Source organism: Cyprinodon tularosa, unplaced genomic scaffold, assembly GCF_016077235.1.
Source record: "Cyprinodon tularosa strain WSP-4 unplaced genomic scaffold, ASM1607723v1 ctg1349, whole genome shotgun sequence".
Classification (NCBI taxonomy): domain Eukaryota; kingdom Metazoa; phylum Chordata; class Actinopteri; order Cyprinodontiformes; family Cyprinodontidae; genus Cyprinodon; species Cyprinodon tularosa.
The window spans coordinates 151-72,239 of record NW_024038167.1 but is presented as its reverse complement, the minus strand read 5'-3'; the positions used below and the strand labels follow the sequence as shown (position 1 = coordinate 72,239).

Sequence of the window (72,089 nt, the reverse complement as noted above, 5' to 3'; positions counted from 1 at the left end):
CATCTCACTGGTCTGTGAACGCTGTGCTATGTAGATGCGCGTTTGATCAAAATCTTTGGATTTAATGTTGTTCAAAAAATCTGTACTTTTGTAAATTAATCTGCCAAATAACCACAACTTTTTTCCCACGAGAGGTATTTTTAAACGTTTTTATATCATTAATATAAGAACCTAAGCTCCATTGAACATATTTTAATCCGTTTTCCTCGTCGATATGCAGTTCAACAGAGCGAGGCGCGCTCCCGCGACTGGGGATGCATTTTTCGGCAGGCATGCACTTTTGGGCATAACACCGGCTTCCGTAGCGTCGTGAGCGCGCGTGTGCGCGCTTTCAGGAAATCCTATACACTACTGTTTATGCTCTAAAAACATTCTAAATGACTTCGTTTCGAGTAAATTCTGGACGCTACCCACTCAGGACACTTGGAATACATTGGACGAGCAGTATGGAGGAATATTGACACGTTTTTTGTGGACTTTTATGGACCTTTCTGCCTCGGGCGCCATAGACCTCCATTATTTGAATGTCAGCAGTCAGCAAGAAGCCTCCCAGATCTCCAGATGCATTTGAGATATCAAAAAAGTACTCCAGAGTGTTGTTCAGCATGGGGGGGAGTAGAAAATGAAGGCTAATCATGTTTTGGGTGTACTATTCCTTTAAGCTCACAGGGAGAGGAAGGAAACAGAAGGTTCACTGAGCTCTAATGAAGAAATAAACATTAATAAATAAAAAACAATTATTAAAATGTTTTATCTGATGCCCAATGAGATATGTTAAATTGAAAATTATGTTAAATTGAAAATGATCAGAATGTGAAAAAGTTGTGATGTTTTGTCATTACACGTCCAGAATAATGAAAAATTATTTCTCAGGGCCAGCATAGAAAGAATCTGTCCTAGTGAAACCTAATAGGAATATATTTTCACAAACCTAAACCTATCTTCTAATAATGTGTACATAAATACAGCTGTTTTTTTTGTGTTTTTTTAAATAAGCTTTTATTATTTTGATAGGATGTAAATGTAAAGTTAAAGGTATTGTGGAGGATTTTCTCAAATTTTTTAGTGCGAGAGCGTGCACGAGCCCATTTCTCCTTGTGCATGCTCTATTTAAAAGTTGCTGTTCTCATAGCTCATACAAGCTTACTGTGTCTGAATGTCCGCCCTAACTCACTAAATACATCAATCACTATATAGAGTTGGGACTATATAGTTGGGCTTCTCAGTGCTGCAGTGAGTAGGGCCGCTGCCTTGCACCAAGAAGGTTCCGCGTTCCATTCCAGGCCACGGGTCTTTCTGCATGGAGTTTGCATGTTCTCCCTGAGCATGCATGGGTTCTCTCCAGGTACTAGGGTTTGTCTCTGTGTTGTCCTGCGATGGACTGGCGACCTGTCCAGGGTGGACTCCGCCTCTCTCCCACTGACAGCTGGAGATAGACACCAGCACCCCTTGTGACCCCAGCAGGGATAAGCGTGATGGAAAAGGGATGGGTGGACTAAATAGTGAAAAGAGTTAACTTAGCGGGGTGGGTAGCGGCAGCCTATGGCAACAGCAAATCCCATAATGCTTTGCGAGGAGAGCTCTCTACGCAAAGCATTGTGGGATATATATCTGCCTTCGTGGGGCCCCAAATTCCTGCCGGTGCCCCTACTCATGCCACCCTTTATTGATGAAGTGCTCATTTGGATGAGGTTTCTTTATATTTATACTTGAGCTTCTGTTTATGGTTTCTACAAAAAACAGAAGTAAATTACAATAAGTAACCAAATAAAACAATCAGAGCAAATAAAATCTGTCCATCCATGCATCTTCTTCCACTTATTCCATGAGGATCGCGGTGTGGCCAATGCCTATCTCCGGCAGTCTATTGGGGAGAGGCAGGGTACATCCTGGACAGTTCACCAGTCTGTTGCAGAGCAACACTGAGACACACAAAGACGCCCAACCATGCACACACACTCACAGCTAAGCACAATTTAGACATACCAATAAAACTAACAATCCTGTCTTTGGACTGTGGGAGGAAGCCGGAGTACCATGACGGTATCCAATCATGTATGGGGAGAACATACATCCGTGCAGAAATAGCCCAGGCTGGGAATCGAACCCAGAACTGCAAGACAGTAGCGCAAAAAACTGTGAAACCATATACAATCTATCTAAAATGGAAACGAACAACCAATATAAGCACAATGCAAAATAAAAGCAAGATGCTAAAAGAATTATTGAGAAAATGAAAAACTCCATCAAATTTTAACAATTAAACGAATGGAAAACAGGGCCATTTGTGTCGATTCTAACAGATCCAATGGATACGAGGTGAATTAATGGGAAATTTTAGCTTTCGAATGGACCTTAAATGCATCGGCAATGAAGTTTAGATTACATAAAGAAGAAGACCAAATTAGAAGCAATTAAGTTACATTTACACATCTTCAATGATAGATTTGATGGAAATAATAAGGATTATGTCAAAAACACGCAAATTATACCTACCCAACTACTTAGAACAGGGAACTCAGTAACTTGTAATATTTCTGCAAAGTAACTAGACAATAAAGGAGGAAAAATTATAGACTACTGGATGTATAAACACTACTGAAAAGAAAATGTGAAAGTCCAAACTTAGACCAAGAAAAGGTTTCTGTCCTCTGCGGACCTTAAGCTGTGACCTAAAAAGGAGTAATAACTGAACTTGGGAACAAAGTTAGCTCTAAGTGTTTTTTGTCTGGTAGCTATTTTTCATTAACTATTATGTAATGCTGATACATTCAAAGTGTTCAGAAACAAACAAAACCTTATGAACACATTGATTGTCCCAGGGCTGTCAACTCTCACCCATTGGGAGTGAGACTCACCCATCTCAGTGTCTTCACACACTATCACTCCATATTCCAAATTTCTCACACAAAAAAATGACAGACATTAAAACTCAACCCCGTTCCACTTATTTATGTATAAAAATACTATGGTGATCAAAAGCCAGTGTTAGGGTTCCAGTTTGTGGGGGTTGTTTTTGTTCTTTTTCAGTGTCTCCAGGCATCCACCAGATGGTGCCATTGTTCCTCTGTTGGCCTGGAGGGCCTCTTCCTGCTCTCACACTTGCAGCTTGTTGGTCATCACCGTCTGAGGAGTATATGAGCAGCAGACTGTCACCATCTCCTTGCCAGAGTGTTTGCCAGTATTGAGTACTCTAGCCCCTCTGAGTTTTGCTGAGTCAATACTTTGAGTTTTTGTTTTTTTCTGAGACTTCAAGTTCTTACCCAGTTATTCTCTGTGAATCTCTGGCAGGATTTCTACAGATCCACTGGGAAAGGCTGGTCCTTCAACCCTGGAAGGAATCCTCTCGTCTCGCTGAGAAATAAATATTTCACCTTATCAGAACGCCACCCACTTCAGGAAAACTAGTGACAGTCTGCTCCGCTGCTCCTCAGGACCACCCTAAGTCTGCCTGTCCACCCTCCAGGGAAGTAATCTCCAAAACAGTTCAAGTCTCCACAAACAGGAACCCTGGAGCAACCTCAAAACCACAACAGTGAGTCCAAGCCAGTCTATATTAAAGTCATCGGCCTGTTTTCCCACTGACCTTGAACTCATCATTTGTGATCTCTTCCTAGAGCTTCCCCTTCCGGTTTACCAGAGTGCTGGATTCCCCCAAGCTGAGGAACCAGTTGTTTAGTCACTTTTTTCACCTTTGTTCAAATAAACTGTTAAACTTCTTTCTGACTCTGTGAGTGCGTCTGCATGTGGGCAAAACATATTAGACCCATCATGAGAGCCAGTCCGCGTTTTCAATACAACCTTAGTGCTAACACACGATGCCAGGTTCAGATCCAGTCCGTATTCCCAGGTATTCAATGTGCCAGATATTGAAAAAAAAACAGTTGTTATGAGATATGTCATTTACATTTTTATCTTATCTCAACTGGACTAATTCTCTTTGTAAATTATTGAAGATTTTAAGCAATCCTGTACTTGAGTAAATATGAATAAAAAATACAGCAGCTAGCTTAAATTATTGATGTTGAGATTGAGTGTAGGATCACATCCAATGGTTTGTTTTATCTCTACCTACTGCTTTTTTTTAGTCCATGTTTTGCTTACAAGTTAAATTATTATTGCTCAGTCTAGTTTAATAAACTCCTGTTGGGCATTTAAAACCCACACAAATATTTTAGTTCTTAAAGGTTTCAGGTTTGCCTCTGAAACGCTCCACAAAAAGAAAAAGAACCATTGCATTTTATTTTTCAAAAGATCAGCCACCCAAGAAAAGACCAAAAACACACAGAGAGGACGTGCAGAACAGCTCATTGATTCATAGAGGAGAAACCAAAGGGATGTTCTTTATTACTTCTATTATTCATTTCTCTTTATTTTGGTCCATTGAATATGTTTAAAAACTTAATTTCCAACACACTGAAACATCCATGCTGTCTCCTGTCATGGTGAGTTTTTACAGACTCTACAGCCTCCTAGAAAAACCTGAATTGTTTAGCTGTTTTGTCAATTGTAAGATGTAGTAATAACATAATGAAGCTTTTTAAATCTTAGCCTATTACCAAATATTCATACAGTGTAGTTTGCATAGGTTTCGCTTGTGCTGGTTCCTGTATCAGTGCGAGTAATAGTTTATTAGTTCCCCATTGTTTAATTTACTTGAACTGCAGATAATAGTTAATGAACAAAGTTGTGAAATTCTTAGTTTAAAGATCCAAGTATTTTAGTAGGGCCCATTCTGCTTTACTTCAATTCCTTAAAAACCAAATCACAATGTATAAAATAATGTATATTGTGAGAAAATGTTCCACATAACTACAGACCACTTATTGTTACTCAGTAATATTTACTGCGCTATAAGAATTTCAAATTTTGCCGCTTTGTTAAAGTTAAATCCTCTGAAAACCTCCAACCTATAGCTGCACCTGTCCTCATCTAAACCTGACAGGGTTTCCTGTCCAAACTATTTCAAAATCTCACCCCATGGTTTGGTGAAAAGTCAGCAGTCCTGTTGTCCTCATAAATGGGTATTAGTGTAATTTCACATTCACTGTCCATTCTGTTTAGTAGCTGGACAATATACAGGAATTCATGCGCAGTAGCTGCAAAAGTCATATACTCAGCCTCAAATGAGGAAAAATCAACTGTGGCTTGTTTTTTTAGACTTCCCAGAAATAACAGAACTAGTTTAAGACAAAATAAAACACTAACCAATTGTAGTTGTCATGTCAGCTTTTATCTGCTCTCCAATCAGAATAACTGACTAAGTAAAAAGGATTATAATTTCCCTCAGTTCTCCTCTAACAATTCCTTATTTATGGTTCCCTTTAACTGTTGTGCTGCATGCTTAACAGCCACCCAGTTGTAGTACTTTGGTTCAGACGAGTATTTTGACACTTCATTACTGACAATGGAGGCTTAATCTCAGTGTTGTATAGTAACGAAGTAAAGATACTTCACTACTGTACTTAAGTATATTTTGGAGTACTTTATACTTTCCAAGAGTATATATTTTTTCCGAACTTTCACTTTTACTTTACTACATTTACAAACTTAAAGCTACAGTGTGTAAAAATTACAGGGATATACAGTCAGAAATGTAATATATTATACATAACTATGTTATTTATCATCATCTACGAGCTCAGCCTCTTAACCTTAATATTTGCGTTGCCTTAGAATTCGTTATTTATAATTACATAGGAGCGGGTCTCGCAGCCATGGAGGCTGACATCTTTGCGCTACGGCAGTGCAGAGCCAACAAACTAGCGATTGCGAGATCTCCCATTACGCTCGAAAGTAACTACGGCAAGTTGAGAGAGATGAACTGAGACGGTACTGAACAATAGATGGCAGTATTAAAATTATCTATGTAAACAAACCTCATCACTTGAGAAGGTAGGTGATGCGGACGTCGTGGAAGACATTTTGTCCCGTAACGCTCGCCGTACTGTTGGGGGGGAGAAGCGGTGGGGAGGAGATGTTCATGTTGCTGCGGTCTGCAGTCTGGACATTAGATGTCGCTGAAAATTATACACTGTAACTTTAATTGCATACTTTTACTACATTTTCAGTGTTTGGTTAAGTTAATAAGTAAAAAAAAAAAAACGAGCGAAAGAAACGCTGTGTTTTGGCCCCACCTACTGACTACAAGGTGGGGTCTTGCCTGGGCTCGTTCATCAACACCAATAGGATACGCCTTTTTCGCAAAGCCAGTCTCAATTATCCTACACTTGGTTGTTTATATTATTTTAAGTGAATTTAACCTTCAAAGTTTACCAAAATTTAAAAAAATTTAATTCAAACTGCACTTACTTTTTACTTATACTTTTCACTACATTACTTGAGTACATCTATTTTTACAGTAATTCTTATACTTAAGTACAAGCATTTCAGATACTTTAAGACTTTTACTCAAGAAACATTTCAGTCAGTGACTTGGACTTTTACCAAAGTCATATTTTGGAGAGGTATTTATACTTTTACTGGACTCCGAGATATCAGTACTTTATACAACACTGCTTAATCTGGGCGTACGCTATTCCTGAGATGTTGAATTGAAAAAGATTCCTGGATGGGAAGAGAAACGTCTTTAAAATTGGAAGCAAAGTGTGGTGGATTGTATTTTTAACTTTTTTGGACTGAGTATGACCTGGATGACCAAGAATCCTGACCAACATAGATCCAACTTCCAACCGCTTCTCTATACCTCTTTGGACCAAAAAATTCAACGTCATTGTCACATTTCAGTCTTTTTTTTATTTTTTATATACAGTATATATATGGAGATGACCTTGGTTTGCAGTGAATCATATCAAACCTCTCAAAAATCTTAGTAATGTAAATTCTCTGGTTCATTTTTATGTCACCATCTCCTGGTGCAAAGTAAGTTCCCAAAAACTTTCACTTTAAATCATTCTTCTAACATTCTTTTCACACATCTGAGTGTCTGGTTATCACTGGCTGCAATAATAAGATCAGGACCCAGGTTATCAGTAATATTTTCTCTCCACCAGTTTGTTTAATATAAATACAATGCTCAGCAGGATTTTGAAAAAATGAATCATTTTGAATTAGAGAATCAGGTTGCAATTCAACCCTGACTGTTTTAGACTATAAGGGGATGTGTTTAGTCTACAAACAAGCTTTTCACCTGTTTCTGATTTGACCTTGAATCCATCTGGCTCTTCCAAGTGTAATTCTCAGTCAAAAGGAACATGCAAATATGAAGTTTTTACATCCATTTGCTGCAGTTCCAAATCATATTTAGCTGCAATTTGGATTAGGCTGTGTACCAATATCATGTCAGCAGTTGGGGAAAAGTCTCAATATAATTAAAGGAGAAGTCCGGTCAGCAAGGAATGATCATTGGATCATTATTTATACCTAAAACTAATAAGTTCGTGATGAAATGACCGCTCCTAGACTCAGTGATCGCGACAAATTTTTTTTACTGATTAATTCTAAATTCATTAAAACACAGGAAATGAATTAGTTTTAGGTATAGATAATGATCCATTTGTTATTCGTTGCTGACCGGACTTTACCTTTAAAGGCTTCCCTGCTTTAGCACAGCTGATTCTGGTGATTGCAATTCAGAAAAAGCTTGTTAATGAGCTATCAATGAAAATTAGCTGTGCTGGAGCAGGAAACCTCTACAACCTGCAGGACAGCGGTCCTCCATGACCGACTTTTGGCATGCCTGCTCAGCAAAGTTGAGAAAATATCAGCTAGCTTACCAGGTGAATGAAAAAGAATTGCTTATGCTTTACTTATAGATCGCAAAGCAAATTTTTTCATTGAATCTTCCATTTTGTGTGTGTCGTGTAAAAGATGCCTGTCAAAGCAATGACTCATGCCAATACCTATTTTAAACTGTAACAACAGTTCTGATTGGATAAGGACACAGGCACTAAAGCTGGGCATTCACTGTGCGATATTTTCAGTTGTTGCACGCAGCTACAGCTGAAACTTTACGACGAAACTGCAGGGTTTAAAAGTTCACAGCTTACAATGTTTGTTCTCACACTGTGCGAACCGACACTATGATGCGATCTACCTGCTCACACTGTACGACTAAAAACCAGCTCCACAGTGAGATGGTGTAACTCGGACTCGTCTATCCGAAAGCCAAATAGAAGTAGAAGAGGAAAAAGACGTGTTGTTGCCTCCTGTTAAATAAGAAGCTCACTAGAGTGAAACGCGCTGCCTTGGATATTTGGGCAATTTTGTGCTAAAAGCCCTAAAAAGAAAAGGAGACAACGTATTTGGACAAAGACATGGCTGAGCTAACGTGGCTACTACGGTCTGTCAGTTTGACAGAAAGAACTCCATTTCACTCATTGCCCCCCCACCAGGCTTCTGTGGTTTCATCTGAGAAGAAGAAGAAGAAGAAGAATCCTTGTTTGTGCACTGAACTATTTGCCCACAACCACTTTACAACGGCTGACTGAATGTCAAACATGTTTGATTTTCTCCCGACCTTACAATTTCTGATCAGAAGGTGGTGGTGAGAAGCTGATCGCCCCTCGTTACCCCCCCTGTACACTACAACACGCACCATCAGGATGAAAGTCGGCCTCATGGTGCGCACAACTGGAGAATGGGCCGAAAAAGGAAGAAAAAATCGTAGTGTATGCCTGGCTTTAACCAGGGTAATGCAGAAGCGTCAAGAGAGTAATATAATGCAAGAACCCTAATTTTGCTAAAATATGAATTAGGGATTTATTCCAATAATTGTTGTGTTCATTGCCATACCAATGCTTTGTGGTTTCCGTTAAAGAAAAGAGAAAACATTAGGTCAACATCAGTGTGATGGCCAAATCCATGGCCACACTCTGAAGTTGACAAAAGATGGGGGGCCAGGGCTCAGCAAATTTGGATGCTGATTGGACTGCACCACTGGTCCTTGCTGGCGGGGGAATGTGTAGTTTCTTTCTTTAGATGAGTTTTTCCATTTAGGTGAATATTGGTATTTGGACTTTAATGGTTTTGATTTTCATTTTGTGAGTCTTTAGTTTAGTCAAACTTAGCTGTACTGTTATTTGTTTTGTTTGTAATTGTATTCTGTTTAGTTACCCCTATTGTGTCTAAATTGGTCTGATCAGCCAGTATATATACCCCTGTCTGTCATTTCTTTGTAGGTCAGTTATGTTTGTTTGTACAGCCAGTTTGTTTACATTTTTGCCTGAGTTCAGTTTTGTTCCTTTGACCTCTTTTATGAGATCAGTTTATCTTTTGTCATCTATTTTTTGGGTTAAAATAAAAAACCCTATTTTTCTAATTAATATCCTGTGACTCCTCCTGTTTTTTTTAACTCGGTCCATCACATGTGGTGTCAGAAGTGAGGATTTTGAGTTGAGGAGCCAGGATTTTTTTTCTTTTCTGTTTTTTTTTTGTGTGAGCAATTTTTCCCCCACCAACAAACTTTTTGAGCCATGCAGAACGGTCTGCGCCCAAGAAAAGGAAATAAGGTTGAGACCAAAGAGGCTTCCCAGCAATCAGAGAGTCAGGAAATGGAAGGAGGAGCTTCAGCAGCAGCAGCTGAAGCCACTGATGAGGAGGAGCCCAGAGAGCCAACTCTGCATGATATTGCTGGGATTCTTCGGGCTTTCATGGGACAACAGGAAGTTCGGGAGAAAAAGCAGAGAGAAGTTTCTGCACAACAAGAACAGCGCTTTAGGAGCTTGCAACATCAGTTTCGGCTTTTGCAGATGGAAATACAGGCCAGGACAACCCCGCCCCCTGAGCCCACATCAACTGATTCACCACCTGTTACAACTCAAATTGATCAGATTCAAGCAACATCTCAACCTGAGGATTCAGCTTTCAGCTCAACAGGTCAGTCTGTGCACCTTCCTCATCCTAAATTGGAAAAATTGACTGCTGAAGATGATGTTGAGCACTTTCTGACCACGTTTGAGAGAATTGCAGCTGCTTATCGTTGGCCACAATCAGACTGGGTTTTCCATCTCATTCCTCTTCTGACGGGTAAGGCTCGCTGTGCCTATGTTAACATGGATGTGGATGATTCCCTGGAATATGGAAAGGTAAAAGCTGCCATTTTACAAAAATATGATATAAATCCAGAAACTTACAGACAAAGATTTCGCTGCCTTGATGTTCTTGATGAGAGTCCAAAAGAATTATATTCAAGGCTGAAAGAACTTTATGAGAAGTGGGTTCAGCCTAAAGATAAAACTGTGAAACAAATTGGTGAACTGATTATTCTGGAACAATTTTTGAGAATGTTGTGTCCTGAGCTTCAGGTTTGGATCAAGGAGCACAATCCGAAGTCTGCTGCAGAAGCTGCTACTCTCGCTGACGTGTTTGTGGCCGCCAGAAGTAGGAGTCAGCCATGGAGCAACAGTGCATGGAGAGCTGCCAAAGATTCACGTCGGTTACAACCTTATCAGCCTCATCAGAAGCTAGCAACGGGTGGGGGTAAGCCTTTTTTAAGAGAAAACCAGCCTTCTAAGGCAGGAAAAAGGCCTCCAGTGTGTTACCTCTGTGGACAAGAAGGTCACACCAAACCCATGTGTCCTAAGAATCAAAGTAAGCTAACTCAAGTGTGTTTTGTGCCTCATCAGAATGTGGATGTTAAACTTGAAATAAAGCAGTCAAGTAAAATCATTACAGTGAAGATTGCTGGGCATGAAATAAATGCTTTAATAGATACTGGCAGCACACAGACTCTAGTGCACAAGAACCATGTACCAACTAATTGTATATGCCCTTCTGAAACGATATCAGTTCGCTGTGTACATGGTGATGAGAAATCATACCCCACTGCTGATATGTTTGTTGAGGTGCAGGGAGCTCCCTATCTGTTGAAGGTTGGGGTAGCTGATAACCTACCCTATCCTGTAGTTTTGGGGGAGGATCTGCCTGTCATCTATGACTTGTTGAGGGATGTGCAGAGCTGTAACGTGGCTGTAACCAGAGCCCAAGCTAAAAATCAAGATGAGCATTTTGCAACACTTAGTGCTTTACCTTTTTTCGAGGCTGAGTTGCAGACAGAACCTGGGAAGTCTCGGAAGCCACGCAGTCAAAGAAGGCGTGAGAAATTTCAACATGCACTGGGTGAGACTTCAGTTGAAGTGGCTCCAGATATGCCACTGGGTTTTTCAATACCCACAAACATCAGACAAATGCAGCAGAATGATCCAACTTTATTTGCCCTGTTGCTGAAGGCTAGGAGGGAGGCCTCTGTAGGATCTGACACAAATAAAGAGCAGTATATACTGCAAGATGGCATTTTATATCAACATGGCCAGTTAAAGCAGTTAGTTGTCCCTAAGGAGGCTCGTGAAACAGTGCTGACTTTGGCACACTCTATTCCCTGGGCTGGCCACCTTGGGAAGTATAAGACCACTGCTCGCATCAAGCGATATTTTTTCTGGCCTGGTTTAAGATCAGATGTTGCTTTATTTTGCAGAAGCTGCCCTGAGTGTCAGAAAACCTCAATGAGAGTCCCTAGCAAAGCACCACTTCAACCCCTTCCCATTATTGGCACACCTTTTCTACGCCTTGGGATGGATGTAGTGGGCCCGGTGGAAAAAAAGTAAATCTGGAAATCGCTTCATGCTTGTCATCACAGACTATGCAACAAGATATCCTGAAGTTTTTCCACTAAAGACTGTTAAAGCAAAACATGTGGCTTCCTCACTGGTTCAATTTTTCTCGAGGGTTGGATTTCCACAGGAGATTTTAACCGATCAGGGCACTAACTTTATGTCCACACTCTTGAAACAGGTCTATAAGCTGTTGGGCATCAGGAGCATGAGGACAACACCATACCACCCACAGACGGATGGCCTGACGGAGCGTTTTAACCAAACTCTCAAACAAATGCTACGTAAGTTTGTGAATGATACAGGCTCTGATTGGGACCAGTGGTTGCCATACCTCCTTTTTGCCTACAGGGAGGTTCCTCAGGCTTCCACTGGTTTCTCCCCATTTGAGCTCCTCTATGGCCATGATGTGAGGGGCCCTCTGACCCTGCTGAGAGATGCATGGGAGGGAGATCAGAGTAAAGAGGATCCAGTCAACATTATTTCATTTGTTCTCCATATGAGGGATAAACTGCAGCAAATGAGTGAGTTGGCTCAGAGTCACATGGCAGCTGCTCAGAAACACCAAAAGGTTTGGTTTGACAAGAAAGCTCGCCACAGAAGTTTTGCTCCTGGCCAGAAGGTTTTGGTAATGTTGCCAACTTCTGACAGCAAGTTGTTAGCAAAATGGCAGGGACCCTTTGAAGTACTGAGGAAAACTGGACCTACTACCTATCAAGTCTCTACACCAGGTCTCCAGCGAGGGAGTCGAGTGCTCCATGTTAACCTTCTCAAGGAGTGGGTTCCAAGGAAGGAGAATGAGAGTGAGGTGTTGCTTATTCACAGAGTGGAGGAGGAGGAAGAAGTTAATGACTATTTGCCCTCAGTAACATCCTCTGTGCTGGACCTAAGCCATCTCACCAGCGAGCAACAGTCTCAGGTAACACCTCTTATTACTTCTGACATATTTCAAGAGTGTCGAGGTCGCACCACTCTGGTGGAGCACAGCATTGTTTTAAAACCAGATGCTGCCATAAAGCGTATGAGTTACAGGATACCCGAACGCTTCCGGGTGGAGCTGAAGGAGGAGATGGACCTCATGCTGTCTCTAGGAATCATCCAACCTTCAACAAGTGAGTGGTGCAACCCTGTTGTGTTGGTTTCGAAAAAGGATGGCAAAATAAGATTTTGCATTGACTTCAGGTACCTCAACTCTATATCAAAATTTGACTCTTACCCAATGCCACGTATTGATGACCTCATTGAGCACCTGGGGGCAGCAAGATACTTAACAACTATTGATCTGTCTAAGGGGTACTGGCAGGTGCCTCTCACTAAACAGTCCCAGGAGCTGACAGCGTTTCGCACCCCCTGGGGATTGTTCGAGTTCACAGTCCTGCCATTCGGTCTCCATGGGGCCCCAGCAACATTTCAAAGACTAATGGATCAGGTACTCTCTGGGCTCTCAGCATTCACCTGTGCATACCTTGATGATTTTGTGGTTTTCAGTGCAACTTGGGAAGAGCATGTTCACCATCTAAAGGAGGTCCTGGATCGGCTGCGTTTAGCAGGCCTTACCATCAATCCAGCAAAGTGTGCTCTTGCCAGGACAGAAATACAGTACCTGGGGTACACCATTGGAGGTGGTACTCTGAAACCTCAAGTTGATAAAATCAATGCGATAGCATCCTGTCCGCTCCCACAAACCAGGAAACAGCTGCGGTCTTTTCTTGGCATGGCTGCATTCTACCACAGATTCATTCCTAATTTTTCAGCTAGAGCAGCATTCCTAACAGACATGACGGGCTCCAGAAGTCCCACTAAAATTCAGTGGACAGCAGAGGCTATTGCAGCATTTAAGGACATTAGCCAATCTCTGAGTAAGAATCCAGTTTTGCACTAACCTGATTTTGCAAAAGACTTTGTGTTGCAGACTGATGCTTCTGAAAGAGGCCTTGGGGCAGTGCTTCTGCAGGGACCACTGGAGGACCAACATCCAGTTGCCTACATCAGCCGCAAGCTGCTGCCAAGAGAGGGGCGCTATGCAACCGTGGAGAAGGAAGCCTTGGCTATTAAATGGGCCCTTGACTCATTCAAATATTATTTGCTAGGAAGAGAATTCACACTTCAGACTGATCACAGAGCCCTCCAGTGGCTAGAAAGAATGAAGGACACTAATGGGAGAATCACCAGATGGTACCTTGCTATGCAGCCATTTCGGTTTAAGGTTCACTACATCCCCGGCAAGGACAACACCACTGCTGATTACCTTTCTCGGTGCCAGAGGGAAGATCAGGAAGTGGGGGAGTGTGTGATGGCCAAATCCATGGCCACACTCTGAAGTTGACAAAAGATGGGGGGCCAGGGCTCAGCAAATTTGGATGCTGATTGGACTGCACCACTGGTCCTTGCTGGCGGGGGAATGTGTAGTTTCTTTCTTTAGATGAGTTTTTGCATTTAGGTGAATATTGGTATTTGGACTTTAATGGTTTTGATTTTCATTTTGTGAGTCTTTAGTTTAGTCAAACTTAGCCGTACTGTTATTTGTTTTGTTTGTAATTGTATTCTGTTTAGTTACCCCTATTGTGTCTAAATTGGTCTGATCAGCCAGTATATATACCCCTGTCTGTCATTTCTTTGTAGGTCAGTTATGTTTGTTTGTACAGCCAGTTTGTTTACATTTTTGCCTGAGTTCAGTTTTGTTCCTTTGACCTCTTTTATGAGCTCAGTTTATCTTTTGTCATCTATTTTTTGGGTTAAAATAAAAAACCCTATTTTTCTAATATCCTGTGACTCCTCCTGTTTTTTTTAACTCGGTCCATCACAATCAGGTACTTTTGGGTGTTACTTCAGGGGGAAACGGATTCAGTTCTTAACCAGAGAAGAAGCAGTGCACCGAGGGAAGGTGACCTTGACTATTTGCTGGAAGAGAGAAAGGGATATGGCTGATGTATCTGGGGCACAGAAGAAGGACTTAACACTCCTGGGTGCATTTCACAACATGTCAGACGCAGGAAATTAGCTCAGGAACATTTTAATAAGGTCTGTCTTCCGATGGGTCGTAAGGTGTGAAGGAACAAGCAGCCAGTTTTTACTAAGAAGACGAAACAATAAAATGTGTGTCTATGGAGAATATATGTATCATCTAAAACCTGCATCTAATTATATGTCAGCAGAGTCCCGACAACTATTTTTAGCTATTCGGTCAGCACAGCGTGTTGGGTCATGTGAAGAAGTCAGTGTGTTTATGCTTGATTGCTTAAAAGTGTATAATAAAGCAGTAGAGCTCAGATATCCATGGTTGGCCCAGTGCCCTGTGTGTGGGTGGGTGGGTGTGGATGTGTGTCATATGTGGCCATGTCTTTGATACCTGGTGGGGACAATTTCCTAGGAATATGCTACATTTTGGGGACTCATAGGTACTTGTGGGGACCAACAACTGGTCCCCATAAGGAAAGTTTCTCTTCTTGGGGTGGGGGTTAGGTTTAGGACTAAGGTGTGAATTGAGTTTAGGTTAGGCTGAGGGATAGGTATGTGTCGGTAATGGTTAGGGTTAGGGCAAGGGTCACGGTTAGGCCATATAAATTAGTGGGAAATGAATGGAAGTCAATGGAAGGTCCCCACAAGGATATTGTGACACAACGTGTGTGTGTGTGTGTGTGTGTGGGTAGGGTAACAGGCATGGGGAGCAGATGCGTTCATTCACATATCACTTCATCCTGAACTCTCCTGAGGGAGGAAGAACAGTGATTAATCTTTCAGAAGACATGCTGACTCTTTTCTTTTGAGATTGGTTTTATTTAGTTTTTTAATAGTGCTGGATTACGTTTAGCTAACACTTATTATTGCAGGGCAGTTTTTTGTTAAGCTCTTTTCCAGAAAAGCTCTGCTAGGATTCTTGGATATTTGAGTTTAGAATTTTATCTTTGTTTTCTTCATTTTCCTGTTGTTGATGTTCTCTATTTTTAATGTAGTTCATCATTTGTTTCCATTTATCCAGTTTCCGTCATGCTTGTACCAATCGGGGTCACGAGGGGTGCTGGTGCCTATCTCCAGCTGTCTATGAGCGAGAGGCGGGGTCCACCCTGGACAGGTCTCCAGTCCATCGCAGGACAACACAGAGACAAACAGGACAAACAACCATTCACACACTCTCACACCTAAGGAGAGTTTGGCCTCTCAAAAGCGTTTAAAGCATTTAAAACTTATTAATTAGAATGCATGAGAATTCCAGTGGTAAAATGCTTACCAATTTAGACATGTTAGACATTGTTGGAAAGCTTAGATTCTCCACAATTCAACCATCAAGTTAAATTTATGGACAGAGCGAGCACCAAAGCACAATTAACACAGATATAGCAGCATGTCAAAATGTAAACATGACAATGAAGCCACAACAAGCAAGCGTGTCTTTATTGCTGCTGTTCAAAACATTTTTTCGAGAATAAAAACCCCCAACTTTGAGTCATGTTTGAGCTGATGCAGCTTGGGCTGTGTTTTACTCAACCAATTTTCATGTATATATTCAGAAACTAGAAGGTGTTACCATTCAAATAATGTAACACACATGTAATATTGGCTTACAGTTCCTAAGTTATTTGCTTTTTCATTTGGGTATGCAAAATAGGCGAGAATTTCCCAATATGAGGTGGATGTTAAGATTAGAGAAGCCAATTAACCTAACAGTCATGTTTTTGGACTGTGGGAGGAAGCCGGAGTACCCAGAGAGAACCCATGCAAACTCCATCCAGAAAGACACCAGGCCGGGAATGGAACCCGGAACCTTCTTGCTGCAAGGCAGCAATTCTACCCACTGAGCAGCCCCACTATATAGTCCCCACTCTATATAGTGATTGATGAACTTTTAAACAGAGCGAGGAGAAATGGGCTCGTGCACGCTCTCGCACTTCTTTTAAAAAATTTGAGAAAATCCTCCACAATACCTTTTTAACTTTAAACTTTACATCCCATCAAAATAATAACAGCTTATTTAAAACAAAAACAGCTGTATTTGTCATGAAGCAGTGTTTGTTTGGAGGACCCAAATGCAGAGACCAGTAGGCAGAGGTGAATTAAAGTCAGTTTATTAAAGTTCACAGATCCAGGGGCAGGAATCAGAGTCCAACAGAAAACAGCAAACGCACCCGAACCAAGGAGACATCAGGGGTAAACCCAAACTAGGAGCCAGGGAGAGACGAGGTACACAGACAAAAGTTCGACGAGATGTTAGACGAGGATCCAGCAAACAGGAACTGAAGAGGGAGGGCTTTTAAAGGGGACAGAGACAAAGAGAGACCTGACGAGGGAATTGAAAACAGGTGCAGGCAGGACAGAAAAACAGAGCAAGGGAGGACACAAGAGGGCAGCAGAGGACAACAAATGGATAACCAAGAAAAACAGGAACAAACAGACCAAGACTCTGACAGTATTTCTGTAAACATTAATAGAACATAGGTTTAGGATTGTGAAAATATATTCCTATTAGGTTTCATTATGACGTTATTAAAGGACAGATTCTTTCTATGCTGGCCCTGAGAACAAATTTTTCATTAATCTAATGACTGCTTCAGGCTGCTCATGAGAATGATCCAGATTCATAGATGTCTTTTAAAGGTTGTAATTTCATCTGAATATATAAAAATCTAACAAAACTGTTCTAATATAAACACAGATTTTAATCCAGGCTGCTGGAGGCGACCCAATGTACTGCAGCTGTCCAGGGTACATAGAAAAAACTAGAGGCCGTTTCATTTTATAGATATAATTTGTTTCACCTATATAAACCTATTTGATTTATGTTGAATGAGGGTCATAGAATATGGTATTCAAAAATCCACCAGAGTAATACTGGCATTAGTTCTCCCTCCCTTTATCTGTCTTACCTGTTCCATAGCTTCTCCTCATCGCTCACCTATGTTTGGCCAAGCCTTTTTTCCACACATCTGTGTTTCTGCTCCCTAATTTTAATTCTCTTTGCTGTTTTTGTTTACATTTTGTTCTTTTGATCTTACTTCCTATTCTGATTGTCAAGTTCTCTATGTTTTATATCTCTCCTCTAATTTGTACATTTTATTTTCTCCTAATCATCTGTTGTCACTTGTATCTTCATGTTGGTCGTTCCTTCAACTGGAAATAATAATTTCATGGCTCCAATTACCCTCAAAGAATTATAATCAGACCCATAACTTGATGAACCTCTGAGTACTCCTTCAGTTGCAAAGGAAACCGTGTCTCCTAGACAACTCTGATGTCAGCCTCTTTAACATGCTGCTACAGTGTCATCAATGTCTCACAAGTCTGCCCACACAGGCAGATTGATGCTAAAATGTCCAACTGAAACATTTACTCTTTTTCAAAATTAGCCTTCCACTTCTGTGTAAAAACAGACCAATTCACCAAAATCATAGTTTTTTCCACTGAGCTGAAGGTAGCATCTGGTTGTAGCTTCTAATTCACAAAAGAGCTAAAGAGGTTTTCCACCTGTTTTCTCACACTAATTTGGTTCTGTTAAAGAACCACACTGTTAAGATTTCTGAGTCTAAACTATATTGTTTTAAAATAATAGAAGAATCTTTTAAACCTGATTTGGGATTTGTAAAACCTGGATGGATTGATTCATAATGACATCACTCTACTGGACTGATTGTTATTTGAAGTTTTTCAAAAGTGCAAAGCAGTTTCTTTTCTGAAACATATATGATAAGGAGCCAATAAACATGGCTGATCTTATCTTCAATGTGATAGAAACAAAGAAATATAGAGTAGATATCAGGTGAAGCTGGAATAAGTCAAACACTAACATCTGACATGTCCACTAGACACTAGGAGAGGAGACACACCAGTGGAGTCACCTACTAAACTGCTAGACTGTGTTTCTAAAGAGCTATATTAAGAACTTTTACATCCTTCTGCGTTTGCAGACATTTCTAGTTGTCTTCTATAACTATGTAGGTAAGACATTGATGGGGTCTGCCATAATCGACTGGGATAACAGAGTCAGTGAAATAGAAAGCAACACTTCAGGAGGCTTTGGACAACCCTAATTAACCTTTTTATTAAACTGCCATATTCCACATTTTCTTGGTAATGTTTTCTTTTATAGTACATCAACAACTATGTAATAACACAGTAATAGTGCAGCAAATGACACTATATTACTAGGTAACAAGAAAAACTTTATGGAACATTTTGGTAAGTGCTCCGCTTCAAATTTTAGGCAGACGAGGTAAAGTTAGACTTCGTTGATTTCAAACCGCTATTACAGGGTAACTCATATTAATTTCGCATCACAGACAGCTATAAATTGATGTGTTACTATCTGGTAAAATGCAGTTTATTGCTTGGTATGTAACAGAAAATCTAACCCAGAAGACAGCAAGCCAGTCTTCTTAACTAAAATCTTATTTACATGTAACTGGAGTTTGGTTTTATAAAGCTTTATTTACCAGATTATAAGTTCCAATTTACTTTGTAAGCCGTATGTAGGTGGGGGCCAGTAATAGAAGCTGTTATGTGGAAATTACAATGATACTTAGACACACGCAATTATAGGTTATTTTGAAATTATATACCTTAATCTTGGGGTAATTACAAAAAAAAGTTTTGTTGTTACCAAGTACTATGACTTGCTATGTTATTACCATGTTATTACAGGGTTATTGGTGTACTGTAAAAGAGCGGTATCATTTTCCTAAATAATACTGACCCCCTACATGGGGTCCTTTATGCACACAGCAACAAAGTTCTGAAAAAACAGGTAACGGGTAGAATCTCCAAGGTTCTTTTGTTTCCAGATGGATTTTTAATTCGACACAGCAGATACATTTGATGGCAAAATACAACCCTAGTCAGAGATGTCACTAGATGGTTAGTGATTTATTTAAATCAGCTGTTTTTCACTCAGACAGTGTAAATGATATTAATAAGCATACGCTGCCACCTGCTTACGGCTTGTTGATGCTGGACGTTCCTCCAGGTGAAAGGTAAGAAGTTTTTCTTGTCCTGGAACATGGCTACAATGTTCCATTTTTCAATTTCTACCTCCTCTATAAGTCAAAGCTATTCATTTCAGTGCAAATGACTTTGGTATTTTTTCCAACATAAAATGAAGCAGAACTTGTACCAACAGATCCAAACTACACAAGGAAGCTGCAGGCAATGGTCACACCAGGGGCGGCCACGGCCACCCTGTGCATTGGCCATGCCACCCCACTGGTCCCCCCACTGGCCAGTGTAAATTGAAGTAGCATCAGGTTAGCATTTCATCCCATTACTCACAGCCAGCAACGTCAAATAAAAAAATCACATAATAAACCAAGATATCAGCAAGTGCTTACTTAAGTCTTTATGATTTCTACAGACAGATTTACCAGAATAGTAGATTCAAACCCTGAAATTATGACTTTTAGTTTCAGTGTGCCACCCCAAGATGTTTTAGGGATTCCCGGCGCAGGGCCTTTCTGGATGGAGTTTGCATGTTCTCCCTGGGTATGCATGGGTTCTCTCTGGGTACTCCGGCTTCCTCCCACAGTCCAAAAACATGACTGTTAGGTTAATTGGCTTCTCTAATCTTAACATCCACCTCATATTGGGAAATTCTCGCCTATTTTGTATACCCAAATGAAAAAGCAAATAACTTAGGAACTGTAAGCGAAAATTACATGTGTGATACATTATTTGAAAGCTAACACCTTCTAGTTTTTTAATATATACATGAAAATTGTGAGTGTGTGTGAGTGAATGGTTGTTTGTCCTGTTTGTCTCTGTGTTGCCCTGAGATGGACTGGAGACCTGTCCAGGGTGGACCCCACCTCTCGCCTCTAGACAGCTGGATATAGGCACCATCAGCCCTCACACCCCGGATGAAGGAAAATAGATGGATGGATGGATGATTGGATGGACTATAGTTCATAAACCAGTGGATCATAATGAAACTTTTATTTTGATAAAACTAAAAGCTCCCATGCATTAAAGACCTTGCCCAACACTAAAGATGAATGAGCTACAGAATGATTTTATATTATACCTCAGTAGGATGCCTTAGTAGGGGATATTCAAGAACTCATTTTTCTGATGTAAAGCATAAATAACTAGTTTTAGCATTGATACCCAAGTCTGAACTGGAATGTGGGAAGGCCTTTTTCAAGTAATAATTCTTTTGCCTGTCCCATTTCACCATGAGGGGAGTAGTGGTTCCCAGAGGCTCTGAGTTCAAGCCCCACTCCCACAGACTGCCACTCTGGGTCCCTGAGTAAGACCCTTAACCCGGCACTGCTCCCTGGGTGCCACACAACGGCAGCCCACTGCTCCCCAAGGGGATGGGTTAAATGCAGAGGGAATTTTGTTGCTTTGAGAGGAGGGTGCTGTCCAAGCTTACATCCAACACCTTCCACCCTCTGCACCAGACTGTAGAGGACTGAGCAACTCCTTTAGTGAAAGACTTTTACAAAAGGAGGGCTACCGCAGGTCATTCATTCCTGCTGCAACCAGACTTTACAAAAGCACACACTACAACAGTAATAACCTAAGCAATGTATAATGTGCAGTTGCTTAATAAATACCCTGTGCAATATGCTGTTTCTCTATATTTGACACCCAGTGCTAATAGAATATAAATATCCATCTATATATTCCATTCCAAGTTTAAAGCACAAATCACTGGATATGGTTTCCAAGGTTTAAAGACGTTTTGCTTCCCCTCCCCTCAGATATTTGAATTGAGAAAGCTTCGTGGAGGACAAGCGAAACATCTTCAAACCTTTGAAACAAGTCCAGTGATTTGTTTTTTAAACTTTTACGGAATGACTATGACTGAGAATCTTTATCAGCATATCCATCTATATAAATACCCATGTAAACACCCTGTGCAATAACCCAGTATAATAATCCTATTATTAAAAAAAAGCTGTCATATGTGGATGGACTGTATATACCCCATGTACCTTTTTCTTCCTTTGGCACATTCTTCTTCTTTGACTAATTGAGCTGATGGAACGAGTACATTTCTATACTGTGAGATCAATCAATCAATCAATCAATCAATCAATCAATCAATCAATCAATCAATCAATCAATCAATCAATCAATCAATCAATCAATCAATCAATCAATCAATCAATCAATCAATCAATCAATCAATCAATCAATCAGTAATCTATTCTATTTCATTTCATCTGCCTCTAATAAGATAATGGCTTACTGTATGCACCCGCCAATGTAAGCGAGGTAAAAATGAGACAACTGTGAGGTTTAAACATTTCAAAGGTTGATCTCTAAGAATGTTAAAAACACTATCTTAATTTAAAAAGGAAGCAAATTACCTGTAAACTAACACCAATTTTCATTTGGCTTTTGTTCTATTTGACATATCTTTATATTTGCACTTATATTTGAGTGCATCACACTCAATTCAGTGTTTTTAAGCTTTTCTACATCTTAGGCGCATCGTAAAAGTAGCAAAAATTAAGCAAAAGTGTATAGATTAATTTGTCTTTCCACAAGAGAGTCTTTTCAGATTTAATCATATAAATGTTATTTAATCTATTTTCTTTTATCTTAAATATGTAACGTACTTATGTCTTTTCCTTTTACACTGTTGCTTTTTATCATCCTTATAATTTTCTAGCTGTTTACCGATGTGCTTAATTCTTATCAAAAGAAAAAAGAGCGACGCTGTCTGGTCGATGCGGCAGTCTTCCACCAGATGGCAGTGGCGTGTCTGTTCGGTTACAGAAGGTAGACAAAAGGAAGAGAAGAAGCTTTAGCTACAGAGCTGTTAGCTTAGTCAAGCTTTCTCACAGGAACAGTTTACACTGAAATTCGCTAAAAATGTTTGAGAACTTTAGAGAAAGACTCCACATGGTACAGCATGACTTCTCAACAAGGTAGGTCACTTTCTTAATCTTAGCAATAACTGTGTTTTGTATATTTGGCCTTATTAGTGTAGAAAAAGCTACAGATATCTACAGTGTTGTTTTTAGTTAGCACATAAGCTAAAGTGACAGCTCTACTGCATGCGTCTATCTCACTGGATTATTATTATTTAGTGAATAATTTTAGTGATGATCAATGTCGTTTTGGAGTCTAAATCAGTGTAATATCCGTGTTTTGGTCGCATTCTGTAGTTATTGGTCTCAGCTGAGGATCATGTGACGCGTCAGATGATGAGATGATGTCACCCTTTGCAAAATATAAATAAAAATAAATAAATAAAATAATGTTTGTCCTGTTTGGTGCATTTCTTAATCGATCTAATCTTTCCAGTTAAGTCGCTTCCAAACACGAGTTATCATATTATCTGTTAGTAACCAAGTAGAAATACTTCATTACCTTACTGTAGAAATGTTGGCTATCTCTAATTATTTGTTTACACAACTTTTTACTTCTCCTTGCATTTTAAAAATAGACCCATTAGTTTTGTTTCACTTAAGCTCATTCTTATTTGGCCTGTTGATATTTAAAAAGATTAAAACCATCAGAATAGTTAGTTTTATCCAGAAAATGAATTTCTTTGTGGTTGGACTCGGTGCTGCCCCAACTTGTTGTTCTCCCAATGACAAAATAAATAGTTTTTAAAGAAGATGTACAGTTAAATATGACACTGTTACCATTAGTTATAAAGCAAAGAAAATTAAGTCTAAGGAAGTTACCATCCAGAATTGTAGAAAATGTTCCTTTAATAGTATAGAGCAGTGACCGGTATTTAAACATTTAAAAGGTTTAAGCATCTTTCCAGCATCGTTTAGAGTCTCTGCTGCTACTCACTGAATTAAAGGCTGAATATCCTCCTCACTGTTCAGTCAGGTTCTTTAGAGCAGTGGTTCCCAACCTCTTTTGACTTCTGTCTCAACTTATTATTTTTTTTGAACGCTCCACCCCTCAGTAAGAGGTATTAATGACTTTTAAAAAAGTGGAACGTACAACAACTAATTATAAAAATAAAGACAGTTTTATTTAATCTTTTAATTTGAGAATTTCATTTCTATCATTTTATGCTCTCCATCTCAAAATCAAAAAAAAAAAACCATACATATGTTGACTGGAAGTTAGTAAGGAATCAAAATAAATACAAAATGATATCATTTTATAAATTTGTTTTTATTAAACTAATATCTGATCCAACTAACGAATCAATCTGATCCAGGTGTTGGAACATATCTACTAGTAATCCCTTTAGCTTTCACATAGTCTGGTGGAAATTTAGCCTTTTTGGAAAGACTAGAGATTATTCCTGCTAGCGACTTTCCTCTTTCTGCTCTTTGAATAAATATTCCTCATTCTCCATAATGTGGTTCTACTTCAAATGTTTAACTGTAAGAAGCAACACAGCTTCTATGTAGAACAGATCTGTAAACATAGCGTGTTGCTGTGTTGCTTTTCAATTAGTTTTTTTTTTTAAGTGTAAAATATTTCCACACAGCGGAGATGTAGAAATGGAAATGTGACATTTGTTCAGGAAATCCATGTAACAGTTTGTGTCCAGCATGCAGGGCAGCAGTGAATGCATGTGTCGTTATGCTGGACGATATTAAAGCACAGGAATGGTTCGTTCAGCTCGGTTCAGTAGCTTTTATTTGCCCCCGTATGGGCAATTTTTGTGCAGTAGTAGTACACCTTTCACACACACGTTCACATTTCACAAATAAAAAATAAAAGAAACACAAAATATTTTAAAAGATAAAAGTAAGGTGAATAAAAGAGAGAAAAAAATGTGCAGTGCAGGGGACGAATGAGAGCATAGGCCTATATGCAGGAAACATATGACTATCTGCTTTTCCTGGTAGAGTTTAGCAGCTGAACAGCAGAGGGAATAAAGGAGTGTTTGTATCTATTGGTCCGAGCTGGTGGATATTTAAAACGGGAACCAGAGGGTAGAAACTAGAATTGGTTATTTAGGGGATGGGTATAATTATCCAAGATGGACTCAGCCTTCCTGATTACCTGCTCTTCATGCATTTCAGTCATGTTTTTCTGTTGAACACCCGTGATCTTACTGCACACCTTAATAATCTTAGATATGGCATTTTTGTAGAGTTTTTGTAGCTTGTAGATTTGTAGACATTTCGTGGATCAGACTGAATCAGACATTTCTTATGTGTAAATGATACTGATAGAAGCTGATCTTTATACTCTATCTGATCGGCCCCGTCCCTAACTTCGCTCTCTTTGTTTCAGCTTCAAGACCTTAGGAGACAAATCAAAAGACACCAAAATCAAGAGGAAATCAAGGTGAGACTTAAACTGTGTATTTCTGAGCATGTAGTTGATTTTGATCACTACCATATTGCTTTGATTTGCTCACCTTCAAAATGAGTTTGATTTTAATTAGCTGCTTACTTCAAAGAGTATTTTAATAATGGAATTATAATTTTTTTTATTAGAATAATCTAGTTAGAACAAAGAAAATAATGGTCTTTCTTTATCAAATATTTATTGGAGGATCTAGCTGGGAAAATAAATCCCCAGTAAGAAATAAGTTTCACAAAATCGCAACATTTATTCAAAAATGCTAAAATGAATGAATTTAACTGAAGAGTTTTTGTGTTTATTCATTACTGTCGGTCTGTTTTGCAACCTTCCATTAGTAAAAGCCTTAACTTGCTTCCCTGATGCCCCTGGCTCATCATGGTGAACTTTCTATGTATTTTTTCAATTTTGGACATATGCATAGAGTATTCATAATGAGTCCAGAGATTATGTCCAACGACAGCTTAACTTCTGCATAACGCACATGAACGTAATACCCATGAAAGGATGCTTGTGCATTCTTTCATGGGTATTACGAAGCATCAGTTAAAGCTGCTGCAGGAGCGATGTGCCCAGCATACATAAAAAAAATATGTATTTGATCGCGGTATTAACCTTGCTGCTGTTTACCGTCTGCCCAACAATATAATAATAAAGAAAAGAAAGAAAGAAGTTTTGCAGTGGCAGCAGATTGAGCGTCACGTCTTCTAGGAAGTGTGTTGGTGGTGGGCGTGAACGCAGGGAGGATCCATCACTCACCTTCTGGCTCACCCTATGATGGGGATGAAGTCTGGAGGAGAACTGACGGTTTCCTCCTGTGAACCCCCTTTATACCAAAACGCTGCCAATACGTCATTATACAGTAGCTGGAAGTTAGAAACACGTTCAGCGCTCGTCTGGAACACGGCAGATACGCTGATATGTTGGAGAGAAGTTCTGGATAAGTTACGCAGAAGTTATGCACACGTTACTCAGAGGTTTAGGATCAGCTAGACGCCACGACTGATGAGGAACTGAGACTGAGCGGATGTCAACCATCAGATAACTGACCTGGCATAGGACGTACTCGTACTGCTAAAGACTCTTTTCTTTGTCTGTAATGCCATTTCTATGAATGAACATGGTCTTAAAAGTTCTGTAGGCTCATATGGAATCATCAGTTATGCAGATTTGCAATTCTCATAAAGGCACACTCACGCACAGACGGAATTCATCATTTACGCTGCAATAATTTGCGATCATTTATTGATGTCTGTTGAATCTGATGTGACAGTCATAGGAGCCCAGGAGAAAAAGGAAGAGAAATGTAGGACAAGAAAGCATGTTGCATAAGGCCAATTCTTTTGGTCAAACACCCAATAAATCCACTGATACATTGTTTGGCTTTAACTGCTGTGATCTCCTTTAACACTTGCATGTTGTTTACATCTGTGGAAGAGTTCTCTGTTTTTATTAAAGTAAAAATAATAGAAGGGATTATTTTTCAAACACTTTTTAGGCTTAGTTCATTTTCTGTGAACAACATAAATCTGGATTCAGTTGCTTATCAGGTTAAAGGGGAACGCCAATTTTTTTTTTTTACACTGGTTCCTTGATTTTACGTTATTACATCATGTTCTACTCACCCATATGAGTTTTGTGTCATTCGGAGTGTGTATGACGTAGGGGTGTAAATCACATCCATCATGGTGATTCGATTCAGTATCGATTTCCTGACCCAACGATTTGATTATTTTCGATACTCAAGAATACACCACGATTCGATTAATTTTTTTTTTTTTTTTTTTTTTTACACCTTACAGGCCAAACAAAGTTTCAAGTTTGATATATATATATATATATATATATATATATATATATATATATCTATCGTTATGCATTTTTTTTGAAACAACAGCAAATAACAGAAGTAGAAAAGTTGCATCAAAAAATACTGAAGAAAATCAGTGCAATGAGTGCAATTCAATACCTCGGCTCCAGACGTCCCGCCTAGGGTTGGGAATTGAAAAGATTTTCACGATTCCGATTCCCTTTTCGATTCTATGAAATGATTCGATTCTTTATCGATTCTTTTTTCGATTCCAATTTGGGGGAAAAAGGAGAACAAACAGTTTGATTATCAGCATCAACTTTGTTTACTTAACTATTGCACAATCTTACAAACTCAACAAGATCAAGATGTCCACAGGAAATGTGAAACTGGAGTAACATCTGTGTTTAAATGAAAAATAAATATACAAGAACAAACTTAATAACCAACAATGTCTAATAACAAATGATGGGATAATAACCTATTTTAAATAACAAAAAATACTAATTATAAAAGAGTAGTAGGGAAAATTAACAGTTATTTTGCAGAAAGATGAGCATATCTGCTTTTTCTGGAAGGATACAGGATCTTTCAGCGCGTATGGTGTCTCCAGCCGTGGAGAACACCCTCTCAGATGGGGTGGAGGAAGCCTGCACACAGAGGTAGTTTTCAGCCAGTCAGATAGCAAGGGCAGCACATCTTGCTTGTTCCACCACCACAGTGTGGCGCTATCCCTGCAGGGGATGGAGGGCAAGCTTTTATAGAGCTGGATTTCCTGATCTACCCTCTGGGCTAAGGAAAGACGGGGCTTTGATTCACAAAGTGACCGCAGCTCGTTGTCTTCCTCCTCGAATAGTTCTTCCAACTTGCGTAACTTGCGTAACTTACGTAACTTACGTAAAAAACGTGACGTAAGTCGTGCTCCCCAGAGCCGGCGCTCTAGGCTCTGGTGCTGCGGGAATCGAAAAAAGAATCGTTCAGTGAGCTGCCAAACGATGCCATGGAATCGGAAAATACGGAACCGGTTCTGAACAGGAACCGGTTTTCGATTCCCATCCCTAGTCCCGCCGCCTCCGCAGACACTCCGCTGCTCCTCTCCCAAATTGTAGCTGACCGCAGAAAGGAGGCCGGCTTGTTCTGTTAATATGACCGAAATTTTTTTATTTTATTTGATCATTTATTTCGAACACTTAATAAAAAGCAAATATAAGTAAATTATTAAAGTCATACAAAACAAAACAAACAAAAAAGAAGAAAAAGAAAGAAAAAAACATATGTACATCCCATCATGTTCGAAAAGGAGTAGGAAGAAGTAATAAAACTTATTAAATCCTACCCCTGTTCTATATTAACATCTACCTATGTTTAAGCATACATACATATCTATATATACACACACACACACACACACACACACACACATACATATATATATATATACATACACATACTCAGATACCTATACATACATATACACACATGCATACTTACACATACACCCGTATCTCAAACACATACACACATACATGCATATACATACACACCCCAATTACTATAGACAGTATACACATATCTCTATCTACATATACGTACACATATATCCATACATATCCATAAACCAAAAACCCTTTTCTCTCACCCTTTTTTTTAATTTTTTATTATTTCATCTCTCTTGACTTCTTATCGATTTTAATTCATAGTGGCAGAGCAAGTTCTATTCCCCCTCAAGTCCCCTCCTCCCTGTATCTTATAAAAATCATTTGTTTATATTTGTTTTTAAACTGGTTGATGTTTGGACATTGCTTCAAATCCATGCTCAGTCTGTTCCATAGCCTCACTCCACTATTTGTTATACAAAATCTTTTCCTTGCAGTTCTGTATCTTTGAATCTTAAAATTAGTTATCTCCCTTAAATCATACCCCCCCTCTCTCTCATAAAACAAATTTGTCAAGTGACTTGGTAATAGCTTATTTCTAGCTTTAAATAGAAATTGTGCTGTTTGGAATTCTATCATATCATAAAGCTTCATGATTTTAGACATTATAAATAGTGTGTTGGTGTGTTCTCGATATCCAACTTTATGAATTATTCTAATGGCTCTTTTTTGCAATATGAACAGTGGCTCTAGTGAACTTTTATATGTGCTTCCCCATGCCTCTATACAGTAAATTAAATGAGGTAAGACCAAAGAACAGAACAGAGCATGGAGTGATTTGTAATCTAAAAAATATCTTACTTTGGCTATTACAGAGATGCTTTTAGATATTTTAGTGCTGATGTATTTAATATGAGACTTCCAGCAAATCTTGTCATTTATTATCACCCCGAGAAATTTAGTTTCATATACTTTCTCTATATCAACCCCTCCTATCTGTACCCGTGCATGATGATTTATTTTTTTGTTACCAAATATCATATATTTTGTTTTACTCAAATTTAGTGACAGTTTATTTTTATTTAGCCAGTATTTAATATTAATGAATTCTGAGGCGATAGTGTCCAAAAGTTGCTGTAAATTCTCACCTGATCCTATTATATTTGTGTCATCCGCAAATAAAATAAATTTGAGTTTTTGTGATATCTTACATATGTCATTAATGTACATGATGAATAATTTAGGACTCAAGACCGACCCCTGTGGTACACCACACACAATGTCCAAACATCTTGACTGATGAGCTCCCATCTTCACAAATTGCTTCCTGTTTTTTAAATAACTTCTTACCCACTCTAGTGCCAGTCCCCTGATCCCATATTGCTCTAATTTGTTAATTAATATATCATGATTTATAGTATCAAATGCTTTTTTTAGATCAATAAAAACCCCAACAGAATATTTCTTGCTATCTATGGAATTTGTTGTTTCTTCTATTAGTTCAATTAATGCTTGTGATGTTGATCGATTTCTTCTGAATCCATATTGATTATCTGAGAGTAAATTATGTCTTTCTATGAAATTGTCTAACCTGTAATTGACAACTTTTTCCAGAATTTTTGAAAACTGTGGGAGAAGAGAAACCGGTCTGTAATTTGTGAAATGATGCTTGTCGTCAGTTTTGTACACAGGAATAACTTTAGCTATTTTCATATTATTGGGAAATTTACCGGTTTGTAATGATAAATTAAAAATATACATTAATGGTTTGGAGATCCCATGAATAACCTTTTTTATTATTTTCATATCTATTTCATCATAATCAGTAGATGTCTTGCTTTTACACTCGCTAACAATATCTATGATTTCCTTCTCATCCACAGGTTTAAGGAACATTGTGCTTTGATTTCTATCTATTAGATTATCTTCATTGAATGTCACTGGATCTTCAATTTCATTTGCAAGTTTTGGTCCGACATTTACAAAAAACTCATTAAACTCGTTAACCGCATCATCTATGTTATTTATATTTTTTTCATTTTCTATAAAATACTGTGGATAATTAATATTTCTAGTTTTATTTCTAATTATACTATTTAAAATATCCCATATACCTTTTATATTGTGCTTATTCTCATCCAGTAACTTCTTGTAATAATCTTTCTTACAGTTCCTCATAATATTAGTTAACTTATTTCTATACTTCTTGTATTTATCTTCTGCTTCCTTAGTTCTATGTTTTATAAATTCTCTATATAGTGTATTTTTCTTTTTGCAAGCATTCCTCAGTCCCTTTGACATCCATTGATCATTCATATACTTTTGTTTTCTGTAGTATTGTTTAATTGGACAATTTTTATGATATAATATTTTAAATGTTCTTAAAAATTCATTGTATGCTTTATCAGTATCATTTTCTTGATACAAGAACTCCCAATCTTGTCTTAGTAACTAATTTTTGAATGCATCCATGGTTTCTTCAGACCTCACCCTTCTGTACAGTGTTATCTTGCCCTGTTTATTTTTAATTTGATCATCATTATAGATTGTAAAGACTGGAAGGTGATCACTGATATCATTTACTAATAATCCGCTTACTGTATTATTATCCATTTCATTAGAAAATATATTATCAATTAACGTTGCGCAGTGAGTTGTGATTCGGCTGGGTCTGGTAATCTTGGGATGTAACCCAATACTATACATTGTATTTATAAATTCATCCGTCATCTTATGTTTATTTGGATTTATCAAATCTATATTAAAGTCGCCACCAATAAACATGACTTTATTGTTTGCACTTGTGTAGTGATCTTCCATCCAGTTTTTTTAAAGTATCTATATTTGAACCTGGTGTTCTATATACAGGTGCTGGTCATAAAATTAGAATATCATGAAAAAGTAGATTGATTTCAGTAATTCCATTTAAAAAGTGAAACTTGTATATTATATTCATACATTACATACAAACTCATATATTTCAGATGTTTATTTTGTTTAATTTTGATGATTACAAATGACAACAAATGAAAATCTCAAATTCATCATATCAGAAAATTAGAATATTGTGAAAAGGTTCAAAATTGATGGCCCCTGGTGCCACACTCTAATCAGCTAATTAACTCAAACCACCTGCAAAAGCCTTTAAATGGTCTTTCAGTCTAGTTCTATAGGCTACACAATCATGGGGAAGACTGCTGACTTGACAGTTGTCCAAAAGACGACCATCGACACCTTGCACAAGGAGGGCAAGACACAAAAGGTCATCGCTAAAGAGGCTGGCTGTTCACAGAGCTCAGTGTCCAAGCACATTAATAGAGAGGCGAAGGGAAGGAAAAGATGTGGTCGAAAAAAGTGTACAAGCAAGAGAGATAACCGCACCCTGGAGAGGATTGTGAAACAAAACCCCTTCAAAAATGTGGGGGAGATTCACAAAGAGTGGACTGCAGCTGGAGTGAGTGCTTCAAGAACCACCACACACAGACGTATGAAAGACATGGGTTTCTGCTGTCGCATTCCTTGTGTCAAGCCACTCTTGAACCACAGACAGCGTCAGAAGCGTCTTGCCTGGGCTAAAGAGAAACAGGACTGGACTGCTGGTGAGTGGTCCAAAGTCATGTTCTCTGATGAAAGTAAATTTTGCATTTCCTTTGGAAATCAAGGTCCCAGAGTCTGGAGGAAAAGAAGAGAGGCACTTCATCCACGTTGCTTGAAGTCCAGTGTAAAGTTTCCACAGTCAGTGATGGTTTGGGGTGCCATGTCATCTGCTGGTGTTGGTCCATTGTGTTTTCTGAGGTCCAGGGTCAACGCAGCCACATACCAGGAAGTTTTAGAGCACTTCATGCTTCCTGCAGCTGACCAACTTTTTGGAGATGCAGATTTCATTTTCCAACAGGACTTGGCACCTGCACACAGTGCCAAAGCTACCAGTACCTGGTTGAAGGACCATGGTATCCCTGTTCTTAATTGGCCAGCAAACTCTCCTGACCTTAACCCCATAGAAAATCTATGGGGTATTGTGAAGAAGAAGATGCAATACACCAGACCCAACAATTCAGAAGAGCTAAAAGCCACTATTAGAGCAACCTGGGCTATCATAACACCTGAGCAGTGCCACAGACTGATCGACTCCATGCCACGCCGCATTGCTGCAGTAATACAGGCCAAAGGAGGCCCAACTAAATACTGAGTGCTGTACATGCTCATACTTTTCATGTTCATACTTTTCAGTTGGCCAACATTTCTATAAATCCTTTGTTTTTATTGGTCTTCAGTAATATTCTAATTTTCTGATATGATGAATTTGAGATTTTCATTTGTTGTCATTTGTAATCATCAAAATTAAACAAAATAAACATCTGAAATATATGAGTTTGTATGTAATGTATGAATATAATATACAAGTTTCACTTTTTAAATGGAATTACTGAAATCAATCTACTTTTTCATGATATTCTAATTTTATGACCAGCACCTGTATACAGCTTACAATGATATTTTTCTTTTTTGTCCGACTTATTTCTATTGTTATACATTCAAGCACATTATCTATCACAGTTGACATATTTTCTATCACCTTATAATTATAATTCATATCCACATACATAAAAATTGGTGTTCCCCTTTAAACCGGCAGCAACATTTTCTACATAAAAAAATTTCTATCATTGGTCTTTAAGAGAAATATTCTCTGATAAAATTAAAGATCTGTAAGACCACATTTAAAAAAACAACTTGTATTAAGCTGGTGAAGATTCTCAGTCATCCAGGTCGTAGTCATTCCAAAAAGTAAAAAAAAAAAAATCCACTGGACTTTTTTTCCAATTCTGAAGACGTTTCTCTTCCACCCAGGAAGCATTTTTGTTTGCATGTTTTCTAAACATAAACAAGACTTTGTTGGGCTGCGGTATAAAACCTGGAACTCAACACTATTTCTGACATTTTGGATTGAAAAAGCTTCCTGGATGGAAGAGAAACGTCTTCAGACTTGGAAACAAAGTCTAGACGATTGTTTTTTTAACTCGTATCAAGATTATTTTGATGTAATTGTTGCTTTGTTTCTGTTGAATTGTGTTAAAATGGGCCTACTAGACCCATGAGCTCTGGCAGAGTAACCAACATGTGAGTACTGTTAAGTTATGCTGAGTTTGTATTAAATCACACTTAAATAATATCAATCTTTCCTTTAGGGTGGAAGAAGGTTTTCCGTATTTAGGTGCTGGGCTGGACATTCTAAGCAGGTTAGTAAACATTTCAATATTTTTTTGTTCTTCCCTGACCTGATGCTTTTGACGTAATGGGTTCAGATCTCACTTTGGTACAGCTGGAAAATATCAGCAGTGAAATTCAATTCAGTTCAGTTTATTTCTATAGCTCCAATTCACATCATGTCATCTCAGGTCACTTTCCAGTCCAACCAGATCATCCAGTCAGATTGATTCAAAGTTTTCTATCTAAGGAAAACCAGCTGATTGCATCGACTCATTGATGGTTTTCCAGCTTCAATGTGCATGTTTTCTTTGTTGGGCTACTCTATTAAAGCTTGGAACTCAAAAATATTCCTGACATTTTGAATTGAAAAAGCTTCCTGGATGGGAAGAGAAACGTCTTCAAACTTTGGAATCAAAGTCCAGTGGATTTATTTTGACTTTGATGTAGAAATCAGTAAGGATGGTTGTTCTTCAGAGACAGGAATCAATGGCATCCAGGATGTATTTCTGGTGCGCAAAAAAACCTGCTGGGACAGACTGTTACCATTTCTGATCGGAGTGACCGCCGCCACGTCAGTTTCCCCGTATTATTAGTACTTTGTATACGTAATAATAGGCATGGACAGGGAAATCCAGCTGGAACTTAAAGCCCCAATTTCTGCACACTAGGATGTATAAATGTTTCCACAACAATGTTCTAGCACTATTTCATACAGCTTACTATGTGTTAGCCAACCTTTCACATGAACGATGCACACTCTAGCTAATGAAGGATTAATCTTATTTTTGGACAAATCTACATCTGGATAGAAAGATCTTAACTCTGAGAATTTTATTTTTTTTCCATTTTTAATGCACAAAATAAGGATGTTTTAATGCTAAGAAACTGTTCTAACCTTATTGTTTCTTTAGGTTTGAGAAGAGTTGGTTTCTACTCCATAAACAAACTAAAGATTGTGCTCAGGTTGCAGAGGTATGGATCATTGTTCTTTTGCCTTGATGACGTAAATTCGTAAATTTAAAATTTTAAGAACTTGCTTTTCTGTTGGAGATTCTTAGATTCCAAAGGTTTGTATGTTAAGTAGGAAATGATTGTAAGAAGTGGTCTCTCACTGCAAGTCAGAATTTATAGAGTAGACTGCAAACAAAGAATAGAGAGCAACAAAGCAAAGGGTTGACACGTAGATTCATATACTGTAGATTTACATCAATAAATATAAAATCATATAAATATTAAAAGAAAACTTAAAAATGAGAGACTGTACAGGATAGGAGAGTTAAAATCATAAGACAAAATAATACAATAAAAACATCTTTTAGATTTAACAGAAATTATTCCAGTCATTTTTACCTTTATCACTGATATAAGCATAAATTGCAAAGGATCATCTAGTTTTTTTTTTTTTTTGGCCTGACCACTGCTCTGATGAACAGCAATGGCTGCAATCTTAGGTTTTCTCCTGTATTTATCTCACTGCTTCGCCCTCTGGGACAGCTCTCTGGATCTCTAGTGTGCATCAGTTGCACGGCATCGAAACTAAATCCAAATAAGGTAACAGAAAATGGTGGAAGGAAATTCACAGGTCATCTTTGACCCGCACAGTTTAGTGGTTAGAGCATTACGCTTGGATCCCAGAGGTTCTGAGTTCGAGCCCCACTCCCATAGACTGCCACTCTGGGTCCCTGAACAAGACCCTTAACCCCACCCTGCTCCCCGGGTGCCTCACAATGGCAGCCCACTAACCCCCAAGGGGATGGGTTAAATGCAGAGAGTGGATTTTGTTGCTTTGTACTTGTGACAGTGGAATGACAATAAAGTTGAATTCTATTCTAACAGTTAAGGCGGAATTTCACATTCCTTCTAACATATAACAGAACACACAGGTTACATTATCTATGTCTATCTCTACATTGATGAAAGGGTTCCCACGGGTCCTTAAAATGCCTTAAAAGGAATTGAATTCTTCAAAATAAAACTAAGGCCTTAATTGGTATTAAAATGTCTTAAATCAGTCTTTCGTAGGTCTTAATTTTCAAAACATCATAAATAGGATTATTTGTATTACGATTAATTTTTGTAATTTAAATAAAACATTAAAATTGACAATTTAAAAAATAAAAAATAAATAAATAAAGGCTCGCCATTATTGGTTCCGTCCCGATAGCGGAACCAATAAAAGTTGTTGCTGCCGGGACATTTGGGAGATGCATCTTTAACTTTTTGTCTGGAAAATATGAGCAAGTGTGAATGTAACCAAAATTGTCTCCAGCCAAGAGTTTCCTCCATGGCTAAAACCAGGGAACAAACATGAGGCTCAGTGGATTTATGCTAGAAGTCATTCAAGCTCAGAACGATGGGAATTAAGGCAGTGGAGTCGCAAATGCGAAGCACGAAACACAAAGCGTCAAAATGGAGTTACAGAGAAACAGCCGGTATTTCTCAGTTTAGTTCAACCCTTGTCTCTGCAACGCCTCCACTTATCACCAAATCAAACATACTAAGAAAACCATACAAAGAAAAATAGCTGCAAAAAAGACTAAGCACTGGTTATGTTGGGGCTTTAAAACTGATTTGTTTTTTTCCCTGCTAAAACAAAGTTTGTGAATTCAGTTCAATAATTGTTCAAATATATCTGTCATTTGTGTGTTTTTAGCTTTCTTCCTGTATGGGAAGCTTTTCAACATCTGAAACATTAGTGCAGTGGTTTATGTTAAAATAAACCTTTGGGTTAAGTTGTTGCAAGCAGGTTTTTCTTGTGTTTCTTGTGAATTTGGTCTTAAATTTTTATTTCAAGTGGCATTAAAAAGTCTTAAAAAGTCTTGAATTTAACTTGCCTGATGCTGCAGGGACCCTGCATGAGCCTTTCAGAAGGACTCCTCTCATCTGTTGTCACAGAATGAACTTCATCAGATGATAAGAATCAACATTTTCCTCTCTCATTAGAAGAAATAATAAATCATTTTCAACAGGATAAAATTAGCCACTGTTTTTCAGAATTAGACATTTTGTGCTTATATGGAAAATGATTAAATAATAGCTATAATATCTGTGGTTTCCTTCCCTTTTTCAGTCTGTAGATGGTGACATAGTGATGCTGTCAGCCCACTGGGAGAGAAGAAAAGCCGCTCTGACGAACCTCCAGGAACAACTGCAGAGCCTACCAGATTTCATCACTGAACTCGATGCCATTACTGCAAACATAGGTGTGTTTCATTTTAAATGTCCTTTCTTTAAATCCTGTCATCACTGCATGAATAGAAACTTTGAACCCATCTGACTGTATGATCTTTTTGAATTGTCTTTGTAAAGTTCTCTTAATTGACATGTGTTGTGAATGAGCGCTATTTAAATAAAATTAATTAAATCGAATCTATTAAGCATCAGTTCAAAAGTTGTAGAAGTGGGACATATGATGCATACAAAAAAAGTTAAAAACAATCCCCTGGACTTTGTTTCCAAGTTTTTTCTCTTCCATTCAGGAAACTTTTTAATTTGAAAATGTCAGAAATAGCGTTGAGCACCAGGTTTTATACAGCAGCCCAACAAAGCCTGGTTTTTGTTTAGAAAACATGCAAAATGAAACAGATAAACGGGTCCACCCTTTTGGAATGGAGGCTATTTGGCTTCTTTTGTTAGCCTGCAATGCCTCATACCCGTCTATGGCTACATTCCCACTGCAGGCCTTAATGCTCAATTCTGATTTTTTGCAAAATCCGTTTTTTTTTGCGTTGCCGTTCATATTTCCAAATATATGCGACTTGTATCTGATCTCCTGTGTGAACTGCACTCATACAACGCAAGAGTCCCGCATGCGCAGTAGAGGACGCAATGACGTCACAGGCCAGCGTGCTCTTTTTTTCCGGAAGTAAACATGGATGTTAGTACCGGCGCGCATCTAGCGCTCTTTTCCAACCATAAAATCTCTTTCTTTTCAATATGTTTAAACATCAATACTGCTCTCCGCATCATCGTCTGCCATGGTTGCTCTTTTTCTTGCCGCTTCTGTGTAGCAAGACCCAGAATAGTGACCTTTGTCGGGTATTAATGACGTTCAGGTCGGATAAATCTGACCTGGCAGTTCAGACTCAGGTCGCATTTGAAAAGATCAGATTCGTATCGGATTCAGGACCACAGAGCCAAGTGGCCTGAGTCAGATTGGAAAAAATCGGATCTGTGTTGTTCAGACTGCCGTGAAAAGATCAAATCCAGGTCGCATACGGGCCGAATAAATTGGATTTGGGTCACTTCAGGCTGCAGTGTGAACGTAGCCTTTGTCTCTGAAAGGGGGGTCGTTAGAGCGAATAGTCGGCCTGGCTGAACAGGTTTTTAATGATCAGTTGCGATGATGGTGGGAAAGAATCAATTCAATTGCTGCATTGTAGGTTTTTAAAAACCTGCTCAGTTGGATTTTCCTGAGAATCTTCACCAGCTTAAGATGCTTTATTTAGAGCTTAGAGCTCAGAGCTTTGAATCCTGAGCTTCTGAGTTCGAGCCCCACAGATTGCCAGTCAGGGTCCTTGAGCCAAACCCTTAACCCCAGACTGCTCTCCGGGCGCCGTACGATGGCAGCCCACTGCTCCCCAAGGGGATGGGTTAAATGAAGAGATACATTTCTCCAATGTGAGATCAATACAGTTAATCAATTAAATTCAATAAAATCATCATTATTATTATTATTATTATTATTAGACTAATTGACATAGATTAAGATTTTCTTATGAAGATTAAATAATAAACTTGCGTTTGTTTTTGTTAATTTGTTATATCATCATTTTTGATGAATGTGTTTCAGCTCACTTGGAAGGTGAATTTGAGGAGATGGAGAGCAGGCTGCTGTATCTGGAGACTCTGTGCTGTCAGTGTGAGCAACAGACTGTAAAAACTCATCATACCAACCAACTGGAAGAGTATAGAAAGAAGAAAAGGTGTGATGTTATTTCTGACCCGTTTAGAAGCAGTCCTTCTTTTAGTGCCTCTTATTGGTTTATTGTCAACAGTTTTCCTCTGTTCACATATGAACTCAACTACAGTTTTCCACAATCAAGAAAATGGTCTTTGGTTATTTTGTTTTAATTTGTAAAGAAAAACATGTTCTGTAAGATGGTGACAGTGCATTTTTTGGGAGAAGAAACAGTGTTTTGGTTTCTACAACTAAGATAAGAAGACTGTCATCAATCATAGTTATGAAAATACTCTCTTACCTAAAAGTAAAGGTCTAAAGAGTTTGTTTGCAGGATGCGTGGTGTTTGCAAGGATGTTAGCTGCCCTTTTCCTGATCTCTAGAAATAATGGAAGGAAGGCAGTGATCAATTCAGTGAACCCAATTGTCTGTTGCAGTTTGTCTTGTTTCTGGTGGATGAGTTGACCACGCAGTGAAAGGAGAGGAGAGATTTCTTGTTTAGCTGCTGTCATTCCCAATCGTTTCCTCTTTTTTTAATTCCACAGCTGTTTTGATGCCTGATTGACTGTGGGACATTTAGCAGGGAGATGTTAGGACATGATGCACAGGTTGTGTCCTTCTGCGGTTTGATTCCCTGTGGGGGTGCTTATAGTTTACCAGCCTGTATGCATAGGGGCTAAATTATATTCATCTGTAAGTCAGAATAATTGGAACTCTTGGATTTTATTCCAAAAAGTTGAAGTAAAAAAAAAAAAAACCCACTGGACATTACTTTCCATGTTCCATGTCTTCCCATCCAGGAAGCTTTTTCAACTCAAAATGTCAGAAATATTGTTGAGTTCCAGGTGTTATAGAGTGGCCCAACAAAAGTATTCTAATGGCGTAAAAAAAAAAGCACATTGAAGCTGGAAAACCAGCTCCACCCCTTAATAATGGAAGTCGTTGAGGCGGTTGTTGGCCTGCATACCCGTTACTGGCCCATTCCTTTAAAAGGCAGCTGTTAAGGGTCATTTACCCCATTTCCACAACCATTGAAAAACCAATCCATGCCGAGACCGGTCCGAGCTCGGATCAATTAACCAGGCCGAGCTCGATTCTGACGACCGTTTACACATCACGCTATCTCGACTCCTCGCCTCCTAGTGACGATCTGCGGTATTGCTGCCAGCATTGAAGGAGGAAATCAAGCAGTTGGTGGCGGTAATGCACCAAAAGTTGTTTGCCAACCGCCATAAAACACAAGAAGAAGAAGACGAAGAAGGAGGGAATCAAGAAAATCAAAATGGCGGCGCCCGTCACATTCAGAAGGTTATGCTTGATTATTATTGCTGTACTTCGGTGTTTGCGGAGGGTCAGGCTACGACGGCAACCAGAGCCATTATTTAAAATGTTGCGTGGAGAAGATTTCGATTGTTGTTTGTAGTTGTTCTTCATCTGTTCTTCATCAGTTCTTTTGATCTGTAAAGTGCCTTGAGATGACATGTGTTGTGAATTTGGCGCTATATAAATAAACTGAATTGAATTGAATCTGTTTTGTGTTGGTTGGCAAGCAGCTTCCGGAGGGGCATGACCGCCAACTACTGGAATGGAGTGTGAATCGGGATGTGCAGCCAGACGGAGATGACGCGTTCTGCTCATGCTCTCTTGTTATCAGAGAACCGAGCCTGGGAAAAACCGAGCCGAGCCCACCTCTGGAACTGGTCTGCAGTTAGCTCGGTTCGGTTGTTTCTAGCTCGGTTCGGTTCAGTTTGCTTTCCATTTACACACCATAAGTTATCTCAGTCACTGAGCTCGGACCGGTCTCTGCACGGTTTTTCAAGGGTAGTGTAAAGTAGAGTCCTGCATGGGTCGAGTTTTACCAACCCGCACCCGACCGAAGCCGTTAGGATGACTACCGAACCCGACCCGTCACCCGCGGATATCTTCAATTCAAATCCGAACCCGACCCGACCCGTTGATATTTAACCCGCAACCCGACCCGTTAACCCATCAAGTAATAGGCTATAGTACGCTACAGAACAGCGCCATTAACACTGCAGCAGACGTGTATGCACTGACTGTGGCCTTTTTGGAGGGAAGCCCACACTGCCGGCAGGGCTTTAAGCTACAACAAGGGCAACCCCAGTGCCTGATTAATATAATATTTCTGATGTCCATAACAACACACACGCATAAAAAAAAAAAGACCATCTACCCGCCGGCACTAAAAAAATATCTGCCCGACCCGTTTATTTTTATTTATGTATTTTTCGCCCGCAAAAGAGCATTTTAGCGGGTGACCCGTCGAGGACCCGCGGGTACCCGACCCGTTGCAGGACTCTAGTGTAAAGGGGTCATAGTTGGCCTGGCTGATCTGGCCAGATATTTTGTTCCCCTGCATAGCGATGGGGGTAGAGATGATTTTAGGAAGGAATCAACTGTATCGCTGCGTTGTAGGTTTTTGAGAGCTACAACGCAGCTCTGTTTAAGGTTGTTTTTTCTCTTTTAACATAAATGGCTTCCTTCACGCCCCTTTAGAACCCCCCTGCCTTCTTTATCTAATATGTGAACACTCTGGTCGTCAAACGAATGTCCTTTGTCCTTAACGTGTATGTGGACACCAGAATATTGTCCGAAGGAGGTCGCCAACGACTCGCTTTATTAAGGGGTGGAGCTGGGTTTCCAGCTTCAATGTGCATGTTTTCTAATCCATTACAAGGCTTTGTTGGGCTACTCTATAAAAGCCTGGAACTCGATGCTAATGGTGACATTTTGAATTGAGAAAGATTCCTGGATGGGAGGCGAAACGTCTTCAAACTTGGAAAACAAAGTCCAGTGGATTGTTTTTTAACTTTAAACTTTTGGAATGACTATGACCTGTTTGACTGAGAATCTCCACTAGCAAACTTGGATTTTATTGTTTGGATGGGTGAGAATTCACTTTTCACAGTATAGTTTAAGTTTCTTTGATGTTTCTCTGTTTGGTGAGCTGTTTCATTCCAAATTAACCAAAATAAAATAGATACCATTCTAGATAATTAATTCATCAATGTTTTATAAAACAAATGTCTCAATAAATACATTGTATTTTATTTTTCCTGATAAAACACTTTACATTTAGAAAAGGAACCAAAGTCTAGCAAATTACCTGGACAGAAACAACTCTGAAGGTTAAAGAAATGCCTGGTTCCTATATTCATTACCAGGTGTTTGTTAATACCTCTAGTTTTGGTGATGATGTCCTCATTTTATTGTAAATTTGTATATAAGTGATGCAAACATTTTTGGTGAGCAGGAATGTCCCTTATTTTGTTATTTATTTTGTCTACATGATTGATGGGATCTAAATGTGTTTATTCAAGGTCAATGCTATCTTTGGTTTCTAATTGTAAAAGAAATTGACTCATTGACTCATCATGAGTTATTTATGAACGGTTTGGTTTTGTTCAGTGATTTCATTCTGAAAAATGAAAAAAACATTTGATCATATTGGTTTTAATGGAAAACTGTCTAATTTCTTGCAGGAAAGAGTTGGAATCACTGGAAGGTAAGCAGCAGTTTATCACTGGTAAAACACGTCCTTTCTGTTTTAAATGAAACCATTTTGGTAACGATGATAACATTAATAAAGGTAGCAATAACAGTAAGGAAGCCCAAACTGTCTGAACTCCAGTTCTCTCAGATTTCTACTTTTCACATAGCTCCGTCTGGGAAATATTTATAAAATTTTATGAACGTTTTTACCCTTTAATATCTGATACATGTTGTTAATCTGCAGTAGTTTGGAGCAGGAATGTGAACCAGGGTGAGACAAATATATTTTTAAAGGATCTATATTAAGAGTTGTGCCTTTCCTCTAACATTACCTCTCTCATGTGGGTGTCACCCAATTCATAATGCTGGCTTATCAATCTACTTCTTATGACTAAATTCTACTCTGACGTCCGAACAACATCTGACATATTTTGTAGCCAAAAAACATATTTTGGCCACTTGGGCTAATTATTGCAGTGGTAGTGTCCTTCCACAGTACTACTATGTGATTGGCCGTGCTACTAGAAATTACTCTTAGTGTCTAAGGTATTGCCTGCAAGCACCGATGGCGGTTTTAGGGCCCTGTCACACCCTTGCTGATTTATCCAGCTTATGCCTGACGTCCCAGAATCTCATAAAATGCTGACCTACGCTGAACTTTCTATGTACTTTTCAATTTTGGGCGTATACATCGAGTATTATTAATGAGTCCAGAACTTATCTCCAACGACAGCCTAACTTATGCATAACGCACCGCAGCGTAATGCCCATGAAATAATGCACTAGCATTAGTTCATGGGCATTATGAAACATCAACTAAAGCTGAGGGGGGGCAGCGATGCACCCGGAGGCGCCCTGTCTTCATAAAAAGATGTCTCTGATCACGGTTTTATCCTAGCTAAATAAATAAATAAAAAGAAAGAAAGAAGGGTTGAAGTGGCAGCAGATTCAGCGTCATGTCTGCTAGCAAGTTTGTTGGTGGTGGGCGTGAACGCAGGGAGGATAAATCACTCTCCCACTCTCGGTTAGCCCTATGATGGAGGAGAACTAACGATTTCCTCCTGTGAACCCCCTTTACACCAAAACGCTGCTAATATGCCATTATACAGTAGCTGGAAGTTAGAAACACGTTCAGCGCTCGTCTGGATAAGATAAGCTGGTCGGATAACTGACCTGTAACTTATGGCCTACGTATGGCGACACGTCGGTGTACTCACAGTATGTCGACATGTGCCAGCGTACCTAAATAACCTATCCAACGTATGCCAGCGTTTTTGCCAGATTTTTTGTAAATTGTCAAGGTGTGACGGGGCTCGTAGTAATCTGTTGTTGGGCTTAATTACTGTAGAAAGCTTAGTTTGTTTGGGGGAAGAATTGGTTTTGATAACACAGTGACTGTGGACATTAGCTATAAGTAGAATGGCTGCTCACTTTTCCAGGATTGGGAGGAGCTGCTGCTCTGACAACAAAATTCCTAAAGACATGTATGCATCAAGTAGAATCAATTGAAATAGAATTAGAAAGCCTTTATTTTGATTATCCTCAAAACAATTAGTTTTAAGAGCAGCTCCCTTAAAGTGCACTTAGCAATACAAAACATGTATACTATAAGAACACTACTATGCAGTATGAATATTTTAATACCACTTTGGGCGTGATTTTGATGATGGAATAGCATTATAACAAATTTAGAAGCTCAAAATCGTTGATTTTTATATGATAGGTATTTCAGGGTTGTTGTTTTTCTGTAGGAATTTGACATGTTGCACTTTAGAGACAAAATTAGACTTTGATGTTTCAACAAAATGTATCGGTATAGATGGAGATGACAAAAAAAGATGATTATAACAAAATTAAAGCCGTTGATGAAAAGTCAAGCTCTCCCATGGCACAGAAGGGTTTAAGTATGCCTGAAAAGCTTATTTCTTCTTTAAAGGCACAGAAATAATTCAGTGCCATATCTGCTGCTTCAGGATGATGACAGTATCTTTGTCCTGACTTGAAGAAATTAATGTTTTATAAGGCAATAAAATGTCCTGGACTCTCTACTGTCTGCTATTGATACATTAACCATGTAACAGGCTTATATTCAAAGGCAACCGGACTTTCGCTTGGTTATTTTGAAGATGTTTAGACACCCATCCAGGAGTCTTTGTCAGTTATGTTGGCTCGCACGAGAGCAAGCCGGCAAAGGCTCTGGTTCGACCTGGATAGATGTCTAAGGCCGTTTCTCAATATGTGTACTTGTGCGTTCTCATGTGCTCGTGTGAAGCATCATCAGCCTCAGCACTAGTACTGCTACAATTCACAAGAACAAGAAGACTAAGAAGGGACAAAGTCCCCGGATGTTGTTCTTGCCCCTCCCTCTTTACCCAGTATACGTCAGAGCAGACTTGTCTGTTCTCCAGATTGAAAGATGTCCCAGCATGCACTGCGGCAGCAGCAGCTTCCAGTGGAGCGCTCACAGAGCTCAGAGTATTAAGTTAAAAGTTCTCTTTTCTGTTACTGTTGTTCCATAAAAGTACGTTTTAAGATATTTTGAGGTGAGAATACCGCGGCAGCCAGTGGATCTCCAATGCTAACAGCAGTCAGGCTAACTTTAGCCCGTCTGCAGCAGCCCTCTCTCTGCATAACCGTGTGTGAAGGATCGCTGGCAAAATGTTGATTTGCTTTGTGTTTATCTGACTGTTTTCACTATTATTCCCCCAATACATGAAAAACGTAAGAATTTATTATTATCTAGAGACTATTAATAACAGCGGGTGAAATGCAGCTCCAGACCAGCTTTTTTGTTTATTTATAATAAAAAAAAAACACACGCTCAGCTGGTCTGGAGCTGCATTTCATCATGGCGTACTCACGGTGACATCATCAGTACGTTTCTGTTCCAATTGACCCATTGCTACATCCTCCCGTTCTCACCAAGTCCACACTTTCCTGTGTTGTTATCAAGAACATACTTGGCGAGGACACGAGTCTGTACTTTCATAATTGTGAATCCAGAAACGGCCTCAATGTCTTGAAAAAACTGAGCGTGAGTCCGGTCGCCTTCCAATTCAAGCCCGATTTATGGTTGCCATAACCTGCCTGACTGAGAATTTACAGACATATATTAATAAAATCAAAGTTATTTCTTGAGTATGTATTTTCTTTGCCAACAAATGACTTAGGATTTATGCTTGATTTTCCCAAAAACAGTAATTGTAAATTTGTGTGGATTTTGTAGCTGAATTGAACTCTGAACATGCACAAAGAGTTGCGGAGTTGGAGCTGGCTATGCAACAGAAACTAAGAGAACGACAGAAGGTCTACGAGAAAGCATTCCACCAAGATGTAGAGAAATATCTTTCCACTGGATGCCTACAGAGCAGAGGTAACTCAAGACACTTAAACTGGCATTATAAGCTTTTTAGCAAAAGTTTCCGTTTATGATGATGCAAGTATACACAAACACACTCTCCTTCTTGTCTTGCTATATTTACTGAGAACCATGGGTTGGCTCCCATTGACTTCCATTGATTTTCAATCATTTCTAAACCTTTCCAGTGCATAATCAACCTAAACTAAAGTCACTTCACTCCTTAGCCTGAAACCTAAACGTTTAATAGAATAGGACCAGAAAATGTGGTCAGTTTTCAACAAGTCCTAGTCCAAGTTTAATTGTGAAATTGGAAAAAAGCCCACCCACACAAGCAATTGTATGTATGTGTATATATCCATCCATCCATCCATTGGCGTTCATGATTTCTTTACTCTGACTCCACCCTTTCACTGAATTACAGGGTCTGACCAGGAGGTGGCGCTTCTCTTTAGATCTTAATGTCCACAAATCATGACAGAATATTTTAGTTCAAAGATTGATGTTTAAAAAGGAATTGAAGGGGACCAACCAAGGACCCATCAAGGAAAGTTTAGGGAAATTGTGAATGGCTGCTACTGTACAAGAAAAAGGTTTCCACCTCAGACTTTACTATGTATAATAAAATGTGCAGATTTTTTAATTCATTAAAATCTGTCAAACTAATTAATGGATCTTGACTAAAACTAGAATGGCTGCCAAAAACCAACCCTGAGTGATGCAGGGTTTTTTGTACCATAAATTATTTATAAATGTCTGTATTTGTGTTATTGCAGCATCAGTGGGGGTTGATACGGCCGCCCTGGATCAAATGGGAATCGTTAACTTATCAGACCAGGAGGCCTTGGATGACTTTCTGAATTCCAGCGGTGAAGATTCGAGTTCTGGATCATCTCTTACTTCAGGTAATTCAGACTAGTTTAGAACAGAGTATATGAACAATTACAGTGGTTACAAATGGTACTGAAGTCGACACGCTGATAATAAAAGAAGTCTCCAGGTTCACTATGAATAGAGTTAGTTTTTACTTGAATGAAAGTTAACTTCTTTTCCTTCAACCTTTTTATTGTTTTGTCTTGTTTTAACAGGTCCAGACCTTCAGTCATCCTCTTTGGAGTCCTTGAACCAGATTTCCCCCACAAACACCGGTCAGTTAACCGAGGTTGCAGAGTGGCAGCAGGAAGAAGGAGCCAGTGGGGAGGGTGAAAAGCCCCTGGTACAATCAGATGAGGAGGATGTACAGGCAGACACGTCCCTGGTTGCCGTCCAGGACATCCCTGCGTCCTCGGGCTCTGATGAGAGTGACTCTGCAGGGGACAAACCCTCTGAGTGATGCTGAAGTTACACTGAGAGCAAACATCCTAATATAATTCTTCAATAAACACTTCAGCTTCTGCTCTGCTTTGGCCTAGTGAGGATTTTTCTTCCATGAAATCAGTAGGATTCAAATCTAGCCCTCAGCAACTGTCATCCTTCATGTTTTATCTGTCTCTGCAGGAGTCTGGTAATGACCAGTTTATTTGATTTAGAGGTATTAAAGCAGGGGAGCATCGTAAACATGCAGCATAAGTGGTCCATGAGAACAGAAACAAGTTATTAAAGCGCACACTCTCAATGCTGTGGACCTTCTGCTAGAGTCATCCTGCTGGTTTCTATTAAGCTGGTCATACACTCAACGATTTTTTTTTGCCCTTTTTGGGCCGATCTTCCAGTCGTGCAAGAATTTTTCGGTCGGGCCAACTTTCTGTCTTTTGCGTCATGTGTGGTGTAGAGTACAGCGGGTCACGAGGGGCGATCAGCCTCTCACCATCAGGAATCGTAAGGTCAGGAGAATATCAAATATGTTTGAAATTCAGTCGGCCGTCGTAAGGTGGTCGAGGGTAAATCACGCAGTGGGCAAACAAGGATTCTTCTTCTCAGCTGTAAACCCAGCATCATGGCGGGGGGGCAATGAGTGAAATGGAGTTCTTTCTGTCAAACTGACAGACCATAGTAGCCACGTTAGCTCAGCCATGTCTTTGTCCAAATACGTTGTCGCCTTTTCTTTTCAGGGCTTTTCCAAGGCAGCGCGTTTCACTCTAGTGAGCTTCATGTTCCTCTTCTAATCGTTTGGCTTCCAGATAGACGAGTCCGAGTAGCGCCATCTCACTGCAGAGCTGAGTCCCACCTGGTTTTTAGACGTACGGTGTGAGCAGGTAGATCGCATCAGAGCGTCTGGTCGCACAGTGTGAGAACAAAATCGTGAGCTGTGAATTTTTAAGCCCTGTGGTTTTGTCGTACAGTGTGAGCTGTAGTGCAACGATTGAAAAAAATTGTACAGCGTATGCCCGGCTTTAGTGGCTTGTTTTTCATCAAAGTAGATTCATATCAGTTTCTTTTTATACGCTGGGATACTTTAGTCCTCGCAGAGCTTTTTTTTCTTTTCTTTTTTGGCCTCAGAGATTTCAAAGATCAAACACTTGGGTTGGTTGAAGCAGATCAGTCAATCTATTTTGTAGCATTTTGCAATCAAATTTATGTATTTTTTTTCCTGCAGCCCCTACAGTGGTATGACATCTCTAGTCTGTCAGGAATAGGAAAAAAGGTAAACTAACCTTTTAGTGAGAATGAGTTTTACTAATAGCATTATTAATCAGAACATGTTGCTTCTTCGCAAAACTTAATTTGGACAATCTGTATTAATAGTTCCACGGTGTTAAAGATTTCTAATAAAGCATTCAGTTAAGCCACAGCAAAGGGTTTTAGAATTTATTTGTGGAAAATTGGCTTTTTAAAAAGGCCTTGCTCTGAGTCACCTCATCATCTAACATTGACCAAACTCTTGTTAAACACATGCTCTGTGTCTGCACCCTGATACGCTATCTCTCTAGTTCTTTTCCCTGAAAAGAGATCACTTAGGACAAACTCTTTGAACAACACTTCATAACTTATATGTATTAAATAACCAATTCTATTCAGTTTATTTCTATAGCGCCAATCCACATCATGTCATCTCAGGTCACTTTCCAGTTCACCAGATCATCCAGTCAGATTGATTCAAAGTTTTCTATCTAAGGAAAACCAGCTGATTGCATCGACTCATTGACTCTTCAGCAATCCCTCACACTAAGCATGCTTGTAGCGACAGTGGAGAGGAAAAACTCCCTTTGAACAGGAAGAAACCTCCAGCAGAACCAGGCTCAGTGTGAGCGGCCATCTGCTGAGGCCCACTGGGGTTCAAGGAGACAGAAGCAGACATAGAAAAAGAAGCATAGATACAAAAGGCAACTGTCAACCAGCTCCACAGGCGGCCCCGTCCAGGAAACACACAGCCAGGCAGACGAGCTCCGAGCCAGCTTAGCTGCCACAAATCTTTGGCAGCAGATTTGCCACATTCAATATATTTTAGTCTTTTTAACAGCATGGCGGAAATGGGCTTCCATACATTTGAACAGTTTTTTCTTTGATTGAAAATATATTTTCTTTGATTGAAAAATTTTTTTGGGAATTGAAAGATTAAGACACAAATGTGTAGGTCCCAAACAAAAAAGATTACTCAGATGAAAGAGAAGATTTTCTATTAAAAAGGAGTTCAATTGCAATTTCTGAAGTCTCAAATATTTTATTTGCATTCAAAAACTATTTTATATGTTCGCAAACGTTTATCTTTTTATTCCAGAGGCTTTTTAAAAATTAATTTTGTTGTTTGTTTGTTTGAAGTGACTTCTTTTTTGAGTGAATCATAAAGAATCTAATTTCCTCCTCATTATATGGTCCAATCAAAAAACAATGTTTCTGCAATTCAAAAAGTTGCTTTAAACAAAAATGATTTGACTTCTATCAAATAAAAAAAAATTTTATCAAAGAAAAGCAGGGTTCAAATTTACTTTTTTGAGTGTCAACTATATTTTTGCTGTCAAATACTTAGTTTCTTTGAAAAATTTGTTATCTCCCTTCATGCAGATCAAAGGGACAGAGCGCATAGAAAGAGCCAATCAGGTGTTGCAGGTGTGATAATGAAGCGGACAGGTGAGCAGCTGACCGCAGAAGCAGAGTTTTTACTGCGGGCAGCTGAACACTTCCCACCGGGTTAGTTCCTCCTGCCGTCTGGTAATGTCTGCGTTTGTCTGGCTTCTCTGGGGGCTGCTGCATGCTACATTTGGAGCTCCGGTTCTGCTTCCGGCCTGGTCAGAGGAGATGGAGCCTGCGATGATGAACGGCATGCCCAGCCTTCCCTTCTACCGCCTGCCGGTCTTCCTCCACGCGCGTTCGCCGCTCATCCCGCAGCAGCTGTTCCAGCCTGGAGGGTACAGAGGGCCCCCCCCAGCCGGAGTCACCGGACTCCTCATTCCTCCGCTGCGGCAACATCAGAGCGTCACGGACAGAGTGGCGCGCGCTGTGGAGGCTCGGTGCGGCGCGGAGCGCGTGTCTGTGCGGGTGGACCGCTACCAGCTGCGGGCCTGGAGAGAACCATCCCGGTTCCGGATAGGCGCGTGCCCTCCCAGGGTAGTCACCTCCCGGTTCTTGTACTTTGAGCACGGATTGCTGGATTGTGGTGGAAAACTTCAGGTTTGTACCTCTAAGTTCAGTGGCGGTTCTAGACAAAGTTTGCCGGGGGGCCAGGGTGGGGGGCGCTGTTTTTAATGGGCACACAGAACAAGAATAATGATGATGAAAACCTGGTTTTATCTTATTATGGCTGAAGTTTTAAGGTGACTGCATTTCTTAAAGTCAATTGTAAAGGTGAATGATTAAATTGGTCCAAGTCAATTATCATCAGTTACATGCTGCAAAAATTGTCCGTCTGATCTAAATATATGGAGATTGATCCACTAAGCAAGAGATGATCACTTAAAAGAAGTGCAACAATCTGCCAATTACGGTGGCCCTGAAGTGCAAACTGCAACTACAAATCTAAAAGCACAACTACATTAAGGAAATCGCAACTACATAAAGCAAAGCGCAACTACATTAAGGAAATCGCAACTACATAAAGCAAAGCGCAACTACATAAAGCAAAGCGCAACTACATAAAGCAAAGCGCAACTACATTAAGGAAATCGCAACTACATAAAGCAAAGCGCAACTACATTAAGGAAAACTAACTTGCATTAACCTACCGGAAAAGGTAGGTACCAGTGGGAAACATGAGACATCGCTGATTGGACGACGGCGCCGTTTGACCCTTGAACCGGAAGTCATTCTGCCTGCTGCGGCTTTTGAAAACATGGATATTGTCGGCGCCCCAAACATGGCTGCCGTTATCCAGGAATATTTTGAATCAGGACAAACGTACGAGGTGATACTGGATATGCTCAAGACTAATCACGAAATTTCTGTTAGTTTGCGTACACTGAAGACACACTTAAAAGAAGCTGGACTGTTCAGACGACGCAACTTCCGGTTCAAGGGTCAAACGGCGCCGTCGTCCAATCAGCGATGTCTCATGTTTCCCACTGGTTCCTACCTTTTCCGGTAGGTTAATGCAATTGTGTTTTCCATAATATAGTTGGATTTCCTTAATGTAGTTGCGCTTTTAGATTTGTAGTTGCAGTTTGCACTTCAGGGCCACCGTAGCCAATGCAGTGAGGCAAATGCACTTTGCAAGACTTCTTGAAATCATGATAGTCTCATAACAGAAAGTTCAAAACAAGATCTAAGATGTGAGTGCAGTCCATTCTGTCAATGGATAGAATCATATGACTTATTTAGGTTGACACAGCAAAAAGTAATCTAAACTGTAAAAACTTCTTAAAATGAGCAGGTAAATAAGATTATTGCCTTATTTTCTCGCAAAAATAAGATAATTACATACAAACTACTTGAAATAGTAATAATTTTTTTATTGAAACCCGCTCTGCACCAAACTGCATCCTCCGCTGTTCCTCCCGTCTTGCTTCGCTCTGACTTCCTCTGAATTAAACAATGTTACTAAATTCATAGGAGCAAAACATGCGGAAATGAACGCTTAATTTAATGACGTATGAAAAAAATCAGCATCCAGCATATGTACAGTTTCTGCCCAAATATTTTCTTTTTGTTGTGGATTTGTTTATCAGGGATCATACATAATAGTTTTTTATGAACTATGTTTGTTCTCTACTTCCAAACTCAGCCTCTCTTCATTCATTCCTGCAATAAGTGTTTTTAGACTTAGTTTACATCCAATCTTTTAAATAAACAGTGTTCGTTTTTTTGGGAATATATAAGAATTATGCTATAATTTGTAGTTATCAATATTTTACCGTATTTTAATTGGACTACCGGATCTTCTCGAGCGTTCTTTTTCCTGTTTAGTGCGATTCAATTACAGATCTTGACCGGAGTGGAGCATAATATAGCTTGGCTCCATATTTTGACGGTGACGGACGGAGAAGATGTACGTGGATGGTGACGTGTGGAGGAGTAGCGGTGGATGTGGAACAGTTCTCATTGATTAACATGACAGACAAGAGCTCAACACGATGTACGTGAGCGGGGCGGAGCGCTGAGGGAGTATGTGGAATCAGGGGCTATATGTACATTTTCATACCAAAACATTTTTTTTTGTAGTGCATGTTTTAAGTACAGGGGCGCTGGGCCTTGTTGGCCCCTGCCTATAAGTGCCTATGCCTAGGATACAGCAATGTGTTGGTGGATGAGGAAAAAGAAAAACCATCAGGAAAAGCTTCAGAGAGACCACCAGAAATCGCTAACCTCTCACACTAAGCTTATGACAGATTGTATTGTATATAATGTATGTCATAGTGTGGAGGTCATCAACAGGGGGTCCACGGAGGTCCTGCATGGGGGTTATAAAAGTTTTGATTGATTAGACTTTTTTTTTTTATATTCCCCCTGCAGTTTTTTCCACTAATTGAAATGTTTTTAAATCCACATTAACATGAATCCAACAGACTGCAGTAAACAGATCAATGGAGGCAGAAGATGTCTTTCAGTCATCAATGCTCACATTCAGAGACACACAGGAGCTCTTTCAAGCTGGACACCGTTTCATTCACAACACCTGTCCCATCAACCAGGAATCAGAAATACTTTAATAATCCCAGGGAGGGATTACTTTAGTTACATTACTCCATCTGTAATAGAGTGACTATAGAACCAGTTTGATAGAACACAATTTCATACAATATATAAAATTAGGGGTCCCCCTTGATCTCGCCACCAGTTTTGGGGTCCTTGACCTGGAAAACGTTGAAGTCCTTTGCTTTAGTGTTCTTAGAAACATTAACTTTAAAAACTACAGGTTCAATAAAGAAAAAGATATTGGCGCTCATTTTGCGGCAGATAAATGTGCTCGTGTGTTGTGACGTGTTCATGTATGTGAGGCATGTGTTTGGCATGTGTAAGTAATAGCGGTTGTATATGTAGCATGTATCTGCGAGATGTAGATGTTGTGTCCACATGCTGTGTGTTGGTATTGTCTATGTAGTATTTTATGTGCATTTCATGAATTGTTCATTTGTCCTCCTGTTGTCACATTTGACCATGTTTTAGAACCTGTCATTTACAATCTGTTGTTCTCACTTCTGTCTAGCTGTGTCGCCTGTCGTGTCTCTCTTTTTTGTCCTTATTCATAGTAGCAGTTTGCTTCTTTCTTTTCTGTCTGATGTTACAATGGCAATCACCCCTTTTCTTTGTTCTCTCTGTTCAGTTACCTCCAGGCAATGCATTGCTTTATAACTAACTGGTAGCCAACACAGTGGTCAAGAACGGAATGTGTGCATGCTACTTCCGGTTGGAGTTTTTTTTCAATAAGAGGCCTAAACAAAAACATCTAATTTTACCTGCAATTTGAGCTGCAGTGCATGTCCAATGGGCCCCAACAAATAGGTGTAGGTTTTAAATCTCTCATCTGTTCATAATTTCTACCGTTTGATGCTGCTTATTTATATCAGGGAACGAAATTATTAATTTTGCAGTGGACACATTTTTCCTCTGCATTTAGATCAATTTTTGTCTGAACACCAATTCACTAAAAGTGTATAAAAAGTGGATTTCAATTGCATTCAAGCTAAAGTTTGCAGGAAAAAAATCTTTTGTGTTTAGGCCTCTTATGGTAAAATAAATCCAGCGCTGTCAGCCAGAAGTTGCATGTACATGGTTTTAGCTTGACTGGTAAGTTATAAAGCAATGCATTGGCTGAAGGTAACTGGAATAAAGAGCTGATGAAAAAGGAAAATTACTCTTGTGACATCTAAACAAAATACAGTAAAAACAAACTGCTACTGTGAATAAGGACAGAAAAGAGACGCTGGCTATGGAGACGAGGGATAACGCTGCCAGACAGAGGTGAGAATGGAGAACACAAAAGACAAAATGTGACAACAGGAAAAAAAGACGGGTTCCACAACATGGTCAAACATCATCATGAGGACGCGGTCAACAACTCATGACATGTGCATATTTTCCATAGACATAATACGTTAGGACACGGCGTTTACATCTGATAGATGCACATAAACCCACTGCATGTCTGGCATACACGGGACATGTCACAACACACATGCACACATTTTTTTGTTGTTGCAAATAGAACACCATAAAATCTACTCTATTTTATAGATAAACTCACCACTTTGAGAGCAATTTATGTATTTTTAAGAAAATGTTGGCTGATTAAAATTAGTCTCACTATAGCAGCAGTGTTTCCTAACACTGCTTTTGGGCACTCGTTTTCCTTTTTTTGGAGTTTTATCACCACCACGCAATCGACCTGAATGTATTTAACGTACTTTCTCGATGGCTACTGAGGGAAATTAATTTAGATTTGTTTTGTGTGTTGGGTAGAACAGACAAAATGTACTTAAAAGAGAAGTCCGGTCAGCAAGAAATAATTAATGGATCATTATTTATACCTATAACTAATACAGTTGCTGTGATTTTATGAATTTAGCGTGAATCAGTAAAATAATAAAAACAGTATTTTTTGTCGTGATCGCTGAGTCTGGGAACGACCATTTTTTGCCCAAGTATAGTAGCCCCTCCCTCCTGCCATCTTCCAGCAGTGACGTCACGTCGCGGTAAGCCTAGCGCCATTCTCCCCGCTTTCCAAGCTAAATCAATGGGAACTACTAGACACATCTGCAATCAACAACAATTATTGAAGATTTCCAGAGGACTTCACCGTTGAAATTCACCAGAGCTATAGTGAAACTGACAATGCCCACGTGCATGGCAGCTGGATGCTGGAATACATCGGGTAAAAGTGAAAAAAAGAGTTATTCCACCTTTCTGATTCCTGATCCTCCACGGACGGGTTGGTCGTTGGATCGCCAACTTGAAGAGGGAGGATTTGCCATCGAACTTCTGGCCAGAGAAAAAACCCGTAATATGTAGCCAACATTTGGAAGAAGAATGTTTTCAAGATGACTTGGATAATAGCGCGTTGTGACAAACACCAGATACAGCACTGGGACTTGATCAACAGCCGATACCGCACCGTGACGTCACTAACCATTAGGTGGCAGTAGTGTTCTTTGACAAACATGGATGCCTCCAGTAAAGCACATTCAAAATTACTCTGAATTTAAAAACACTTATTTGTTGAACATACAGGTGCTGGTCATAGAATTAGAATATCATGAAAAAGTAGATTGATTTCAGTAATTCCATTTAAAAAGTGAAACTTGTATATTATATTCATACATTACATACGAACTCATATATTTCAGATGTTTATTTTGTTTAATTTTGATGATTACAAATGACAACAAATGAAAATCTCAAATTCATCATATCAGAAAATTAGAATATTGTGAAAAGGTTCAAAATTGATGGCCCCTGGTGCCACACTCTAATCAGCTAATTAACTCAAACCACCTGCAAAAGCCTTTAAATGGTCTTTCAGTCTAGTTCTATAGGCTACACAATCATGGGGAAGACTGCTGACTTGACAGTTGTCCAAAAGACGACCATCGACACCTTGCACAAGGAGGGCAAGACACAAAAGGTCATCGCTAAAGAGGCTGGCTGTTCACAGAGCTCAGTGTCCAAGCACATTAATAGAGAGGCGAAGGGAAGGAAAAGATGTGGTCGAAAAAAGTGTACAAGCAAGAGAGATAACCGCACCCTGGAGAGGATTGTGAAACAAAACCCATTCAAAAATGTGGGGGAGATTCACAAAGAGTGGACTGCAGCTGGAGTGAGTGCTTCAAGAACCACCACACACAGACGTATGAAAGACATGGGTTTCTGCTGTCGCATTCCTTGTGTCAAGCCACTCTTGAACCACAGACAGCATCAGAAGCGTCTTGCCTGGGCTAAAGAGAAACAGGACTGGACTGCTGGTGAGTGGTCCAAAGTCATGTTCTCTGATGAAAGTAAATTTTGCATTTCCTTTGGAAATCAAGGTCCCAGAGTCTGGAGGAAAAGAAGAGAGGCACTTCATCCACGTTGCTTGAAGTCCAGTGTAAAGTTTCCACAGTCAGTGATGGTTTGGGGTGCCATGTCATCTGCTGGTGTTGGTCCATTGTGTTTTCTGAGGTCCAGGGTCAACGCAGCCACATACCAGGAAGTTTTAGAGCACTTCATGCTTCCTGCAGCTGACCAACTTTTTGGAGATGCAGATTTCATTTTCCAACAGGACTTGGCACCTGCACACAGTGCCAAAGCTACCAGTACCTGGTTGAAGGACCATGGTATCCCTGTTCTTAATTGGCCAGCAAACTCTCCTGACCTTAACCCCATAGAAAATCTATGGGGTATTGTGAAGAAGAAGATGCAATACACCAGACCCAACAATTCAGAAGAGCTAAAAGCCACTATTAGAGCAACCTGGGCTATCATAACACCTGAGCAGTGCCACAGACTGATCGACTCCATGCCACGCCGCATTGCTGCAGTAATACAGGCCAAAGGAGGCCCAACTAAATACTGAGTGCTGTACATGCTCATACTTTTCATGTTCATACTTTTCAGTTGGCCAACATTTCTATAAATCCTTTGTTTTTATTGGTCTTCAGTAATATTCTAATTTTCTGATATGATGAATTTGAGATTTTCATTTGTTGTCATTTGTAATCATCAAAATTAAACAAAATAAACATCTGAAATATATGAGTTTGTATATAATGTATGAATATAATATACAAGTTTCACTTTTTAAATGGAATTACTGAAATCAATCTACTTTTTCATGATATTCTAATTTTATGACCAGCACCTGTATGTAATAATTTCATATTTAAAGTACTTTAAGAAGCTTGAATTCTGAATGATTTTTCCTTTTAAGACTAGCATATCAATTGTCTTTTACTAGATGTAAAAGATATTCAATATTTACAGTACCTTTCAAAACATTTCTTAGAGCTTCACTGAGAAATTAGAACGGCACATGAAGTAAGACCTTTCTTAATGAAAATTTGTTTAAGTGGTTTTCTGCAATGGACTGGAGGTCTGTCCAGGGTCTACCCTGCCTCTCACCCATTGACTGCTGCAGATAGACACCAGCACGCCTCGCCACCCCACTCAAGATAAGCGTGTCAAATAATGGATGGATGGTTTTCTAAAATATTCTATTCCATCTGTACAATAAATAACATTTCAAGCCCTGAGGAACATTTCCCTGAATAGCCCAGACTACTTTGGATTAGTCTTTAAACTGACTGATGGAGAGTCATCACCAGTTCCTGTTTTGAGGACCTGGTGATGAAGTACCTCAAGGTTAAAGTATACAAGTGAGGTTTAGGAAGCTGTGCAGGGAGGCCATGACATGAGTTGGATGCATTTTTTAGTTACTTTAACAGCCTTGCTGCTGCATTCTGAGGTTTTATTAAAACCAGTAAATGACTGTTATGATCATTAAAAAAGAATTTGTATCCTTTTCAATAATGCCAAATAACTTATATGCACCCGTGCTTCAATGGGCTACTTACAAGGCTGATAATAAAAGGGTAATCTGTGTTGGAGTCATATGCAATGTGATTGTTAGAAATTATCAAGATTTTTTTTTTTTTTTTTATGTCAGGACTTCCAATTTGTACTTATAAAAAAATTAGATGGGAATTTAACACATTATAATTTAATATTTTTTCTTTTTGTACTGTAATTCACTTAAACTCTGTCTCTGTCCTTTAATTTCTGCAGCAGATTCACATTAAAAATAATATGAATCATATGAGAATAGAAAAGGTTTTTTCACTTCAAGAGGAATTTTAACAAACTTGAACAAGTTGCAGGAAACGGCTCAGATTTATCACTATGGCTCTTACAGATTAATATAACTAACAGGCAGTCCCAAGTCCAAGATACTCCAGCTTTTACACTAACTTGACTTGCATTCTGTGAATGTTTCTTTATAATATCATAAAAAAAAGTCTGTGGCACAGAGGGTCTTTTCTTTTAATGTGTATCGAGTAATAGATATGCTTTTATGAACTTGTGCAACAACCGTTCGTATGAAGAAATGCTTGGTTTTTACTCATGCTTCTGCTGCTTAGCTCTGTCAGTAGAACCTCTCGCTCCAAAACGTAAATTTTTTCCTTCTTCGTCTGCATTACCATTTCTGTAAATGAAGGCCTTACAGTGTGGGAAGTAGCATCCATGTATGATATTATTGGGGCGGTAATATTGCAGATTTACTTTACTTTGTAAGGCGTGCTCACTTATGCACAAGTTGACTCAATCAGGTTTAGGAGGGATTCGTCCCTCCTTAACCACTCTAGGTGAATAAAGTAAGATAAATTTACAAGAATATGCAGATGTTGTTGCGTGAGGCCCAATGTCTTCTTCAGAAACCCCCCCCAGAGGTCTCAAACAAGTTTGTCCCAACTCTTCTGTGGTGTTTTGTCTTGCTTGTTGGCTGTGATGTAAAGATCTATTTTTGTTATAAATTTGTTTTTGAGGACACAAAGCCAGCCATAATGTTTGATTTAGATTTTCTCTCATTTTTTAGGTGGTTGGTGGTCAGCTGGTGTATTCATATCTGTTGAATTACACTCCACCCTCACAAGGCTTTGTCATCAGAGTTTCTCCAATTAACCTTCCCATTTATTGCTATTATAACAGGTAATTATTGCACTCATTAATGAAGGTTGAACTGCAAGAAAAAAACATTGCAGAAGTGAAAGGAGTGAAACACTTGTCAAGATTCAAAACATTTACTGAAATCAAATGATCAGAGAACAATTAAGAGGAACAATTCAATTAAAAGGAACCATTTCAAGGCAAGTTTGTCAAGAACATTTTACTGCACAGACAATCAGAGGTGCTTTACAGGCATTGGGTAATAATAAAATGGGAAAAAATAAAAGGCAATCAAGATAAAAACATGATAAAAGTAGGTATTGAAACAAAACAGAACTAATGATACCTCAGTTAACAGTTTAACTTCAACAGCCAAAGGTAGCTTTAAAGAAAGAAATATGTTTTAAACTTTGACTTCAAAGAACTCAGGCTTTGAGCTCTTTTCCAGTCTTCTGTGAGTTCGTTCCAGATCAGTGGAGCATAGATGCTGCTTCTCTATGTTTGGTTCTAATTCTGGGTGAACAGAGTAGGCTGGAACTAGAAGACCTGAGTGGTCTGGGAGGTAGATCCACTGACAACAGATCTATTCAGTGATTATAAACTAATAAAATAATTTTAAAGTCTATTCTAGAGCTGCAACTAACAATTATTTTGCAAATTGATTAAACTGTAGATAACTTTTTTAAATTAATTGATAAATAGCAAAAGGTTCCTTAAAGAAGATTTTTTGTAACATTAAATCAGGTGAAACTAAAACTTTTACATGTGAGAGTTTTGAATAGAGCAGATTGGCAGACAGAAAAGATTTTTATCTCAAATGCAAAAGTTTACAATTTTGGTATAATTGCTGCTCAAGGTGAGTCTCTCTTTCAGCTAAAGGCACGTTTTAGAGTTTCTACATTCCAGCTAACAATCGATTACTAAATTAGTGGAAGATTAATTCAATAATTAATTCATCTGGTTGATTCATCCATAGTGAATTCTCTGAGCGACAGAGAGCCAGTGGAAGGACTGCGGAACTGGGCTGATGTGCTCTACTTTCTTAGTTCTAGTGAGGACACGGGTGTCAGCATTTTGGATCGGCTGCAGCTGTCTGATGGTCTTTTTAGGCAAACCTATGGAGAGACTGCTGCAGTGATCAATTCTACTAAAGATAAATGCATGAAGGAGTTTTTCTAGATCCTGCTGGACATTTGTCCTTTAATCTAATTTAGTTTAATTTAATTTTATCCTGGAGATGTTCTGCAGCTAATAAAAAGCTGACTACGAAATGGCTTTATGAGCTTCTGCAGCACAGGCGTAACTTCTGAAGGTGTGGTGGGGACGGTCCCCACCAATAATCTCTGGGTTTTTTTCAACTTTTCCAATCATTTACTTTAGTCAAAGGTAACAGAGGTTGGGTGCAGCTATGCAACTATGTTCAGAGCATTTTGAGTCAGTGTTTTTTCTCGCGCTGCTCCCATGTCCCACTGCTCGGTGTGACATCATCAGGTCACTTTGAGACACCTAATTTGAGGTCGCATTCCACTGCATATAGAGTAGCTGCGTGGAGGAGAGAATCAGGGCAGCATGTTGTGTTCTTTATTAGTTAAAAAAGCTTGGCTTCTCAGACGACCATGACTCCCAGTTACAGGTTAAAATGTACATGTTTTCTTATTGTATTGACAGAATCAGACTGCAGAGCTTCTACAGATCTTAAAATGTTGTTTCTCGCATCATTATATCAGTAAAGAGGTTCATGAATCTTTTTAAACAGAGAAGTAGGGAGAGCTGCAGATTTAAATGTGAAACAGATTTGCTGGGATATGCAACATGCAATAAAATATATCTCCAAGTTTCCCAGAAAGTTTACAAGAAAAATATATTCTATGCTATATTTAAAATGCAGCATATCCATATTTTTCTGGATGGATGGAATAGAAATTGTACTTCTAGTGATGCATGATGTATCGATTTTGGCCTCAGAATCGGCTGTTCATTATTTTTTTTATACGTTAAGGTTTTTTAGGTCCTATATAATAATAATCATAATAATAATAATAATACACTTGAGTTATACTGCACTTTTTATCAAAAAGACCTTAAAGTACTACAAAAAAGAAAAGCATTAAAAAACAAATGCGTAACAAAATTAAATTACCAAAAAATTATGATAATAATAAAAGCTGTTTTAAAAGATAGAAGGGAAAAAAAAACATTTAAAGGGGACCAAAAGTTTGGCTAAAAAGAAATGTTTTAAGGCCTTTTTTAAAACACTCTGTGGATAGAGGAACCCTCAGGGCATCAGGGAGGGAATTCCACAGATGTGGGACAGCAGCACAAAATGCTCCATCTCCCATTGTCCTGGTTCTGGTTCTGGGAATGTGGAGCAAGTTTGAGCGAAGGGAGCGGGTTGTGTTCTTTGGGTTGATAAGTTCTTTAAGGTAGGGGGGGGGCATGTCCTTGGATGCATTGATGTGTGAGGAGGGAAACCTTGTATTCAATCCTGGTGGAGATGGGAAGCCAGTATAGTGAATGGAGAATGGGGGGTAATGTGCTCATGTTTCCGCACTCTCATCAGGATCCTACCTGCAGAGTTTTGAAAGCACTGAAGCCTCTGCAGACTCTTTCTAGGGTTCCCAATGAGAAGTGTGTTGCAATAGTCAAGTCTGGAGGAGACAAAGGCATGAAGCAGCTTTTCTCCACTCGGGAGGGAGAGAATGGGATGGAGTTTGGAAATGTTTCGGAGGTGGTAGAAAAAGGTTTTGCATAAATGATTTATGTGGGCTTCAAAAGTGAGTTTTGAGTCCATTTCTTAAACCAAGATTACTGTTGACGAGAGCGAGATGTTACTACCAGAGAAAGTGATGCTGGTTATGGATGATGATTTGATTTGATGAGGAGTTCCAACCTGGTTGGCTTCAGTTTTGGAGCTATTAAGTTGAAGAAAGTTTTGCTCCATCCATACCTTTATCTCCTCCAGACAGGTTGTGAGTTTTGATGGTGATGACTGTGAGGATAGGGGGTCAGCTGTGACATTTACATAGAGCTGTATGTCATCAGCATAGCGGTGGAATGAGATATTGTGGCGGCTGATGATTTGGCCAAGGGGGGTAAGGTAAAGGATGAAGAGGATGGGGCTGAGGACTGACCCCTGGGGGACACCACACGTAACTGTGTGTGGATTTGATTTGGAGCGGCCGAGGGAGATGGATTCTGTCCGGTTGTTGAGATATGATCTGAACCAACTGAGAGCAGTGTCAATTAATCCAGCGGTGAGGTGGAGCTGGTTTAAGAGAATGCCATGGTCAACAGTATCAAACGCATTAGAGAGGTCGAGGAGGATAAGCAGGGATGAAGAGCCAGCATCGGACAACATGAGGAGGTCGTTTGTGACTCTGACTAGGGCTGTATCTGTACTGTGGGCGAAACGGAAACTTGACTGGAGTTTTTCAAAGAAGTTATGTTTGGATAATACTACCGGATCAAGAGTGGGTTTTTTAAGCAATGGTGTGGTAATGGCATTTTTTAAGACAGGGGAACATGACCAGATTGAAGGGAATTAATTATAACCGCAGTGATCATTAGGACAGTAATGTGGGATTTTACTAGGGATGTTGGGAGAGGGTCCAGGGGACAGCTGGAGGATTTCATCTTCCTGATGATGTTCTTCACCTCTTCGGATGAAACCTCAGGAAAGAGCTAATTTTTGGAAAATACAAAAATCCTATTCGAATAACTGTAGTTCCATCAGTCCCCACCCTTAAAGCGCCCCCACCATGATGTCTTGAGTCCATCATGACACCAAGATTTCCTCCATGATGAGTGGTTTCTAGCTCCAGCAGCCTAAGATGTGAGCTAACTCTGGATCTTTCCTCTGATGGTCAGAAAATGATTACCTCAGTGTTGTTTTTATTTAGTTGGAGAAAATGGTGACACATCCATGTATTGAGCTGTTCTAACCAACGCTCTGATGGGTTCATAGTCACCTGGTGACATTGTGATATAAAGCCAGTGACAGATTCAGGTGTAGCGTTGGTCTGGATACACTAATTTAATCCAGCTTTTACTGACCATGAATCTTTGAATGCGCACGTATAGAGGGGCGGGTTTAAGCTAGCAGACCAATCACAGCCATGAGCACAGAAGCAAGCGGCTTTACACCAGTAAAGTTGGCACTGGCAGGACTGTATCATTTCAATAACCAGCATTTACTTCGGTGTGCACTTCCGGTCGGGTTAATCTTGGTTTCCAAGGAGGCCATATTTTGTAGAAGCTTGTCAAAATTCCTTGTGGTCAAGGGAGGCGTTCTGCTCTGACAAGGACTGTTCCTTCTCTGCAGTGTGATCAAAATAAGATACAAATGTACACTTAAAAGTAGTCCAGCTAGAGAATCCTGGAAAAATTAAGTTCTGCCAAACATCTGTCAGTTTGGCTAAGAGAAAAGAAGGTAAAAGTAAAGGGCAGCGATGGAGAGTTAGGTCTGTGCAGGCAGAGCAGAGAGGCAGAAGCAGAAATGACCATAGCTGTTTAAACCAAGAATAATCTGCTTTATAGCCAGATATAAAAAATACCCATTAATATAAAAGTAATGCCAGACCCTGATTTATTGGCTTCCTTTGATTAAAAACATTTTAACCAATCTTAATATGAGCCAATAACTTGATTTAATTGTCTGTAAAGTGTCTTGGAATGGTGTGTTGTGAATTGCTGCTACATAAATAAAATTAATTTAATTTAATTGACACTGTGTGCCCCAGCAAGAATGATCGTGCATGGATCAAACTTCACCAAGTTCTTGTGGAATAACAAAAAATACATTTGACTCCTGATGACTAAATGTATATAAGTGTAGGTCCTGTAGCTTAATGTCAAGAGTAAACAAAGTCTATCAAGAGGAGACTAATGGGACAAGAGCAGTTTTCAGAGTCTTCATTTTAAAACTCACTGTAGGAAGCAGTGGACCAGATATTCGGTTGGATTCTAAACCAACTTTATCTGACAAACCTTTTCAATAAAGTATAAATTTGCATCAAACATTAGTTGCTTTTATTTCTATAGTACCAAACTATGTTTGTCGTGATAAAACAAATTATAATACATTAAACATCCCATCTACTAGGGCTGGGTTTAAGTGTGTTATGATTTACAGTAATGTAATGTTTCAAAGGATGTTGTATGATTTGCTAATAGAAGCTACTTTTGAATAGCTATTATTTCTCTGCATGGATTTCCCTATTTGCCCTCTTTTCATATGACAATCTGTTTCAGGTTTCATTATTCTTACAAAGTTGGTTTTAGGCCACAAGTTCAGCACACAACCTTTCTGAAGAGTATCAGAAGCAAACTAACGTTTAGCCTCACTGTCTGTAACGGTGAGTATCTCCTGATCTTCTTTGTTTTTGTGTTTTATAACTTTTTTTAAGTTCTAATTTTTCTTAATATTTTAGATTAGTTGAAGAGTTTTAAAAATTTAAAACAAGTCTGGCACCAGTAAGTGCATTTCACTGACAGAAACCTTTAGGCACAGTTACACTTCCTTTTTGAAGCATTGACCTGATTTTAGTTTAAGACATTATACCTTTTGCTTTGTGTTTTTAAGGATCTAACGTGTACTTGTAATTGTAAAATTCTTCTTTCTATCTGTACCAGCCCAGTGGGAAGCTCTGTCCCCAGGTCACACCTTCTATTTAGGGGAGCAGGTCTATCTTTTGGCTCAGACAGGAACTCTGTTATCTGGCGAGAGGCTTTATGTGGATTCATGCCAAGCTACAAGTTCAGAACACTCGAGCAGCTCACCTAAAGTGGATATCATTACTAATTATGGGTAATTAAAAATGAAAGTATAAAAACATGCGATGGTGTTTTGTCATCCATTTCCTATATTTTGATTTAGTTTTTGATTCCAGCTGCATGACCGACAGCAGGAGAGAAGACAGCAATTCTCAGTTCCTGTCAGGAGGGGGCAGTGTGGTGAAGTTCTCAGTGGATGCCTTTCTGTTCCGAGGAGTCTCACAAGTAAGTTCCACAATAACTTTTATACACTGAAGGAAGAGGTAGCCAGCAATGTTTATGGGGTTTGAAGCATCCCCAGGCACTACGGGGTTTGCATGTTCGAAAAGTTTCACACCTGACGTATAACAAAGCTTGAACCTGACCCAAAGGCTTCACTACCATGCAAAAGGCCTTCCTGCAAATGCCTTCCACCTTAATCAGGCATTTATCAGTTGCCTTTAAAGTAGGTCTTAACATTCCATTTTATATATATGTGAATATGAAACCCCTTGTAAAACCACAGTTTGAAGCCTAAGGGCCGGATTTATCAAGATCCAATTTGCATGCAGCAATTTGCGCTCGCAAACTGGAATTTTGTGTGAGGGGCTGAACCATGGTTTGCGGGTGATTTAACAAGAGTGATTGCGTAACTGGTGGCAGGTGCAAAACTGTTAGAGACGCCCTATTTAAATGATGGTTCTGCGCGTTTTGTGGTTTGCGGCAAAGTAGTTTGTAGTTTGTAGTTAGTGCATTAAGAAATTTTAATCTTACAGTGACACCCCCTCCCAAAAAAAAAAAAAAATAAAAAAATAAATATATATATATATATATATATATATATATATATATATATATATATATAAAAACTTTGGCAACCTTTATTCCCTAAGGTGGTATGTGGCTGAATTTCTACTTCACTGCAGTAAAAAAAAACAAACAAAAAAAACAGGTGTTTTGTATTGGCCTGTAGAAAAATGCACATCCCAAATGGCTCCCAAGAAGTGACTGTGGATGAGATGACTGCGCGTACGCATCCCCGCAGCATTGGCATGTTGCTCCACAGGCGCAGAGGTCGGGGTTCTCCGGTAGGGCGTCAGGGCGACATGGCATTTAGAACGTCGGACAGCACTTCTGAAAAACGAGATTGGGAGATCCCAGCTCTCGCTGCAACCGTACGCTGGAATGACCCAGATGCAAAAAAGTGCAATGTTGCAAGGAGTTTTGTGATATCTGGTATTGCGTGGGTCCTCCTTGTGGCTGGCTCCAAATCCATTCGGAGTTCCCCCAACAGCTCCAAAATGGCAATGCTGGATAAACGATATGTTTTGATGATCGTTTCCTCCTTCATTCCAAAAATATTCACACGGAGTGAAAAAAATGCGTTCTCTGCGTCTCCTTGCTTCATTTCCATGTCTCCTTCTTGCGACAATAACCGCTGCCATGTGTGCGCAATTACGCATACAGACCATTTGCACCTTCTTTTGAAACGTGTTAAATATAGAGTCAGATACCGTTAGCAAAATTGCTTTCAGGTTTGATAAATCACTTTGCGAGTGCTAAATTAATATATTTACATGTTCTCCTCCCACAAGACGCACTTTTGCGTGTAAACGCCCCATATTGCATATTCATTGCAGAAAAAGTACTAAATGGATAAGAGGCGCTATTTAGCGCGTTTTAAAGATCAAATCCTTTTAGCACGCTGTTGATAGATCAGTTTGTACATTTTTTAGCGTGCGCAGTGAAATAGCTCACGTTTTTATACACGCAAACCTTTGATAGATCCGGCCCATAGTGTATACATTTTTTTTTTACTATTTTAAGTTAGCATGTTCTCCCTGAGCATGCGTCGGTTCTCTCCAGGTACTCCGGCTTGCTCGCACAGTCCAAAAACATGACTGTTAGGTTCTCTAAATTCTCCTTAGGTGTGTGCGTGAATGGTTGTTTCTCTCGGTGTTGCCGTGCAATGGACTGGTGACCTGTCTAGGGTGGACCCCGCCTCTTACCCGTAGACAGCTGGAGGCACCAGCACCCCTTGCCACCCCTCTTGGGACAAGCGTGATGGAAGATGGATGGATGGATTTTAAAGCTTAAAATTACAAGCAGAGATTTCAGTTCAGCAGTGTGAGGGATGCCTTTGAGTAAATGATTTGATGCAAAACAACTTGAATCAATCTGACTGTATGATCTGGTTGAATTGTAACCACTTTAGAGAATCGTAGGATGCTTTCCATCCACCTGAGATGGTTAACTTTATCCAGTTACACTGTTTGTAGATTCAGTACCTCCACTGCACAGTGTCTGTTGGTCTGACCCCTTCAAACATCGCAAAGTCCTGCAACTTCAACAAGGATGCTGGCAGGTCAGTGACTTATAAGACATCCTCTCACTAATTGGTAAAGTCTTGCACATAAAATCAATGAAGCTCTTATCCATATTTAAACCAACAACCTAATGTTGAGAACCTCTTTAATTTTTTTAAATAAAAATATGTGTCTGGGTCATTGCTTTTATTTCAAATGATGACCGTGGTTTAATAGCTAGGTTAAAGTGACCCTCAGACTGGTTTATCTAAGCAGGCTTTAGTGCTAAGCTGAGAAAATGTGGCTCTGTATATTGTTAGATATTACCGTCATTTTGAGGAAGTATTTCTTTGAAATAATCTACTATTGCCTCTTTTAATGATGTGTAAAATATATAACATTTACTAATGAACAGGAGTGCTTCTGCGTTTGTTATGTAGGTGGGAAGAAGTGACGGCTTCATCCTCATTGTGTTCCTGCTGTGATTCTGTGTGCACGGACACAGACATGTGTAAGTTAATTTTATGTAAATCCTGCATCTAGCATTTATACGATTTCTAGCATTTAATATTAATAATTTAACAAGGCAAACTGTCTTGCATTTCTTAGATGCATCTCTCCTCAAGGCCTTTTTTTTTTTATCTGATCCAATTTTTGTCCATGTCACACTGACTGCGTACAGAGGGCCGGATTTATCAAGATCCAATTTTGCGTGCAGTAATTTGCGCTCGCAAACTGGAATTTTGCGCGAGGGGCTGAACCATGGTTTGCGGGTGATTTAACAAGAGTGATTGCGTAACTGGTGGAAGGTGCAAAACTGTTGGAGACGCCCTATTTAAATGATGGTTTTGCGCGTTTTGTGGTTTGCGGCAAAGTAGTTTGTAGTCTGTACAAACTAGTGCATTAAGAAATTTAAATCTTACAGTGACCCCCAACAAAAAAAATAAATAAGTAAATATATATATATATATATATATATATATATATATATATATATATATATATATATATATATATATATATATATATATATATATATATATATATATATATATATATATTTATATATATATATATATAAATATATATATATTTATATATATATATTTATATATATATATATATATATATTTATAAATTGGCAACCTTTATTCCCTAAGGTGGTATGTGCTGCAGTAAAAAAAAAAAAAAAAACAGGTGTTTTGTATTGGCCTGTGACTGTGGATGAGATCCCCGCAGCATTTGGCACGTTGCTCCACAGGCGCAGGGGGAGAACCCCGACCCCGTCGGACAGCACTTCTGAAAAAACGAGATTGGGAGATCCGGCCCAGAGAGGCTCCGACAAGACAGGATGAGCACATCTGCTGAGATTTTTTTCACTTTTGTCTCTGTGCTTGACAAATTAAAACGACTTCCCACATTTGACTTGGACAGATTATGAAGTTATTAAAAAATAAATAAATAAAAAACACTAGCACATTCTATAAAGCAAAGCCCCAGATGACTAACCAGAACAGATATAAATGTTCAAATACCTTTCTTTTTTTTTAAGACAATTGAGACAATTCTCAGAGAGACTTCTGTGAAGTTTATCAGATATTCTTACGTTGACTTTTACTGAGCAATAAACGCCACAACCTCGTCCGACACAAGTTTCTGTCAGATCAGATGCAAAATCGGATTAGGTGTGTTCAGGCCTTTAAGCACAGCAGAATGCAAGGATTGCTCTTCACCATAACAGTTTTACTAAGCTTGAGGTTTGGCATGCTGGATTGGAGAGACATCTAAAACATAAAAGGAACTGCTTTTGTTGAAGAATTGAGATGTTTTTTTTTTTTTTTGCATGAGAATAAATTGGATATCTGCTCGATGTCTGTAAATATTTGACTTGACTCTTTCTGACAGCTGTGAAGAGCCATGTCCGAAGTTCAGGTTGGCATGTTGAACCAAACCAGGAGAAGATGACGGCAAGACTGAGATCTTTCAAAGCTGAAGAGGAACAAGAATATGTGGATCAGAATTTGAACCTGGGTGGGGATCAAAAGGATGGCCTGACTTTTCCACAGAATGGAAGTGATCTGAAAGACCAAGAGTCTGTTGGCAGAGAAGAATGGAAGCTGGAGGAAGTGTCGGCAAAAGCAAAAGAGGAGCAAACTGATGAAAAAGTCACAATCATGAGAAATGAAGGCAGTGAGCTGCTAACCATGTCTGATGAAGCTACCCCAAAAAATGAATCCAGTCAGGTTGGAGAAGAGGGGCCAGTTTTAAGAAGTGTTGTTACTAGTTTATCCCATAAAAGCTCAAAAGTTTCAACTTATGGTTCTGATACTAGAAAAAATGACAGTTTTGGTATCAAGTTTAACCAGAGCGCTCAGGGTTCTTCTGAAGATCTTTCTAATGGTGTAAATTCCAACAATACACTTTGTCCTCACAGTGACAGTGCTGGTTGTGAGGCTGTTCATAGTGAGTCTCTGGAAGAAAAGGGTAGTTATAATGGGGGACAAGGCACTTTGTATAGTGCCGTTGGTACTGAAGGGCCCACCCTCCTTAATGGTAATAGTTCTAGTGCGTCAGAGAATGGTACATCTGATTTGTTCTTGGGACCAAAACGGGTAATGTGTGTTAATATAGCAGAAAACATCCAAACACCAGTTCAAGCAAGACACTCTGTTGGCAGAGCAGGACTGGGTGAAGATACCAACCCACAGCTCGGAGGGCTGCAGACAGGGAAAGCTTATCCACAATGGCTCGAAAACGTGGTTTGCAATGATGGGGAGTCAGATCTTACTGGATCCACAGACCAAGAGCATCCTCTGAGCCTATTAACGGGTGAAGGGAATTTAAATGAAGATTCTGGTACCAGAACTACATATCCTATTTTTAGCCATCTTGCTGATAGATCAGAGGAAATTCATGAAAAGAATCCCAGGCACTCTGCTATGATAACGGCCACCGCGTCCTTTAAGGACTCTAAAGGCAGTCCTTTGGCAGACGGTCGCTGGGCTGAGGTTGTGCCTGACTGGGTTATGCAACATTTGGCTTTTCTCATGAATAAGAGAGCCCAGGTTGGAAAAGATTAAAGCCAAAGACATGTTCACCAATCACCTCAGTGCCACAAAGCTTTTAGTAATTACAGCGATTAAGAAGTTTTTGAGGAAAGGTTTGGCTGTCATTTTATTGTAGTTATCTGAGTGGATAAAAGTTGGTTTAAGTATTGATGCTCTGCCTTCCTAGTCATTCCAGTCCACACTTTATGATATTGCATTTAATCTCACTTTAATTACTTTTTTCCGTTTGGAGCCTGAATTTGAAAATTCCCTAACATATTTATATAGTAAAATGTGGTAGCAAGAAAACTTTCTATGAACAAGATCAACAGAGTAATCTAGGAAATAAGACTGTTTCAGGTTGTGTGAAAAAAAACATTAAATTTCAAGACAGTTTGTCCCATCCTGAGTTTGACTTTTTTTTATTTATTATTGTATTCAAAGAAATGAAATTCCTTTTATTGCTGCTATACTTTAGTTCATCTGTTCAACAAGCCAATAAACAAAAGAATTGGGGTTTTATGTCTGGGATAGGTATTATGACATTTGAATATTCATAATCACATGGAGTGGACCCATTTGTAGAATATAGGTTAAGCTATGGTTGGAATCAAGAGTTAAAAAAAATGTATGAAGTTGAATATTGTGACTTGTTTCAGAAAGTGAATTTTGTTTGGATGGATAAATGTGAAGAACTTATTTTGATCGTCCTGCTAAAGACCCATAGATTTACACTGTTCATGACAAGTTCTATTCTAAATTGATCAAGGCTGAGGTTGGAAACTCTTAACTGCTGTGACTGAGTTTAATCAACTCCAAGTATGTCCGCTCAGAGATGAACATGTGCATAACAAGTAGAAAAAGCCTTTATTCGTGGAGCCTTGATTCAATGAGTCACCATGGCAACGGGACGTGCGAATTTCAATCACTGGAACTAGAGATTTTTATGCAGAAAAAAAAAAAAAATGTGATTAAAAGAACAGAGCCAAAGCTGCAAAGGAGGTTAAGATGATGTAGAAGATTGCTGCTCAAGTTGGTGTGTAGGTTCATATGAAGTTCCCTATGGCAGGCTTTTTTAATATTATGAGCACACTCCTCTGTTGTTCCATTGTAGATCACTAAAATAAGATTATTTCTGACTAGGAATGTCAAAATGATGAGAGGCTGAGGAGAAATGGGCTTGTGCACGCTCTTGCAAGTGTTTAATAGGCGTTCCCCCTCAGGAGTGGGTACAGGGATGTTCATGTGCATTTTTTTAAGACAGGAGAGGGCCAAGAGAGTTCTTTTCAAAAATTGTCGAAAATCCTTGAAGTACCTTTTTTGGCCAATCTATCTCCTGAAAAACCTTCTTTTTTTAGATGGATACTGAATTTCAGAAAGTAAAAAATTAAGCTCTGTTAGAATTCATGGGCTGCGTCCTCAGAAGGCCAGATTCGAAGGACGATTACATCATAGCGCGGGGCCGAGGTCTGGTCGGATTCCAAGACTCCTCATTATGTGGCCTTAAAATGCGTCCTTTTTTTACCCCGATTTGAATGATGGATCCTCACTATCCTTGGTTTTCCCAGGATTCATTGCGAGACCAAGCAGACCAGCTGCTCCATGATCAGAGGAAAAGTTTCTTGGCACCGAACAGTGGTGAATATTGGAAGTTCAGTTTAATATAATCAAAGTATGTGAATAGTTCTGTCTGAAATTACTAAAAAAAAAGTTTTTTTTTTAATGGTTATTGAGTCAGCTATGTGGCGGTAATGTTTGGTTTATCTAAAAGTTTTTATCTGTTACTGTGTAAATGGGTTTGGCTGTAATTTAAGGACATATTCTAATATATAAAAATGTTTTTATTCATTTCAGGCAGAACTATTCACAGACTTGTATTATATTAAACTGAACTTCCAATATTCAACACTGTTCGGCACCAAGTAACCTGTCTTCTGATCACCTTAGCAGCCGGCTTGCTTGGTCTCGCAATGAATCCTGGGAAAATCAAGGATACCGAGGATACATCGGACCCGTCCTTCAAATCAGGCAAAAAGGACGCATTTTAAGGCTGCATAACAAGGACTCTTGGAATCCGACCAGACCTCGGCGCTAAGCTATGACGTAATCGTCCTTCGAATCTGGCCTTCTGAGGACACAGCCAGTGAATTCAAACAGGGCCATGGTCTAAGAATTCTTTCCTTATTAAATTATTATTCTCTGCCAATGCAACAAATTCTTTAATTAGATCCTCATCTAAAGGACATGCTGTGTTTGTGTTTTTCAAACCTCATGTCTCTAACAAACCTAGTTAATGATTTCCTTTTAAGGTTCACACAAAATTGTGATAGAAATATCCTGAGTAAATCAGGAAGTAAAACAACAGTGTTGGTTTATGCAGGGCAGAGACCCAGGACGCTGAGTTTATTGAACAAAACCTGCTCCTGACCAGTTTGGCTCTGGGGAGAGTCTTACTGCTGAAGCCGAAACAGAGGCTGAATAATCTCCTATCATGAAATGGGAAATTCAATTTCTTTGATTTCAGGTTAAAAAAATCTTAGTTTTCAGTAAACCTGCTTTGTGAAATGGTACCCAGGGTGATTGGGTTAATGTGTTTGACACTGTAAAGCCGGGCGTACACTGCGATATTTTTTCAATCGTTGCACGCAGCTGCTGCTCAGACTGTACGTTTAACCACCAGGTTTAGTCGTACAGTCTGAGTTCGCAGCTCACGATTAATGTTCGGCCCGACGCTCATGGGATCTTCCTGCTCACACTGTACGACTAAAAAAACCCACGTCAGACTCAGCTCCGCAGTGAGATGGAGCTGCTCTGACTCCTCTATCCAGAAGCCAAACAAATAGAAGGGGGATATTGAGCTCACTATAGTGAACCACGCTGTCTTGGCAATTTGTGCAGTTTTGTGCTGAAAACCCTAAAAAGAAAAGGCAACAATGTATTTGGAAAAAAAGACATGGCTGAGCAAACGTGGCTACTGTTGGGTTTATTCAGTGATGATTATAAAATTAATGTGTGCTTATGAAACATTTTTACAAGGGGATGCTCCACTCCTGTCTCATGATTCAGTCAGGAGACCAT

General features: G+C 39.2%; 3 protein-coding genes across 3 annotated transcripts; all 3 read left to right on the top strand.

The window, feature by feature from the left end:
* Positions 1-9,434: 9,434 nt before the first annotated feature.
* Positions 9,435-13,452, top strand: LOC119778540. The gene is made up of 5 exons (XM_038277809.1): positions 9,435-10,046; positions 10,266-11,312; positions 11,752-12,489; positions 12,558-12,682; positions 12,753-13,452. The coding sequence occupies exons 1-5, from the start codon at positions 9,435-9,437 to the stop codon at positions 13,450-13,452; spliced, it is 3,222 nt and encodes a 1,073-aa protein (XP_038133737.1).
* An 8,821-nt stretch (positions 13,453-22,273) lies between these two features.
* LOC119778539 (dysbindin-A-like) lies at positions 22,274-46,361 on the top strand. Its single transcript, XM_038277808.1, has 10 exons — positions 22,274-22,432; positions 24,723-24,776; positions 33,170-33,220; positions 34,103-34,163; positions 36,262-36,394; positions 37,984-38,116; positions 41,595-41,617; positions 44,831-44,977; positions 45,739-45,867; positions 46,051-46,361. Exons 1-10 carry the CDS (start codon positions 22,377-22,379, stop codon positions 46,293-46,295), a joined length of 1,032 nt encoding a protein of 343 aa, XP_038133736.1. The 5' UTR covers positions 22,274-22,376; the 3' UTR covers positions 46,296-46,361.
* Positions 46,362-48,929: 2,568 nt separating this feature from the next.
* Positions 48,930-69,348, top strand: LOC119778542. Its single transcript, XM_038277810.1, has 8 exons — positions 48,930-49,510; positions 57,837-57,949; positions 63,158-63,261; positions 63,539-63,713; positions 63,796-63,904; positions 65,938-66,023; positions 66,405-66,475; positions 67,870-69,348. The coding sequence occupies exons 1-8, from the start codon at positions 49,055-49,057 to the stop codon at positions 69,042-69,044; spliced, it is 2,289 nt and encodes a 762-aa protein (XP_038133738.1). The 5' UTR covers positions 48,930-49,054; the 3' UTR covers positions 69,045-69,348.
* The last annotated feature ends 2,741 nt before the right edge of the window (positions 69,349-72,089 follow it).

Coding starts and splice junctions, on each gene's coding strand:
- LOC119778540 (XM_038277809.1), top strand. CDS start 9,435: ATGCAGAACGGTCTGCGCCCAAGAAAAGGAAATAAGGTTGAGACCAAA. Junction 11,313..11,751: donor CTAAGGAGGCTCGTGAAACA/GTGCTGACTTTG, acceptor CTCTTGAAACAG/GTCTATAAGCTGTTGGGCAT. Junction 12,490..12,557: donor CCAGCGAGCAACAGTCTCAG/GTAACACCTCTT, acceptor GGTGGAGCACAG/CATTGTTTTAAAACCAGATG.
- LOC119778539 (XM_038277808.1), top strand. CDS start 22,377: ATGTTTGAGAACTTTAGAGAAAGACTCCACATGGTACAGCATGACTTC. Junction 22,433..24,722: donor CAGCATGACTTCTCAACAAG/GTAGGTCACTTT, acceptor TCTTTGTTTCAG/CTTCAAGACCTTAGGAGACA. Junction 34,164..36,261: donor ATTGTGCTCAGGTTGCAGAG/GTATGGATCATT, acceptor TCCCTTTTTCAG/TCTGTAGATGGTGACATAGT.
- LOC119778542 (XM_038277810.1), top strand. CDS start 49,055: ATGTCTGCGTTTGTCTGGCTTCTCTGGGGGCTGCTGCATGCTACATTT. Junction 49,511..57,836: donor ATTGTGGTGGAAAACTTCAG/GTTTGTACCTCT, acceptor CTCATTTTTTAG/GTGGTTGGTGGTCAGCTGGT. Junction 66,476..67,869: donor GTGCACGGACACAGACATGT/GTAAGTTAATTT, acceptor TCTTTCTGACAG/CTGTGAAGAGCCATGTCCGA.